General features: G+C 45.6%; 2 long non-coding RNA genes across 4 annotated transcripts; both read right to left on the minus strand.

The window, feature by feature from the left end:
• Positions 1 to 2503: 2503 nt before the first annotated feature.
• On the minus strand, positions 2504 to 9169 carry LOC132657981 (uncharacterized). The gene is made up of 2 exons (XR_009596829.1): positions 9008 to 9169; positions 2504 to 5510 (listed from the first exon to the last, which is right to left on the minus strand). It is a non-coding gene; the product is annotated as an uncharacterized LOC132657981 (long non-coding RNA).
• Positions 9170 to 29121: 19952 nt separating this feature from the next.
• LOC105602703 (uncharacterized) lies at positions 29122 to 60408 on the minus strand. Of its 3 annotated transcripts, none has more exons than XR_009596830.1 (4): positions 60036 to 60408; positions 52488 to 52640; positions 45226 to 45285; positions 39230 to 39994 (listed from the first exon to the last, which is right to left on the minus strand). It is a non-coding gene; the product is annotated as an uncharacterized LOC105602703 (long non-coding RNA). The 3 variants fall into 3 exon arrangements; XR_009596831.1 differs by lacking the exon at positions 39230 to 39994 and adding an exon at positions 41826 to 44615; XR_006056626.2 differs by lacking the exons at positions 39230 to 39994; positions 45226 to 45285 and adding an exon at positions 29122 to 29424.
• Positions 60409 to 72089: the final 11681 nt, after the last annotated feature.

Below are 72089 nucleotides of genomic sequence, written 5' to 3' on the forward strand. Positions count from 1 at the left end.
CATTTTGTGCACTTATTTTTATATAATTTAAACTTGCATTCTTAATTTAAAGCCATGCACAAAAGCAGACAGACAAAGACAACCTTGAGTAACTGATTGCAATGAAGCCAAGTGAGCATCAGTGAAACAGGTCCTGGGCCCCCAGGATTATTATAGAAGCAAGACATTGGTCATTGATACTGATCGTCAGTTACATGTCCCAAACTTGACACGTATTATCTCATGTGATCCTTGTAACTGCTCTTGGAAGGAGGAATTATTGTGCTTATTTTACTAGATTCAGAGAGATCAAGTCACTTGCCCAAGGCCACACAGCTGGGAAGCAGCAGAAGGTGATTTATGACTTACACCTCCAGCCATTGGCCTTCACAATCCATGCCCCAAGCCATTTGCCTTGTGAGGAACTATCTGAGACATCTGAGGAGCAGAGGAACAGGAGAGGGTAAACTTCAGGCAGACTGGGAAAAATGGCCCAGAGGGTATCTTTCACCCAGACCAAATCGTTCTTAATTTGCAAGACAAACCTCAGGTTATGGCATGAGAAATATGGAAAGACTGGATTGCACACTAGCACCTCCCTCTGAAGAGCATTTGCCTGATCGGGGAAAAAAGCCACTTCGAATATGGATGTTATTTCATTTGGTCAAAGTAGGTCAGAGGAGCTGGGGTATGCTGGTGCTGTGTTGGGAGGAGGAAATTAAAGTAAGATGGAAAGAACACAATGATGCCACAGCGTTTCTGTTCACCTGGGTAATATCACAACCCTCCATCGAGGCAGCGACATTCACAGTTCTGATATGAAATGTCACCAGGACACGCTGGCATACACAGCCCATCTCAGAAATAACTGCTAACGTGGAAAAAATTCTATGTGTTGTTGTATTTCCAATTTTATTCCTACAGGACTGGGATGGAAGGAAATAAGCTAGAGAGGATGTCCTCTCCTTCACAGTCATTATTAACTGAAGATGCACATTCGGGTGCATCCCCTGCACTGAGGGGAAAGCCTCTGGACTTTCCATAACCAGCACCTCGCTCCATGTACCCACACAACCAGCCTCACCTATGGTTTTTATTAATATTCCTTGATTTAGATTTTAATTTAGTTGTGTGTATAACTCCCCTCTCTGCCTATATCTTCTTCAGCAAGTTGCAAGAAGTGGGGACCTAATAAATGCTTATTAATGATGGTTTTCTGTTGTGGATTTTCTATCCTTATGATGAATTGTCATTGGAGGAGAAATGCTTTGCAATAATATGTGTCAACATTTTAATGAGAACTACTATGTGGAGTGTCTGCAAAGAGCTATTCCAATGTAAGTTATTGAGATACCATAGCATTAATTTTTAGGGATGATATATATTAATATTTGTGTCAGGGGCTGGAGGGTACCCTTGTTCCTGGGGAGGCTGAATCATAACCTGAATGTCTTGCTACTTGGCATGCAGGGGGCACCTCCAAAATGGCATGGTTGTCTTGCTGATTGAGTGGTGTAGATCATGCAAATTCCTTGTGATGGTTTACACTTTAATCCTTCTCTCATGGTAATATAATGGTAATTGGTGTCTTTAATCTACTGTGCTATTTAATGCCCTGAGACTTCTGGTAATTTCACACAACCCATCCGCCAGGCTTCTCTGTCCATAGAATTCTCCAGGCAAGTATACCAGAGTGGGTTGCCTTCCCTCCTCCAGGGGATCTTCCTGACCCAGGGATCGAACCCAGGTCTCCTGCATTGCAGGCAGGGTCTTTACCATCTGAGCCGCCAGTGAAGGCCATCCAACCCTAACCTCCGCTGTGTATTTTCTCTGGGAAAGAAAAATGTTCCTTTCTCTCAGGCACCCCAGCTTTTAAAGAAGCAGAATGACGTAGACTCCATCCTACTGGGTGTGTCCCAAACTGGAGAGAGGTTTTGCCTGTCTGAATTCTGAGTCCCTTGGCTTTCACACTTTTCCTAAGGAATTCTTGAGGTCACTGAGTTAATTTGTCTACGGGATTTCCTTTGCTGAAACTCCATCACTCCAGACTTTGAAGCGTTTGAGGGCTGAGATGAGCCCAGCACGGAGCTAAGGGCAGTTCCTTCCTAAATTTGGCACTTCTGGAACCCCACTTGAGAAGCACAGAAACACAATGCTTAGCGTGTGCCACCAATGTAAGGAGAGGACATGGATAAAGGAGGAGGGGAATGTGCAGACTCCTCAGCTCTGATCCGTTCCTGAGCTGAGTACCCTTGAACTCGGTCTGTCTCCCAGCTCCCATCCCTCCTGGAGCACAAAAATGTCAGTGCAGCATCTTAAATGAAAACCAATAATGTATGTATCACCCTCCCGTGGAAACAAATTACCGTAGCAGAATGGGAGAAATAAACTCGCCAAGCACATAAATAACCATTATGTGCATCTCTGCATGACTGCGAGGTATTGGATCTGGAACCTGACAGAACATTACAAAGATTTGTAAATGGCTGTGGCTGTCGAGGTGGGAAACAGCAAACCACATATCTCCAGTGTTTTTGAATTTGTTTTATTTTTGTCAGAACGAAGTACCTAACCTTGATCTTTGCTTTGTTGAATGGAAACAAGATTCCAGTGGGTGTCCGTACTTTCTTAGCTACAGATAGGATGCTATGGGAATGCAGTGTGTCCAGGTCCTGGAGCAATCAATCCTGTGTCTGAAGGTACTCCCTGTGTATGTGGACAAGGGAGAAAGGCGGCAAGGGAAGACGCTTGAGCAGCTGTGGCTCTCGACTCCCGGTGTAGACCCGCCGGAAAGGAGACGCGCACGTGGAGACCCGCAGCAGCGCAGGGGGAGGGGGCGCCGGGCAGAGCAGCCTATCTCTCAGGCAAAGGCGGATTATCTCTCACAGAGCTTACTCAGATGTTTCACTCTCCTTTGCTCCTCCTCTGCTTCCGTTTCTTTCCCGGATCTTGAGCATCGATCAGGAGCGGTCCATCTCCAGCACGCCCATCCTCACATCCCTCCGGACAGCCACAGGGGTCACACAGGTCCCTCCTCGCAGGTCCCGTCACTCTTTCCCCCTCACACGTGGTCTCCGAGCATTTCCCTCCAAGTGCTCCTGAACCTCTGAGCAGTGGGAGAAGCTGTCTCTCAGGATGGAACTTACTCTCCATGCAGAGTAGAACCCGGACAGCCCAGCTAGTTTCTCTCTAGTTCTCCACACATAGGAGGTGCTCAAAATATTTTTGAAACGTTGAGGCGCTTTAGTTCATCTGTTTCATTCTTTGCCCCACTCGTTAGCAAAAGCATAACTAGCTAAAGTTAGAAAATAAGCCAGCAAACCAAGTGCATGTTAGTGGTCTAAGAAATCAACAATGTACAGTTTTGAGAAATTGTATGAGGCTAGTTTATATCCACTAAAATAACATTTTAACAACATGGAAGGAACAACTGTTCATAATAGAAAATCTGACAAATAAACTAAGTCAAAGAAATTTAAATCATAAATCGTTCTGCTCCTTATATACACTATCATCATTTTTAATATATGAAACTTCCTGTCATGTTTGGAAAAATATAAATGTATCTTTACAATAATTTCTTTTCCTTCCTTCCTTTTTACCCTTCCTTTCTTTTGTTTCTTCCTTCCTTCTTCGCTCCCTTCCTTTTTCCTTTCTTTCCTCTATTTAAGCAAAATTAGTATCACTCAATGCAGTTTCATAACCCACATTTTTTCACTTAAAAATTCATGCTGAGCATCTTTCCAGATAAATGTCTACAATCTAGTGCTCAGAAATGAGTTTCTAGTTTTCCATCAGGATGCAATTTTCTCTTCGGGTCAAATGCTAGATGGTAACAAACCAACATCTTTCAGAAAATGCTTTCACATAAGGCATTTTAAAAAGAGCTATCCACTGTTCCTCATCTTCACCTCTCCTCCTCTCCTCAAATAACTAAGAAGTTAAAAATGTCTGCTACCATTGAGATGACATTTAAATATCAATGGTTTTATTGGTAGGAAGTTTGTGATTGTGTAAAAAAAAAAAAAAGGAGGCTTTCAACTGTTCTGTGAAGGTGTTCTAGAGGTTTTGGGAAGTGGGAGGGAGAAATCTTGAAGGATGAAAGCAGAGAGCAGTGTCCTCTTGTCAGTGGAATTGCAGCAACGTGGGGTGCACTAGCTTCTTAGGATTAGGGTTGGCCCTGGATTTTGGAAAGGCCGCCCCTCGCCACAGCAGGAGACCTGAATTGGTGCAGTTTGGAGACCACGTGGAGACAGACCCAGGGCTCCCAAAGTCTCTGCATTTTCTGCAGCACAGCTGACAGAGTCTGGCCCCCAGACCATTTTCCCTGGAGGTGACAAGAACAGTCAGATCTACAACTCTTAGAACACTGCTTCTGTAAGGCAGGAAAGAGGAAACCGACACTGAAGGGTTTTCTGGAGAAGATGCTTCCAGGAAGCCAGAATGAGTCAAGGTCAGTGGTCTGAACCCATTCTTGGCCATTGAACAGAGCACTGAAGCCTGGGGTCACAGAGCACAACAGAGTAGGACCATAGCCAGCCTTCCCTTTAACTGACAACTTCTCCTTTGAAGCCTCACCAGAGTGCAGATGGAGACCCAAAGTATGGCTTTAGGTCTGCCTGACCTGCCTGTTGATTTCAAAGAGGCACAGCATCTTACATCCAAGGTGAGCATTTTGATGCCCCGGCCTATAGGGAGGGCCACCTGCAATGAAACCAGGCCCTAAAGCAGCTGACTCCCCTGCTCAAGTGATTTCTTAGGAAGGAGGTTGTTCAAGGACCTCTGGCAAGCTTTCCAGTGGCTCATGACCTGAGTAAGTCATGGGGTTAGTAAGCCCTAATCCCTTGTGCTACTGGAAGATGATCTCTGGCCTCGTCTTCAGTATAAAAGCATGCTCTCTTTGCAAAATTCTGCCTTGGTACCATCCTTGTCTTGGCCAGGGATTGCTGCTCTGTTGCTGGCAAACTGGCAACAGTAATCTCACATTCAGTTCAGTCCAGTCGCTCAGTCGTGTCTGGCTCTTTGCGACCCCATGAACCGCAGCACGCCAGGACTCCCTGTCCAGCACCAACTCCCAGAGTCTACCCAAACCCATGTCCATTGAGTTGATGATGCCATTCAACCATCTCATCCTCTGTTGTCCCCTTTTCCTCCTGCCCTCAATCTTTCCCAGCATCAAGGTCTTTTCAAATGAGTCAGCTCTTTGCATCAGGTGGCCAAAATATTGGAGTTTCAGCTTCAACATCAGTCCTTCCAGTGAACATCCAGGACTGATCTCCTTTAGGATGGACTGATTGGATCTCCTTGCAGTCCAAGGGACTCTCAAGAGTCTTCTCCAACACCACAGTTCAAAAGCATCAAATCGTCTGCGCTCAGCTTTCTTTATAGTCCAACTCTCACATCCATACATGACCCCTGGAAAAACCAGAGGAAAAAGCCTGTCTAGGCGGACCTTTGTTGACAAAGTAATGTCTCTGCTTTTTAATATGCTGTCTAGGTTGGTCATAACTTTCCTTCCAAGGAGTAAGCATCTACACATGTTAGGGGAAGGAAAAAAAATTTAAATGTTAGGCGCCAGAGGCATCTCACAGAATGGAAGAGCAGAAATGCAGCTAGATCTCATGAAGTCTTGTCACATGTAAATTACTGATGTGTTTGATGTGAGTAAACAGAATAGATAACATCAACAAACCAGCAAAGCAATGACGAAACCACCACCACCAAAAAAAAAAAAAAAAACAACTAGTAATATTGCCTTAAATGGTTAAAAGGCTTATTTTTCTCATGAAATAATTTCAAAAGTAGGCCATCATCCACGTCATTAGGAATTCAGAGGTGAGATTTCTGTCCTCATGTTTGCAATGTGGCTGCTGCCCATCCAAGCACAGAGTCTGTGTCCCAGTCTAGAAGAGGGGGTGCTGGGATGAGGGTCTTGGTGGCTCAGTGGCAAAGAATCTGCCTGCAGTGCAGGAGATGTGGGTCCAACCCTTGGGTCGGGAAGATCCCCTGGAGAAGGGAATGGCAACCCACTCCAGTATTCTTATCTGGAGAATCCCATGGACAGAGGAGCCTGGCAGGCTATGGTCCATGAGGTCACAAAGAGTTGGACAGGTTTTAGTGACTAAACCACCATCAAACCAGGGACAAAGGGTTTAAAGTGAAAAGGGAGGTTGGACACGGCTAGCTTTTTGGAAAGCTCTCCTAGAGGCTCTACCTGATGACTTCTCATTGGTATGAATGTAGTCACAAGGCCACTGGAAAGGAAGATGAGAGAAAGATCAGTGGAGAGGAAGGTGAAGAAACTACTTTTTTATTGGACATATGGCTACCTGGAGTGTAGTCTGATAGCACCTGGTGATGAAGATTAATCAAGGGTTACTGTGTACTAGTTATCTCCAATCTCTTGATGTATAACAATTTACCTCAAATCTTGTGATTTAAAATAATCACCTCTTTTTTTTTTCATGACCCTGTAGGGGCAGGGCTTAGGATGAATGGTTTATCTCAGTCTTGCAATGTCTGGGGCTTCAGCTGTGGTGGTAATTTTGTTCCTAAGTCATGTCTTACTTTTTGCGACCCCATGGCCTACAGCCCACCAGGCTCCTCTGTCCATGGGATTTTCCAGGCAAGAATGATGGAGTGGACTGCCATTTCCTTCTCCAGAGGATCTTCCCAATTCAGGGATCGAACCTGGGTCTCCTGCATTTTAGGCAGATTCTTTACCCACTGAGCCACCAGGGGCTTCAGCTGGAATGGCTTAAAAATGAGCCGACTCTTCCTTCTTATCACCCAGGGTGTCTGGACTGGGGCTGGAGGATCCAAGACGGCCTCACACACATGTCTGGGGCTTCGGGTGGCAGTGGGCCAAGGCCCCTCAGCTCCCCATCACATATATTCTCTCCAGCTTGTGGTCTGTCCTCATTCCATAACCTAGCTCTTGCCTCTTGACACAGTCATTGGCTTCCCAGGGGGTGGAAACAGAAGCTGCAGGGCCGCTGAAGGAAGGCCTGTCCTAGGCATCACATCACACAGCACCATCCTCCAGGTGTGCTGGTCAGACTTGAAAAGTGAGTCAGAGGTCAGCTGGAATTCTAGGGGAAGGCAAACAGACCCCACCCCCTGATGGGGAGGCAGCCCCCACCACGCACGGAGAGTGTGAGGCAGGAGGAGCTGCTGACTTGGCTTATGCAGAGACTCTGCCCCGCCGGCCGGCCGTGGGAACTGAGGCCGCTCTCCTTCCCTTCTCTCCATGTGGCACTTCGCCTCTGGTCTCTCTACAGATCTGTGGATTCTTTCTGGCTCCATTCATTTATAGATGAGGGCTCCTGTTACCCATAAAAGTGTGTTTCCCTAAATAGCAGAGGACCAGCATCAAACATCGTTCAGTCTGACCACGTGATGGGGATTGTGTGTGTAGATAATCACTAGCTTTACCAAAATGCTGTACAGATGTCCTGGTCCAGAAGGACAGGTGAGAGAGGTCTACTCACCTCCCTAAATTTGAAAACAAATGAAGTAGAGGTTCTTAATCTGAAATCCAAAGAATGTGTGAACCCCTTTATATTGTATACAAATTTTAGAACATGTGTTCATTTTTCTGCAGCTGGCATCAGCAAACTCCCAATGGAGACTCTGAACAACCTCACTCACCCACCGTTCATCACCTACCATACACCCACCACCAAAAGGCAAGACCTATTGAGAATGGACAGGGCGTTCCTGGTGGCTCAGTGGTAAAGAACCTGCCTGCCAATGCAGGAGATGTGGGTTCAGTCCCTGAGTGGGGAAGATCCGCTGGAGAAGGAAATGGCAACCCCCTCCAATATTCTTGCCTGGGAAATCCCATGGGCAGAGGAGCTTGGAGGGCTACAGTCCATGGGGTCACAAAGAGTCAGACAGGACTTAGCGACTACACAACAACAACATCGAGAATCGACATACAGCCAGGGGGTGTGATGACTGATTGCTGGAAGGAGACCTATGGGGGTCACTTTTCTGCAAGGCTCCTCTCGTCGGGGGTGCCTGAATCTGGCTTGTGAGGGACAGATGTGAAAACCGTCACCATCAGAAAGTCAGTTCACAGGGGTCCGGAATGCACAAAAGCACGCAGCCAGGACTGGTGGCTGAGCGTTCTTTTGCTGCTGACACAGAGGAGACAGACAGGGTTTTGAGCTTGATAATTGCAGCCAAGTAAGGAAATGGCAACCCATTCCAGCATTCTTGCCTGGAGAATCCCATGGACGGAGGAGCTTGGTGGGCTACAGTCCATGGATCGCAAAGAGTCGCACACGACTGAGCAAATTCACTTTCACAAAGCACGTCTGCTTTGCTGCTTCCCCGAGGGCTCATTGAGAGGTTGCAACCAGGTACTGCCAGCTTTGCTGTGTCCTAGACACACCTGGACTCAGCAGTCAGCCTCCCAGCAGGTGGGACCCCTCAAATTCACTGGGCCATTGGCCCCTCCTGTGTCCCAGAATGGGGACTATGAGAAGCAGGGGGCGCTGGGCCATGCCAAGGGGCTCCCTCCACCCCCAGCGACCCCCTTCCTTCTCTCCCAACTGTGGCTGCAGCAAGCGGGATAAGCCCTGCCAATTGTCAACAGGCAGTCTCTTCCCACTAAGCCTTCTGCCTAAGGTACTTTTATAAGTGTACTATTCTTAGACCTCAGATTCTCATGAGAGATCTGGCTCTCTGCTGGGTGTCCCTTGACCTCCATTGCTAACACTTCTGCTGCTTTATGCTCTGCACTGGGAGTTTGGATCAGATTTACCCAGCAAAGACCCATGAAGCACCCTGCTAGAAGGGATGAACCTGGAGTGCAAACGATGAGGGAAACAGAGAATTCTTCCTCCAATCATGTGCCCTCCTGTCCCCTTCACTAAGGCTGATCTTGGAGAACTAATTTCTGCTAGGTAAATAGCAATGCGGACATCAATTTCCTGTCCATGGCTGCAGCTTCCACAGTTCCCATCTTTCATTCAAACATGTGAATGCTTTGCCTAAATAGCACGTTTCTCATTTAGCATACCTTGAAAGACTGCTATGTCACTTAGTCACAATCGTGTGCAGACTGTCTGTGCAAGCCTGGGATGGCTCCGTGGAGGCGCGTCACAGCAGCGAAAGGAGATGCTTCAGCATGCCCGGCAGACTCCCAGGAGAGAAATCGGCTTCCGAAACTCGACTTTGAAAACCTGAATGCTGAGGAACGAGTTTGGAAACTCACATGAATCCATCTAGAAAGTCATTATTATTTTTTAAAGATGCATTAAAAAGAGTTTTGGGAAGAGACCAAAAGTTTGCACGTCTCCATCTAAAGGGAGTTTTCAGTTGACTTCTTAGCTGTACCCAGGAAATCTGAAGGCAGCCTCAGAAGTTACTTGCATTGAGAGAACAGCATTGAAACATGTATATTACCATATGTAAAATAGATAAACAGTGAGAGTTTGTTGCATGAAGCAGGGTACTCAAAGCCAGTGCTCCGGGATAGGGTGTGGGAGGGAGGTGGTGGCGAGCTTCAGGATGGAGGGCCACATGTATACCTATGGCCAATTCATGTTGATATATGGTGAAAACCATCACAATATTGTAAAGCAATTATCCTCCAATTAAAATAAATATTTTTTTTTAAGAAATGACAAAAAAAAAAAAAGAAGAAGAAAATTACCTGCATCCTTGAGGCCCAGGTGACTCAGTGGGTGCAACCATTTCTATTATTCTAAACTTTCATATGACTTCTCCCTTGGCTCAGCAGTAGAGATTCCACCTGCAACGCAGGAAATGCAGAAAAGATGGTTCGATTCTGGGTCAGGAAGATCTCCTGGAGGAGGGCATGGCAACCAACTTCAGAATTCTTGCCTGGATAATCCCATGGGCAGAGGAGTTTGTTGGGCCTTAGTCCATGGGATCACGAAGAGTTGGACATGCCTGAGCTTGCACACATGCAAACTTTCATATATATTTCTATATGTGGTTCTTCCAGAGACCCTATGCAGCATTTATTATGAGTTACATTTTTCCGATGCAGAAACTGAGGCTCAGGGAAACTGGGATGTTTACCCAAAGCCACACAGCTGGGAACGGGCAGAGCCCCGTGTCTGCAGTTCTTCTGAATAGCATCCAGGATACAGTTCGCTTCCCACCATGGCACCCTACTCTCAGATACCTAAATCTGAAATCCAGCCTTTTCCAAGAAGACCTAGGAAGCTGAATGCTAGGATCAGAGGAATCTCATCCTCCATTGCCTTTTCCTTTGGCATTGACTGGATGTGTCTTATTCTACAGTCTCTGAGCCAGCAGAGCAAAGAGTGATGAGAGTGTTCCGAGATGTAACTAACTAATGTCTTTAACACGGAGATGCCCTGGGTAAAGGTTGTATGATACTGCTGCTGCTGTTGCTGCTGAGTTGCTTCAGTCGTGTCCGACTCTGTGTGACCCCAGAGACGGCAGCCCACCAGGCTCCCCCATCCCTGGGATTCTCCGGGGAAGAACACTGGAGTGGGTTGCCATTGCCTTCTCCAATGCATGAAAGTGAAAAGTGAAAGTGAAGTCGTTCAGTCACGTCTGACTCTTAGCGACCTCACGGACTGATGCTTACCAGGCTCCTCTATCCATGGGATTTTCCAGGCAAGAGTACTGGAGTGGGTTGCCATTGCCTTCTCCATTATATGCTGCAGTATTCTCCAAATAGTCTATGAATGGTTGTTCTAGCTTTTTAATTGCAAACACCCTTTATGAAACTGAGGGCCAGGTGATGGAGGGAGAGATCGCCTTCTATTCTATCAGATTGCAAAGCAGGGGTCCTGGAGAAGGAAGCTTGCAGCCACGGTGAGCGGTGAGCTCCCCAAACCTGGAAGCTGGGCTCACCTGCGAGCCTGCTCCAGCTGCTTGCGCGTGGCGCTCCAGGAGACGCGGGTCTGGTAGCACCACTTGACTGATGGGTGACCTTGGTCGGGAGGCTTGTTTCTTCCCAGTGCAACAGTGTCATGCTGGGAGAGCACCGCCCACTGAGAGCTGATGTCTCAGCCTCTGTGATAAACAAGGATAAACGAATTAGCCAGGAAAAAAAAACTAATTGAATTTTATAGAGAGGATGTTTCGCTTATCTCGTCTTTGCTAACAAAACCGAGACAATCCTGGAGTTGTCCTGGCCTTCTCTCCCCTTCTGTTTTACAAAGCGCCCACAATGCATGCCGTGGAGAGGTGCCCCAGCAGGAGCTCGTACTGAGGATCACATCCCAGCCTGCTGATTCAAGGCCTCCTCAGAGACCGCCTTTTACTTGCTCTCGAAGCCTTGGGATTACTTTGATATGCTGGCCACGTGACTTAACATCATTTCTAACCAGAATCATAATCCTGAATCACTGATTTAAAAGAGCAGGGTGAGGGAAGGGGAGGAGCTGTACAGCGTGTACACATTCAAGGGATATCTCCACATCTTGAAAATACCCTTCCTTATCTCAGCCTATAGGACACGCACTGCTTCCAGGGCAGGGAGAGCCGGAGGCAGTGACCTCAGAATGGGGAGATGAAATTTGCATACGATGAGGTCGAAAGTGGCAAGTTTTCCATTTCTGTTCATTCAGCTCCACAGTCTGATCTCAGCACACAGGGGCCCCAAGATGTGCTCCCTGGTGCTATCATCAGAGGCTTTGATGATTCTGCCCTGACCCCAGGGGCCACAAAACAAGACGAGGTCTGCTCAGCTTGGCATAGCGCAGACTGGGCAGGGCTGGGGGCCCAGGAAGAACTGCTGTCATTTGGCCACTGAAAGAGAAGGCAGATCCACTTCAGAAGTTGGAGAGACAGGGAGGGAGAGAGAGAAACCTGGAACAGAGGAATTGCTTGCAATTCTGCGGGCCTGCAGGCTTTTTCTGAAGAGTCACACCAGCATGATGTGACGGGGGTGGAGATGATGAGCAGCTGGCTCCTGGGAGAGGAGGAGCCGGGGAAACGGCTGAAACAAGGACACTGAGACACAGGGTCGATGATTTCCTCTAAGAAAATTCCTGCTCAGTGGCCTCGGGTGGTCACTGTTATGATAGGGTCCAGGAAGCTGAGCCCACCCACCCAATCTGCCTTGACCAGGATCAAATGCACCTTCTGGGACTCTAACTCAAGTGTCTTACCACTTCTGTGTTTCCTCCTTTGATCGCCAAGTACAGCTTAGGAGTGTTTCTGGAAGGATTCTTCCCTCTCCTCTGCTCATCCCCGGCCACCTGTTCCTCCCCTTCTGCTGATAGGGAGTTCTGGGGACTCTGGTACGGTTTTTTAACTTCAGGGCATTCTATCTGTGACATGTCAAAGTGACATGAAGTCCTGGGAATTCCAGCTCAGAACTCTGGGCCCGAGCTCATCAGGGGTGTCTGGGGTCATAAGTGTGAGAGCAGGGGTGTTGGGGGTGGAGGTGGGGTTCAGGCAAACAGCTCCTGGGTCCCGAGCAGACCCCAGGGGTAGCTTAATCCTGTCTGCCTTTTGGCACCGACACGGCACACACAGGCAACACAGGGTTTACTTTGTCTGGCTCTCTTGTTTTCTTGTCCTTCAGAAATGACTGCTGATTCTGGCCAGCCACCCTCGTGGAGTCGTTTTAGATTGATTTTGTGAAGCTAGCAGACAGGGTTAGGCTGTGCCACTCAGTGGAACTGCTGGGGAGGACTTGCTAGAACCGCTAAAGATGTTAGGGTGATGGGTCAGCAGCTGTGGCCGTGGAGTGCGACAAGTCAGCAGAGCTGGGGCCTGGGGCTTTCTAAGTCCTTGGGGCCCTCGAGGTGAAGGCAGCTCAGCCTGTGTCCCATGTGCTTGGATCGCTAAGCACAATCTACACTCCCTGAGGCCTTTCTGTGAACAAGAGACGGCTCCCGTCAATTCTCTTCAAAGCTGCATGAAGAGCAAGCTACTCTCCCCACTTTGCAGAAGAGGCTCCGCTAGGCTGTGATGAGACTGAGGATCTCCCTGTGACTGCGCATTAGCAGTAGAAGCTGCAGGACTCAAACCCAGAAATCCGGTATCAGAGCCTGAGGGTCGTAGGAAACACCCCATGGAAGGACGAGGTGGCTGCAAGAATGTTGCCAACACCGTGGCATCACTGAGGCACCCCTTCACCACCCATGGGTCCCTTTCCTGTACGAGGGGTTTCCCGAAGGTCCCTTCTGTCTCTAAACATCTAGAAAGCTATAGGTCTGCTGTTGCTGGGGACAAAGTCTTCCTGTAGAGCAGACTGGACAGCCATCGAAAACAGAAGTGGAAGGAGCTCAGATGATATGACGGCCCCAGGCCAAGTGACCACCACAGCTAACACGTTGTGGTACTTGCTAGGTGTTCGAGCATCGAGCTTTTTGTGGGCATGATTCCACTGAATTCTCCCAACAGGCCTGTGAGGCAGGAGCTAACACAGCCCCTGTTTGATGCAGCAACTGAAGCCCAGAAAGGCTGATTAACACACTCGAGGCCACACAGCTCCTAGGTGGTGGAGCCTGAGGCATCTCTCCCTGCCCTCTCTGCCCACCAAGCACGTTATATCTGATGCCAGCATACCAAGAGCTCCAGAGAAGACAATAACTGGGCTTAGCACAGAACAGCCTTCCCAAATGCAATTTCTACCACCCGTTGATGATGGATCCTTGGCCTCTGGAGTCTTCTTTTCAGACCACCTGGGGCTGAGGATGGAACCTGAGCATGAGAAAGCAGCCCTGGAAAATGGGTCCCCTAAACAGGTGAGTTTCAACACAGGCTTTCATCTGGTTTCCCCATTAGGATTCAGTTCAGTTCAGTCACTCAGTCGTGTCCGACTCTGCGACCCCATGGACTGCAGCACGCCAGGCTTCCATGTCCATCATTAACTCCCAGAGCTTGCTCAAACTCATGCCCATCCAGTCGGTGATGCCATCCAACCATCTCATCCTCTTTTATCCCCTTCTCTTCCTGCCTTCAATCTTTCCCAGCATCAGGGTCTTTTCCATTGAGTCAGTTCTTCGCATCAGGTGGCCAAAGTATTGGAGATTCAGCTTCAGCATCAGTCCTTCCAGTGAATATTCAGGACTGATCTCCTTTAGGATGGACTCGTTGGATCTCCTTCCTGTCCAAGGGATTCTCGAAGAGTCTTATCCAACATCAAAGTTCAAAAGCATCAATTCTTTGGTGCTCAGCTTTCTTCACACTCCAACTCTCACATCCATACATGACTACTGGAAAAACCATAGCCTTGACTAGATGGACTTTTGTTGGTAAAATGATGTCTCTGCTTTTTAATATGCTGTCTAGGTTGGTCATAGCCTTTCTTCCAAGGAGCAAACATCTTTTAATTTCATGGCTGCAGTCACCATCTGCAGTGATTTTTGGAGCCCAAGAAAATAAAATCTGTCACTGTTTCCATTGTTTCCGCATCTATCTGCCATGAAGTGATGGGACCGGATGCCATGATCTTTGCTTTTTAAATGTTGAGTTTCAAGCCAGCTTTTTCACTCTCCTCTTTCACTTTCATCACGAGACTCTTCAGTTCCTCTTCATTTTCTGCCATAAGGATGGTGTCATCTGCGTATCTGATCGATGGATCAGGAAGATCCCCTGGAGAAGGAGATGGCTACCTACTCCAGTACTCTTGCCTGGAAAATCCCGTGGACAGAGGCGTCTATAGTCTATGGGGTTGCAAGAGTCGGACATGACTTGGCGACTAAACTACTACTACTCAATTCCTCTGCAAGCAGATCATTTTAGAATAGGCTTGAATTCAGAGAACTCGATACAGCTGATGTCACGTCAAAAAATAAATGAGCAGATATGTAACTTGACATAGTACACTCCAATGGAAACACAGTTAGTCTGGCCACAAGTCGGATGACATGGAATCTAGTCTTAACTGTGACTAGCCATGTGAACTTGGTTAAGCAAAGTACTTTCATGACACACTTCCTGTTTCTTCTTCAGAGCCTGGAAGCCACAGTGGCCCTACGCTTACCCTACAGAGTCTTTTAGGCGATCAAATGCGTTTAAGCATAGTCATGCTTTGAAAAATGTAAATTTCTATTAGAGAAGCAGGTGATATCAATATTAGATAAACTGAGGGGTTATTTACACTACAAAGGAGTCATTTGCCTTACAAAGAGATTTCTTAACATGTAAATACTTGCTTACAGAAAATTAATTGGGGAATAAGGCCAGAGGACCACACTATTAATGCATTGTTAAAATATTAAGGTAATAAACCCACGATCAAGGTTTCTGAAATGATCATCTAAGACAGCAGTTTGAATTTTGAAATTCACTACCTATCCATCCATTGCTGAAAGCAAGATACACCTCTAAAGATATCTTCCTCAGAATTGTTACTAATGGAAGTTGAAGTTTCCCTGTTATTTTTGCACACATCTTAATTTTAACCTTTCTTTCCCCTAAATTCTTTACAATGCCAGCTTCTTAAGAACAGTTTCTATTCCAGAAATGGTAGGTGAGCTTATCCCCTTCACACTTGCCTTTGTTCTCGTTAGCTTTTATCTTGGGTCCTAAATCCAGGTCCCCAAGAAGCAGGACTGTGCAATAAAGGAGTAGCTGGAGTAACAGGATTGAAACTCTCCATCCTTTCACTCTACCTGATTTTAAGGCCAGGAATACACAACAGAGACTAGGGTCCTGGGTTTTTAGCTCTGTGAGAGTAGGTAAAGATGGTGTGAGAAACAAATTTTTAGGGGAAACAATAAGTTAGGAATGAATGACTGGAATTGATTATGCAGACGGATGGCTATTAAGTTCTAGCCAATCAGTTGGTATGCCTATCTGGAAAGCTGCGCTAAGAAGGACTCTGAAATCTTCTTTGGGTACCTCAGGGCAAGAATGCTAGGATTGATTAGTAATGTCTACCATGGGCAAGGAGTGAGAGGAAGCCACACTGTGCCATCTTTGACGAAGGTGAGGAGTAGGCAGGACTGGAAGAAGACTGAATAGATTTCTCCGAGTTCCCCTAGAAATGTACAACTAACTAGCAGAAGATGCTGTTTTCAAAGTAGTGTTTCCCAGGCTTTCATCCTCCAAACCCCACTTTCCATATTCCCCAAGAAAATAACAACACATCGTACATTTTTTGTAATTGGTTTGTCTTTTTCCTGCAGCCCAGATTCTGTCATCCTTGGATACTGAGGCCCTAGAGGGCATGAAACACATGGGTAGTATATTTTGTACAGCACTCAGGAGTGGCAGCTGTGGCTGTCTGCCCAGGTTCCAGCTTTCAGCCCTGAGATACTCATTTATCCAGGTGCTGGGAGAGTTGATGGCTTACAGCTCTTACCTCCATGATGAAGGGTACCATTTTCTCTCACCACCCATTAGTTAAGATGGTAGCTTGGACAGAGAAACTGAGGTGGGTTCCAGCTCAACCTCTCAGGTTCCAATTTGTCCTGCTTTCCCCGTTTCACTCCCATCTGCTCTCTTGACTGCCTGTCTTTTGAACTTTAGCCTCCAGCATCAAACAGAAACAACAATCTCACACGAACTATGTAAAAGTCTCCACAATAGCATAAGATCAAATGCCTCTCATAAATATCTCATCTAGTTAGCTCCTTCTTTTTAATTACCTCAACTATAAATGTTATCTGTGTATCTATCAATCCATCCTAGAGCTTCATCTTCTGTGATCAAACTCTGGTTAATATAGGCACGTACAGTAAGTCACCTACATTTGAGCCTTCAAGTTACGAGCTTCCAAAGACACCTACGTGTGTTTGCATGTCTAGTCACGTAAGCTAGTTCACGTGCCTGGCGCACACTGTCACATATGCGCATCCGCTACAAGCAGCTGTGCTTTTGCGTACTATACTTCAGTTCAGTCGCTCAGTCGTGTCCAGCTCCGTGTGACCCCATGGACTGCCGCCATGCCAGGCTTCCCTGTCCATCACCAACTCCGGGAGTTTACTCAAACTCATGTCCGTCGAGTTGGTGATGCCTTCCAACCATCTCATCCCTTGTCGTACCCTTCTCCCACCTTCAATCTTTCCCAGCATCAGGGTCTTTTCCAGTGAGTCAGTTCTTCACATCAGGTGGCCAAAGAATTGAAGTTTCAGCTTCCGCATCAGTCCTTCCAATGAATATTCAGGACTGATTTCCTTTAGGATGGACTGGTTGGATCTCCTTGCAGTCCAAGGGACTCTCAAGAGTCTTCTCCAACACTACAGTCCAAAAACATCAGTTCTTTGGTGTTCAGCTTTCTTTATAGTCCAACTCGCACATCCATACATGACTACTGGAAAAGCCATAGCCTTGACTAGATGGACTTTTGTTGGTAAAGTAATGTCTCTGTTTTTTAATATGCTCTCTAGGTTAGTCGTAGCTTTTCTTCCAAGCAGCAAGCGTCTTTTTATCTCATGGCTTCAGTCACCATCTGCAGTGATTTTGGAGCCCCCAAATATAAAGTCTCTCACTGTTTCCATTTTTTCCCCATCTATTTGCCGTGACGTGATGGGACTGGATGCCATGATCTTACTTTTCTGAATGTTGAGTTTTAAGCCAACTTTTTCACTCTCCTCTTTCACTTTCATCAAGAGGCTCTTTAGTTCTTCTTCACTTTCTGCCATAAAAGTGGTGTCATCTGTGTATCTGAGGTTATTGATATTTCTCCCAGAAATCTTGATTCCAGCTTGTGCTTCATCCAGCCCAGTATTCTGCATGATGTACTCTGTGTATAAGTTAAATAAGCAGGTGAGGATACACAGCCTCGATGTACTTCTTTCCTGATTTGGAACCAGTCTGTTGTTCCATGTCCAGTTCTAACTGTTGCTTCTTGACCTGAATACAGATTTCTCAGGAGGCAGGTCAGGTAGTCTAGTGATCCCATCTCTTGAAGAATTTTCCACAGTTTCTTGTGATCCAAACAGTCAAAGGCTTTGGCATAGTCAATAAAGTAGAAGCACTATACTGTACAGTACCATATAGATTAGAGTGGTACAGTATCTTTATTTCATGCCCAGGATGTCCGGAAGCAAGCACGAAAGCAGCAGTGATGCAGCTGATTGTGTTAGTTGGATACCTAGACTAAATTTGTTTACAATTTACAAACAAACTTATAAACACATAGACTTATGAATGTGTTCTCAGAATGGAACTTGATTGTGTGTAGTGGACTTACTGCAGTCACTCTTTAGGATTGCCCTCAGCTGAAGGGAGCTGCTGAGCCCGCTGTGACACCCTCTCCCCACCATTAATGACTGCCTGACATGGGGACCAGTCCTGTTGCTTCAAAGTGGGACGACTCTAAAGGGGCTTCTAGCTCTTGAGCACACTGTGGGATTGGCTGAGGTCTAACACCACACTCCAGCATCTCCTTTGCTCAGTTTTGCTTCAATCACCGCCCCCCCGCCACCCCCCTCACCACACACATACACTCACACACCCTTCACTGCAGAAACTGATGCGAGGACGTTTCCAATAAATTTCCTGCATGCAACCTTGTTTTATGACCCTGGATATGTTCCAGGGTCTCCTAGTTTATAGTCTATGGGAACTTGAATAGAATTTGTATCCTACTGTTGTGTGAAAATTGTATAAATCTTAATTATTTTGAATTGGTTCATAGTGCTTTTCAGGTCTACTATATCCTTTTACCTTTCTGTATATTTATTCTATTAATTTTTGAGAGTTTGATATTGAAACTCCAACTAAAAATATTAATTTATCTACTTGAAAATAATTGTAATCTATACTGGAACTATATGTAACTCTGTTCTGTATTTTCCAAGTCTTCTGTAAATGTGTTATCATACGTTCACAATTTAAAAATTTTTAAAAAAAACATATCCTGTATGCAAATTTGGTCTCAAAGTCTGATTCCTGGGCACCCCAAATGAAGACATGCCTACTTTGGTACCATTCCTTTCAGGCTAACAGTTTTTTCATTTGGGACTTCCCTGGTAGCTCAGATTATAATAAATCTGCCTACAAAGCAGGAGATCCTAGTTTGATCCTGGGTCAGGAAGATCCCTGGAGATGGGAATGGCAGCCTGCTCCAGTATTCTTGCCTGGAGAATGCCATGGACAGAGGAGCCTGGGGGACTACAGTCCACCGGGTCTCAGACTCAGTTGCTGCTGCAAGAGAAGACGCATCGAATGGCGTTGGCAGATATATGAGCAGTTAGTTTCAAGATCTAGGCCTGCCCAGGGAGTTGCACTGGGAGCCCCTAAGGTTCAAGAAGGGTTTCCTGGTACCCCTGAACTTAATCTGGAGGGACGAGTAAAAATTAATCAGGTGAGGTGGGGAGCGCACTCCAGAGGGCGCAGCAGGAGCAAAGATGGGGACCCCGCAGAGTACAGAGAACACCCCCGGTGCTGTCAGAGAGTCAAGTGTGAATGGCTGTTACGATACGAGAGAAAAGATAGACAAAGACCCTTGGACTTGATTTTAGGGGCAGCCATTGAAAGGGTTTCAGCAGTAGCGCCACGTGGTCAGATTTCTATGTAGACTCATAACTGGTGACTTTAAAAGGAGTGTGATGGGCCTGGGGACTTTGCACATCTGTTTTAACCCTCCCCTGGAGAGGCTTCCCCTACTGCAGCTCTGCAGGGGCTGGAAAGATGCAAGCTACACTCCTGAGACTCCATCATGACGAGGACCCTGGATCCGATTTAGGTTTTAATCAGTTGGTCTAGACCTGTCCAAGGTCTAGAAAGTGGAAACCAAGAAGGGGCTGGGTTTCTGCTGGTTCTGCTGTGCATGGAGATGGCGGGGTTTTCTGCAGGGGTTTCTCTATCGAGATTGCTTCTAATTATGGCTGTTTGCTAATTGTCATGGCTTCCTGATCACACTGGCATCCCCGTGATGGCAGCGGAGCCACAGTTCTGGAACTGGCGGCTGAAGCACAGGCTTCTCTGTTTGGCAAGCCGCTTCCTGATCATAAAAAAGGCTGTAGTTCCTTTGGTATCCAGGTTCCGCAATGTGGCTCCAAAGCCGTTTTCAAAAGCTCAACGTGTTTCTTCAGCTTTTCCAGCAATTCTGTAAACCATTTAGTGCCCTCCAACAAATCACCTTCTCTCCAGACCGGATGCAGCAGATGCCGTTCTCTGTACCTGAATCCTGACTGATACCCAGGCAGGACTGAAAGCTGAGGAGACATGTCACAGAGCTGCTCCAAGTGTCCAGGCTGATGATGAAGAGAGGTGTGGGCACATGGAGGAAGGGACACATTGGAACATTTGAGAGGTAAAATTAGCAGTCCTTGGTGATTAACTGGTTGTCAGGAGTGGGAAGTGAGAAAGAATTGATAGCCAGGATGACTCAGTTTTCTGAAGAATCAGTTGGAGAGCAGTCCAGATAACTAAGATCAGGACTTTCAGGGAGAAGCAAGTTTGAGGGTAAGAAGATGACTTCAGGTACCTATGGGAAATTCAGTAAAAACCTTTCCTCTTTTTAATAATTAAATCAGCTGCACACATAATTGGGTAATCATTTGTTAATATCCATTCTCTCCTGAATCTGTGAACTTCATTATAGAGGTGCCTATATCTTCTGAGTTGTACATGGCACAGATTAGCTCAGAGCAGAATTCAGTAGACATCTGTTGAATGTTGAAAAAGTAAGCTGGATAATATAAATTGTAGTGATCATCCTCAGTGCTATCAACATGAGCTGTCTCTGCACTGCTGCTATGAATGGTAATTAAACTCTCAGCAAAAGCATCGATGATGATGGTGATGATGATGATGTGTTTGACCAGGAAAATCACTATGGTTAGAAAATCAAGCCAGAACAGTAGAGTTTCATCAGCATTGCCTCCAAAATCCAGAAAAAATAGACCAGTATCTCCTACTTCAATCAAAATGAACTTCCGTTCCATATTCATTAAGTGCCAAGAGTGTAGTAGGCCTATTAGGAGGTTTTCCCAGGTGCTTGCAAATGGAAAGACGTCTGTTGATCTGTCATCTGCTTAGCGCAATTGCTAGCTCTTGTAAATCAAAGCCAAAGTTGATTCCAGCAACTCAGAGAGGAGCGTGCCCTCAGCCACTCTGATTTCCTGCAGCTGCTTGCAGAGCACGGCAGCAACCTGATCGTTACGTGCAATGTGGTGATTAAGCTGGGCTGTGACTGGGACAGGTGTCGTCCCTGCTCACTCCCTAGCGCACTGTGTATTTGTGGGTTTGCTGCGCACACACCGCCTCCTGCTATGGGGAGCTGGAGAGGCATCTCTGGCCCACCAGACACCATGGCCCCTCCTCAAAGAACTGTTTATCATGCCTTTTTGCCTTCCTAAGTGAAATTCACAGATTAGAGAACCTATATGCATAGATAATTTCAAATAAATCAATACCTTGCCCAGTGGTAATATCTATACACTCAGGAAAATTGTTGATGATGAGCATGATGATGTGTTGGACCAGGAGCATCTCGGTGGCTGGAAAATCAATCCAGAGGTGTAGAATTTCACCAGCATGCCCCAAATCCAGAAAAGTAGGTGATATATGTAATATACAAGGAAGGCAACATAGAATATAATGACACATATCTCAACATGCAAACGACCACACTGCTAATCATGAAGGAGACATCAGATGCTTGTACCCATGAGAAATTCCCATGGACACACCAGCTACCAATGTAGGTTGAGTGTATCTTACATGGATGGCCCCAAAATGACAAGCAGAATCACTGTCAACAGCACAATAGTCCTTTGATAAAGTTCCTAGCAAAACAAAGAACAGTCATCCCCTGATTTACACAGTGGTTGCATTCTTTGGAAACCAACTGTACCCTTAACAGGAAACAAAATTTAAAAACCCTAAACACTGTGTTGTGCTTCTAAGCTTGGATGGTTGGAAACAGGTTTTTCACCTACATAATTGTCCAGTAGGACAGACAGAGTCATGCGGGAGGCAGACCGCTCTTCATTGCAAGAGCACCTCTGGACAATGGTCCACTCAATGCCAACAGACACCCAGTCACTGTGACGGGCCAAGAACACTGCTCCCCTCACATTTCCAAATGTCCCTGAGCGGACAGCACCAGTCCCGCTGAAAACCGCAGTATTCTAGCATGAGCTGCCCCTCAGATCACTCCATTCAGCACACTGCCCACTTGGAAAAGATACGGAACACAGTGTGGGGAGCTAAGCCTTGAGAGGACAACAGGGAATTGCAGTGATTTTGAGTCCGACAACCCAGGCCCGAGGGTTAGTATAGCTGTAATTCACATGGCAAACACTTTGTAAGGGGTTCGCCTCTGTTAAGCTCACAAACAAATAGCAATGGAAGCTCAGTTGCCATTGCATTGTCTGATTATCTGGAGCTAATGCCTTGGAGAGCAGTTCAGCTTAAAAACTTGAAGTCATTATCTGGTTACAAGAATCCAAGTAAAAAGATCACTAAATGCCATCACATATCAAAACACTTTGCAGCAGGCATTTTATTAGGAGTTAAGTAGTAAGTGCTTTGGTTCAAATCTTAACCCTGCCACTCACTAGCTGTGTGACCTTGGGTAAATTACTTAACACCTCTGTGCCTCAGCAAGCAAAACAGTGCTTCAGTTACACATTGTCAAATGCATCAGAGGGTTGTCATGAGAATGAAGTGAGTTTACATTTGTAGAGTGCTTAGGATGGCATGTGGCATGTGTGGTTAAAATAGCTGAATATATACATTTTCAGAACAGTGAAACAGTCTCATGCTTATAAAAAATCTGGCTAAATGAGGGAATAATCAGCAATAAAAGTGTGGCTGATCAACGACTCAACAGGGAGATAGATGTCTTAAAGCCCTTCAAAACTGACTGTCAAGTTTGGAGGAGAGTTGGGCTGGTTTGGGAAAGCCATGTGGGGAAGAGAGTCGTATAATGACTCGCAAGGGAGAGTAAGAATCCACATTGTTGAAACAAGGTGGGGAACCAGCCTGGAGAAGGGGAGCTGTTAGAGGAGGCAGGAGGCGCTCTGGGGGCTGGGCTGTGGGAGGCCAGTCTCCCGCGTTTGGGGCTGCAGGTGCAACCCAGACCCTGGGGAGCACGCGCACCCATTCAAGATGCACACTGACTGAGCACCATGAGGGATGTGTGTGTCTGCGTGTGTGTTCTGACTTCAGGGACGCACAAGGCAATATGGGAAGTGAGATCCTCTGTATCCAAAATTATGTTGTGCTTATAGAAAGTCCCCTCCATACAAACCTTCAAGTTACAGACTTTCAAAGTTGTGAACTTACGTTCCGTCAACACCAGGCGTGAGTGACGTCTCAGCCTGCCCTCCCTCTTCTGTTGCCGATGCCCTTCTGCCCTGCCATCTCCCCCCTCCTCTCCCTCCTCCACTCAGTAGCTCTTCTTGCCTGTTCACTCGATGCCAGCCATTGTACTGTACGACTATACTTTTCAAGGTATTGTACTAGAAGATTAAAAGTGGGTTTTCTATTTGGGGTTTTATTTTGTGTTTGTTTTTTATGTATTATTTTCTGCAGAAACTATTATAAGCCTATTATAGTACAGTACTATATGGCCAATTGTGTTAGTTGGGTGCCCAGGCTAACTTTGTTGGATTTACAAACAACTTGGACTTCTGAACGCACTCTCAGAAGGGAACTCGTTCATAGGTAGGTGGCCTACCACACTTAATTTTGTAGTAAAGAACATGGAACTGACTTTTTACCATAGACCCTCATCTCGGCCCCAGAAAAGTTGTAATAAAAGTGGTCCGTTCCGTTTCCTTTCTGTGAGCAAAATGCTCTGTGTCTGTTCCCTCAAAAATTGGAGACTCCAGGACTACTTGGACTTCTGAAAACAGAAAAAGGAAGAACAAATCCCACCAGAAGAGGCTCTAAATTGTGTAGATGACACCCAAATATTGTTTGGGGTTGAAATCTAAAAGCACAACAGAAAAACTCTTCCTGGGCCTCATTTCTCAGAGGCAGGAAATTTCTACAGCTTTGTTATTTTAAAGAATCAGAATTTGCCCTGGCACAACTGCAAATAAATGCTAAGACAGAGGACCCTGATGGGCTACAGTCCATGGGGTCTCAAAGAGTCGGACACGGCTGGGTGGCTAACACTCTCAGATGTTTAATAAAGTCTTTTAAAATGGATGCTAAGGAACTTCCCTGGTTCTCCAGTGGTTAGGAATCCTTCTGCCAGTGCAGGGGAGACAGGTTTGATCCCTGGTCCAGGAAGATCCCACATGCTGTGGGGTGGCTGAGCCCACATGCCACAGTGACCGAAGTCTGCATGCCCAGAGCCTGTGCCAGGCACCAGGACAGACCGCTGCAGTGAGAAGCCGGAGCATCGCAGCTCGGGAGGAGCCCCTGCTTGCTGCAACCAGGGAAAGCCCGGGGACAGGGACAGAGACCCAGTACAGCCAAAAAGAAGTGGGAAATAAATCTTTCAAAATTTTTTCAAATGTCCTCTTCTTTAAAAAAAGGATTGTTAAGGAAGTAATGTGTGAGCACTTAGGGAAAAAGGGAGGATCTCTTCAGCCCCATTTTAGCCTTGTTCCTATGCGTCTGAAGAGCCCCACCCAGTGCCACAGAGGCAGCATGAAGGCAGGCACAGTGGTCCTTCCTGTGGCCAATGGTATTGCTCACCAAATCGCCCACATGCAGTTTCTCAGCCCCTTTGTAGTCAGAGTGGGACCTTTGGCCAGCAACTATGAACTGAAGTGATGAGCGTGACTCTGGGCTGAGGCATTTCCCTGCTTCCAGTCTACCCTTTCCCCTTTCCAGTTCTCTTTGCCCCATCTCTCCAGCCATGTCGACTTTAAGCCAAGATTTTGGGTGCCAATGCAAAAGCGTGGGTCCCCTCAGCACCACAGAGAGGAGAGCTGCTCTGGACAGGCACTAAAGTGAGAGGAGATGTTTCACGAGCAAGAGAAAAAGAACTTTTGTTGTAATAAGCAACTGAGGTTCGGGGGGCTGTTTGTTCCACAGGCTGTCCCAACACAAAGCCCTCTCTGCAGCAGCTCCAGACCCACTGCCCGCTCCATTCTCTTCAGTCTTGCTTTGCCTGTTCCCTTGACTGCTTCTCGACTTTGGATCCACGTTTCACTCTTCTTCACCTTGCAGCTCCAAGCCTTAGAAAATCCGCGAACGCGGTCTTGATGTGTTTGCTGATGTCACCATGCCCAGCCAGACTTTCAGAATCTGCCCTCTGCCTGGCTGGCCATGGTCGAGTCTAAGCGTCGAGGGATCTGGAGGGGAGGCAGGTCCTGACATCGCCTAGGAGGTAGCAGAGAGAGACCAGGCAAGAACACACCGTGACTAATGGGCTAACTCTCGCTGGGGGATCCAGTTCTGTGGGAGGCAGAGTGCAGGTAAGAGGGAGTGAAGATCTCCTTGACTTGGTTGTAGCTCCAGCCCCTACACAGGGTCTAGGGTATAAGAGAGGTCTGATCAAATATTCAGTGAACAAATTGGTCAGTTGCACTATGTTCCAGTGAAAGCAATATGGTATGAGTCTGTGTCACTTAACTCATTTCTTGAGTACCTGGGGAGCACAAGGCCGTGGAAAGAATACTGAGCTGAAAGCCGACTACAGTAAAATCTGACTGTCCTCTGAACTATGACGTGACCATGAATAAGTCAGTAAATCTCTCTGGGCCTCAGTTTATTCATCCACAAAACGAGGGGATCGGAATAAGCAGACCCCTCGGTCTTTGCCAATTTGAATAGTCTTTGATTATTTAAGTCAGAAACACTACACAAATCAAGCTAGAACAGAAAATGTGTTTCTATGTCTGGGAATTCTAGTGGGGCCTGCAATCCTTTAGACACTATGTAATAGGAAATTATAATTTTTTAACCTTCATGCATATTTATTTTTAACTCCATTCTTTCAAATATATATTTTAGCTACGTGATTCAAAAATAAAACTTGAGATGTCTCACATCAATCTCTATTAATCTCTGTCTTATTAGGTAACTTACTTATTTTTCTAATGTTTCTTTATGCTAATACTGATTAATATGCTAAATTTCTTCCTTTACTGATGCAAAAGGTAACATTATATACATGTGCTTGCTGATTTGCTTCAGTCATGTCCGACTCTTTGTGACCCCATAGACTATAGCCCACTATTGGGACTATAGAACTCTAAGTTCCTCTGTCCATGGGATTCTCCAGGCAAGAATACTTGATTGGGTAGCCATTCCCTCCCCCAGAGGATCCTCCCAACAGAGGGATCAAACCCAGGTCTCCTGCAGATTTCAAGCAGATTCTTTACCATCTGAGCCACCAGGGAAGTCCAGCAACACTGTGTACATACATATGTGCATATACGTGTGTGTGTGTGTGTGTGTGTATGTAGCTTGTTTGCCTTCCTCACTTTAGAAAGCATCCTAAGAATCTCCCCATGTTAGCAGTTGGGGATCATCCTCCTTTTTTCTTTTATTGCTGTATAGTATTCCTTGGTACAATACATCTTAATTCCTTTGAAATTACCCCTTCAGTGAATATTTGGGTTATTTTCCATCCTTTGCTATTTGGTTGCTGTAATAAATAACCTTGCACAGATGTCGGATATATAGACTAGAGCCCCAGGAGAAGACGGGCTAAGTGAATGGATCAATTTTCTACATTTTGGTAGCTGTGGCTTGATTGTCCATCACAGCTCAGTGTTGTGCTGTATCCCTGCCAACAATGCTATTCTGATTAGTGAGAAATTGCATTTTTATATGGTTTTTCATTTGTATATATGTCTTGTCATGAGTGAGGTTGAACATCTTTTTCTCTATTTCAGGATAATTTGTATTTTGTCTTCAGTGTCACGTCCTGGGTTTGTTTTTTTTTTTTTTTTTTTCTCTATTGAGTTTTTAATCTCCTCGGTCTTTTTTCTCTATTTTCAGAAGCACTTTCTTCTCTAGGGAAATTAATGAGCTGAAAGTATCTTAATATTTTTTCTTTTGTCTTTTTATGGTTTTGAAATAACTTTTAAAATGCAGTAACTATTGAAAGAATGTATTTAATAAACAACTATATTGACTTCTATTCTACTTCTAGCTCTATGGACCCAGAACTTCTAATTCCTAACTCATTCTTAAATATCAATGGACAATCAAGATTAAAAAAGGGCAACCTAAAAATGTCACCCTGAAGAAACAAATAATTCAAGAACAGAAGAGGATTTTTAAAATAATTCTCAGTATCTTCACAGTAAAGAGGCTGTGTGATTTATCATCCAACCTGGGACAATGTTGAAAGCAATGTGGAGGAGATGTTAATAATTATGCCAGGACAACAGGTATAAACCATGGCTATCCCTGGTACACAATCAGGATATACAATCATTGTTATGGACTGAATGTTTGTGTCCCCTCAAAACTCATATGTTGACTCATAAGCCACAATGTAACAGTACTAGGAGGAGGGACCCCTGGAAAGTCGTGAGGGTGGAGCTCTCAGCAGATGCTGCCTCTACAAGCACCTTGACCTTGGACATCCCAGCCTCCAGAGTGTCTGTTGTTTAAGCCTCCAGTCTATAGCACCTTTGTTACAGGAGTCTGAAGTGCAGTATGTATTCAGTCGTGTCCAACTCCTTGCAACCCCCTGGGCTGTAACCTGCCAAGCTCCTCTGTCCATGGAATTTTCCAGGCAAGAATACTAGAATGGGTTGCCATTTCCATCTCCAGGGGATCTTCCCAACCCAGGGCTCGAACCCCCATCTTTTGCATTGGCAGGCAGATTCTTTACCACTGAGCCCCCTGGGAAGCTTTATGGCTAAACTAAGATAATTATTCTACTCCAGGAAGATTTGGGTAGATATTACATATATATATATGAGAACAGAATGCTAAGAAAAAGGACAAATCAGAAACCAAGAAAGAATTCCCCAAAATTAGAAAACGTGATTGCCAAATTAAATGTTTAATAGAAATGATAGAATATAAAGATGAGGAAATCTTCTAGAGCATAGAGGAGAAAGAAAATAAGATGGAAAATGTGAAGAAAAAAGCTATAGAAGATCAATTCCAAGCAGAATCTGCTGCTGCTAAGTCGCTTCAGTCGTATCCGACTCTGTGCAACCTCACAGACAGCAGCCCACCAGGCTCCCCCAGTCTCTGGGAATTCTCCAGGCAAGAACACTGGAGTGGGTTGCCATTTAATCTAGCATCTGCCTATTAGGTGTTCACAACAGAGAACAAGGAAAACACAAAGGATAAGTAGCCTGGTAAATATACAAAGAAAAGGCCCAGAGTTTTCTAAACAAAAGGGCTCCCAAATGCCCAGAAAGAAACAAAGAAACAATTCTTCTCCTTAGACACACTCACTGTGAAATGTCAGAACACCCGGGATCAGAAAAATTCCAAGAGTTTCTAAAGAGAAAAAAAAATTAGTCACCTATAAGGAAAGAGAATCCGACTAGCATTAGATTTTAAATTCAAAACCACAGATGTGTACAAAATGTGTACAGATGTGTACAAAAACAAAGCGTGCACATAAGTCATAGTCCAAATAGGAACTCAACTGGAAGGGGGCCATATTTTGAGCAACTGGATGAGTATGGAAAAGAAGGCTATTTGTTCTTGATGTCTGAGACATTTTGCGTTGAGTGACACTGGGGTCATGACATTGGGACCAGGGAGAAGAAACGTAATCATGGCACACTGCTTGGCTTGGTAACGATATTTACATACTCATAATGAAACGACTGTTTTCTGGTTTTCAGTTTTTAGAATCAACCTATAAACAAGGCAGGGGAAACTTGATTGTGGTTACAGAATAGATAGAATTTGGGAGGCAGAAGTGGGCAGAGAGGTAGAAGAAAGACTTTCTGCTTTTATCATCATCTTCCTGAATAAGTAGTCAGAGGTATCATTGACTGTCGGTGGAGCAAGAATTAGGGGTTTGTATTCAGTTTGAGTAGTAACAGAGAAACCAAAATAGCTAAAACTTTCAAAACACGGGAGGGAGTGGGGGATACGAATTAAAACTTTATCTACCCTAAAAGGAAGTGGATAGACAATGTCTGCTAAGGTTGTTGATCAAGACAGAGCAGTGTAAACATACCATTTGGAGATGAAAAGAGAAACCACGGGCAGAACTAAAAATAGAAGCGTGTTGGAGACTGTTGTCTACCGGAAGCAGAGGGAGGGTGGAGAGAGGTGGGCCAGGGCACTGTTTCTTTACTTTCCAAAACCTTTTGAATTATTTGATATTTTAATCATGCACATATTTTAATCCCACACTCTGGGAAAGTCTGAATTTAAGTCCTGGAAGCCTGTTCACTTTCATGTCATACAAAAAAATGATTACGAAAATAAACGAAATAATCACAGTGAAAAGAGAGAAAGCAGAGAAGCTCAGAGAGGTTACATGACTTATCCCAACTCACACCAGCTCGTGGGTTCTGAACGAAGCGCGGAGCCTGACTCACAGGGCGCGGTGCGCGTGGAGCAGAGCCGAGCAAGGATGTGTTTCGTAAAACAGGGTTTCCATGGTTCCATTTGGCTGCCCTCGGCAGCTATCTGTGAGCACTTCGTCACCTCCAATCCCATTTTAGACTTTGATGGGACCTAAATAAAAACAGAAATGGCCCAGGTGACAGATATATGTGCATTTTACATATTGGGAATGTCCTCAGGTGCTGTCTCTAAAAAGTAAATTCTAAATGCAATCGTATTTCAAACAAATGTGAGGCACTTCCTACCAGAAGAGATGGTGAGGCCAGACTTTCTGCAAGCGGAACGGTCCTTTTGCAACAGGAGCACTGTGCTGGGTGTGTGGAGACCCGAAGCAGCTTGCACTGTGTTTGCTGTGAATGCAACCCCTTCCGTCACCCGGCCTGGTTCAGTGGAACAGTGCTGACCCAGTGCCTCCCCTGCTTGACTTCCCTGGCAAGCCCTCCTTTGCTTCTCTGTATAGTATATACACTTCTAGTATATCTAAGGTTAATTTTAGTCCATGCCTGGCTCAGTGCCCTTACCCCAACACCTTTCCAGACCCTTCACTCTTTGAACAAATAGTGACTATATGCCACCACTGCCATCTCTGCCATCCAGGGATTGGGATATAAGTAAGGTCACCAGCAGGGCAAGGACCTTCCTTTTCTGCACATCTGTTCCAGGTGAGGGATGGAACTGCCTCAGCTTCAGCTCTGGACCTTGCATAGACTCCAAACTCCTCTTTCCCTCCTCCTGGAAAGAACAGGCAGCCAGCAAGCTGAATGTAAATTCCTCATCCATCCTTCAGTGGTTTTCCCTGTTCAAGGGGATTGTTCCCATCCTGGACCTAGTTTCTTATCTGAACTTGTTACTCCCTGGTTTTCTCAGGGGGATTATAATATTGAAATTGTCTATTTTTGATGGAAGCTTGCCCCACCCAGACATAAATCCAGGATGTATAGCCATTTCCATAGCTAGAAGGCTGACATGGCAGAAACACATTTGTTTCTGGGATGTAACTTACAATCACCCAGTTGAGCCCTGGGAAATAAAATATAAACGGACAACGTTGGGGTTAGGTGAGGGACAAGCTAAGGACTGAATGGCAAAAGGACTTGCGGTGACTAGACGGACATAATTTTCTGCAAGCTCCGGGAGCTGGTGATGGACAGGGAAGCCTGGCGTGCTGCAGTCCATGGGGTTGCAAAGAGTCAGACGCGACTGAGTGACTGAACTGAACTGATGATCTATATCAGACCTGCCTGAAGGTAAATAAACTTTGCCAGGTGGTGGGGAGATGTCCTGCACTTCCGGTTAGGACACATATTTGCAGCCATCAGCTGATGGGTATGTTGGCTTCTGGGGAGCAGGCCCCTGACTCAGCCTTCATTGAGTGTTCATATGAATCCTGGTCAGAAAACCAGCTACTTTTCTTAAGATCTTTAAAGCAAATTGGGCTGACTGTGGCTCAGATCATGAACTCCTTATCGCCAAATTCAGACATAAATTGAAGAAAGTAGGGAAACCACGAGACCCTTCAGGTATGACCTAAATCAAATCCCTTATGATTATACAGTGGAAGTGACAAATAAATTCAAGGAATTAGACCTGATAGAGTGTCTGAAGAACTATGGATGGAGGTTCGTGACATTGTATAGGAGGCAGTGATCAAGACCATCCCCAAGAAAAAGAAAAGCAAAAAGGCAAAATGGTTGTCTGAGGAGACCTTAGAAATAACCAAAAGAAGAAGAGAAGCAAAAGGCAAAGGAGAAAACGAAAGATATACCCATCTGAATGCAGAGTTCCAAAGAATAGCAAGGAGAGATAAGAAAACCTTCCTCAGTGATCAATGCAAAGGAATAGAAGAAAACATTAGAATGGGGAAGACTAGAGATCTCTTCAAGAAAATTAGAGATGCCAAGGAAACATTTCATGCAAAGATGGGCACAGTAAAGGAGAGAAATGGTATGGACCTAACAGAAGCAAAAGATACTGAAAGAGATGGCAAGAATACACAGAAGAACTATACAAAAAATGATCTTCATGACCCAGATAAAAACGATGGTGTGATCATTCACCTAGAGCCAGACAGCCTGGAATGTGAAGTCAAGTGGACCTTAGGAAGCATCACTATGAACAAAGCTAGTGGAGGTGATGGCATTCCAGTTGAGCTATTTCAAATACTAAAAGATGATGTTGTGAAAGTGCTGTACTCAATATGACAGCAAATCTGGAAAACACAGCAGTGGCCACAGGACTGGAAAAAGTCAGTTTTCATTCCAATCCCAAAGAAAGGCAATGCCAAAAAATGCTCAAACTACCACACAATTGCACTCATCTCACACGCCAGCAAAGTAATGATCAAAATTCTCCAAGACAGGCTTCAACAATACGTGAACTTCTAGATGTTCAAGCTGGATTTAGAAAAGGCAGAGGAACCAGAGATCAAATTGACAACATCCATTGGATCATCAAAAAAGCAAGAGAGTTCCAGAAAAACATGCACTTTTGCTTTATTAACTATGCCAAAGCCTTTGACTGTGTGGATCACAACAAACTGTGGAATATTCTTCAACGGGAATACTAGATCACCTTACCTGCCTCCAGAGAAATTTGTATGCAAGTCAAGGAGCAACAGGTTAAAACTGGATATGGAACAACAGACTGGTCCAAATGGGGAAAGGAGTATGTCAAGGCTGTGTATTGTCATCCTGCTTATTTAACTTATATGCAGAGCACATCATGCAAAATGCCAAGCTAGAAGAAGCACAAGCTGGAATCAAGCTGGCAGGAGAAATATCAATAACCTCAGATATGCAGATGACACCACCCTTTTGGCAGAAAGTGAAGAAGAACTAAAGAGCCTCTTGATGAAAGTGAAAGAGGAGAGTGAAGTTGGCTTAAAGCTCAACATTCAGAAAACGAAGATCATGGCATCTGCTCCCATCACATCATGGGAAATAGATGGGAAACAGTGGAAACAGTGAGAGACTTTATATTTTGGGGCTTCAAAATCACTGCGGATGGTGATTGCAGCCGTGAAATTAAAAGACGCTTGCTCCTCGGAAGAAAAACTATTACCAACCTAGATAGCATATTAAAAAGCAGAGACACTACTTTACCAACAAAGGTCCGCCTAGTCAAAGCTATGGTTTTTCCAATAGTCATGTATGGATGTGAGACTTGGACTATAAAGAAAGCTGAGAGCCAAAGAATTGATGCTTTTGAACTGGGGCGTTGGGGAAGACTCTTGAGAGTCCCTTGGTCTGCAAGGAGATCCAGCCAGTCCATCCTAAAGGAAATCAGTCCTGAATATTCATCAGAAGGACTGATGCTGAAGCTGAAACTTCAATACTTTGGCCACCTGATGCGAAGAGCTGACTCATTGGAAAAGACCCTGATGCTGGGAAAGATTGAAGGTGGGAGGAGAAGGGGATGAAAGAGGATGAGATGGTTGGATGGCATCACCAATGCGATGGACATGAGTTTGAGCAAGTGCCAAGAGTTGGTGATGGACAGGGAAGCCTGGAGTGCTGCAGTCCATGGGGTCGCAAAGAGTTGGACACGACTGAGCGAGTAAACTGGCTGAGGTGGGGCTAGTGCTGAAGAACTCACCTGCCAGTGCAGGAGACATAACAGACAGGGGTTCCATCTCTGGGAAGATCCCCTGGAAGAGGAAACGGCAACCCACTCCAGTATTCTTGCCTGGAGAATCCCATGGACAGAGGAGCCTGACAGACTACGGTCCATGGGGTCGCAAAGAGTCAGACATAAGTGAATAATAAACTTAGCGTGCCAGATTGCTGTTAGAGGTATTTGGAGATGAGGTATATTCTGGGTAAGTGTCCTCAGTGACTACAAAGCACTCGTGGATTCTAGCTGCCTTAGACCTGTAAACTATGTTTTTCCCACGTGTATATATATCTATGTCGCTGTGCTTGCTTTTTTCAGTTGCTAAGTCATGTCTGACTCTTTGTGACCCCATGGACTGCAGCACACCAGGCTTCCCTGTCCTTCACTATCTCCCAGAGTTTGCTCAAACTCAGGTCTGTTGAATCAGTGACATCATCCAACCATCTCATCCTCAGTCACCGGCTGTAGTGCCTGATAAAATACAAATACTTTTAAAACCTTATTCAACTGGCAGTAACTTTTTATTAGTATGTGGTTTCTCAAAGGGCATTAAAAATACAATCACACGTCTTTTTTATGATCCCCCAACCTCTAATCAGGTTTCCATGTTAGATTCATAATCTCTATGTTTTCCTCCAGAGCACTCAACACAATTTTGAATTGCATTTTTATTTGCATGGCCATTTATTTTGTGTCTGTCTCTCCCACTAGACTATAAGCTCCATGAGGGCAAAAGAATGCATTTGTTTTTCCTCACAAATTGTATTTCCGACTCCTAGTAGAGTGCCTGGCACATACTAAGGGCTCAGTAAATATTTGTGAAGCAAATGAATGAGGTGGTGGGGCTGACAGAGGATGTCCTAGAATTGTTTTTGATGGATAAAAAGTTTAGGAAGCAACAATCTGGTCATTTTACAAATATAACTGACACCCAGCCCAACCAAGACATTTACCGAAGAGAAATGTTGCTCCAAGGCAAATATGGAGGCATCTCCACCCACTGATCTTTTCAGCATCCTTGTCAGTTTCGGATAGCATTTATTATTCTTAGTTTTATTTGTTTATTGTTGGCTGTGCTGGGCCTTTGTGGCTGTGCAGGCTTTTCTCTAGCTGTAAGCAGTAGCTACTCACTAGTCGCAGTGCGAAGGCTTCTCTTGCTGCAAAGCAAGCGGGCGCCACATGGTCTCAGCAGTTGTGGCTCACAGGCTCTAGAACACACGCTCAATAGTTGTGGCGTATCAGCTGAGCTGCTCCGTGGGATGACAGATCTTCCCGGATCAGGGATCGAACCCATGTCTCCTGCACGACTGAGCCACCAGGAAAGCCCCAGCGTTTATTCTTCATAAAATGATACATTTATTTATTTCTGTGTAACATGGTACTAGGCGTGATACAAAGCAGACCACGCAAAGATTCGGCCTCTTCAGTGACGGCAGTCTTAGAGTGTCCAGTGGCTATTTTATGTAGCAGCTTTTATATTGATATGTTTCTGGAATAATTTCACGTAAAGTCTATACTTGACCTTCTGGGGTGTATAATGGTGTCAATCACAAACAATGGGTCACTGAAAAGAGGAGAATCCATTTTCTGCAGCCCCTTCCCACTCAAGTTGCCTCTGAGTCTCTTCCTCTTGATCAGAATGCTGTTCATTTGGAATCTGGAAGGTAAACATACTATAGCATTTATGGAATGCCAACCACTAGAAAGAACTATTCTAGGTGCCCTGGGGAAATACACAAGACTTAACAGGCATGGTACCTGCTTTAGAGGTGAAAACCAGCACGTCTACATTTATTTATTTCTTTGCAGCTAGGGTTCTTTCTTTCCAAACATCTGTTGCAAGGAATTGGCAGCTACAGAGCTGACCTGCAAATAAATTCAGCTCCATTCACAGTTCCTAAGAATGACTGTGACCAGCTCACTCACATAGGTGAGAAGAAAATATTTTCAGAGAGAGCAGAGGCACATAGGAAAAAGTCACATAGAATAAGTGGGAAAGGCTTGAGAGTGCATACATCGAACACAAATTCTCAGCTATTAAAAAGGAGTGGTCAGTCGAGCTATGGAGACAAATCTGAACATGCATCCTACAGAGGCCTCTGCCAACAGCCTGTGGGCATGTCACACCCCTGCCACCCTCCCCCACACACGATTTAATGACTGTCTGTGGCCATTGCTTGACCAGGAAAATGAGTGGGCATATTTAAAGACTCCAAACTCTATTCTGGAGGAAGTGGGACTCCCAGTTCTACAGATCACAGATAGGAAAGAGTGACTGGATTTCACGCAAAAGAAGAAAAAACATTTTTGAAATAAAACATCCTTTCTCTTTGATAGTTAACAGCAATATCTGGATCCTTAAAAATCCCTGTTCTCAGATCATTTAGGTTGGTGTACTCAGAGAAGGCCTCAGTATAGGAAGTGTATCAATAACTGGGCTGCTGCGGATGGCAAGGGCCCTGCAGGCTGGTCACGTGTGGGCTGTCACCCTTTACATCGCCACCACCCAGCATGTGACATCACACCGCCACGCCTTCCTCTCTGAGATGGCATTCTCTCTCTGCCTATGGTCATCTTCCTTGGTAAAGAATGGGAGGGAGCTGAGTGGGCACTTCCCCTCTGCTTCAGGCTTCCTGGCCCTTTGGAAGAGAAACAAGGTTCACAGGGTGTCTACCATATGCCAGGAGCTGTACTGGGCACTTGTCATGCAATAAGCCATTGAATCTACCGAATCACCCAGAGAAGGGCTTTCCATTCCCTTCATCCTGCAGGTTTTAATAACAAACAGGGGCTTCCCTGGTGGCCCAGTGGTTAAAACTTCACTTTTCAGTGCAGGGGCTGCGGGTTCGATCCCTGGTTAGGTCAGGGAGGTAGGATCTCACAAGCCTTGAGGCCAAAAAAAACAAAACATAAGACAGAAGTAATATTGTAACCAATTCAATAAACACGTTAAGAATGGTCCACAACAAAATGTCTGTAAAAAGAGGACAAAACAGGTGCAGAAACACGCAGTTCTGTGCCAAGGTCTTGAAGCTATAATGTAGGAAGGGTGTGACATCATAATTTTGAATTACAAAGCTAAGGTCCACTTACAGGCAGGCGCTCTGTTTACATCTACCAAGAAGCCCTTCTCGACACCAGGGACAAAGTAGCACCATAACAGATTTGAGGGGAAAATGGGACCTGCATGGACCCCATCTTTCGAGTTTGAGGAGCTCCTCTTCCTCGCCTGGTGGGGCAGGAGGGGGATACTCTTCCAGGCAGAGCCCTGCTTTCAGTCCTCTGCAGGAGAAAGCAGATACATGACAGACACATCAAGTTCACCCTTCAGACCTTTCTGCGGAACTGCAATATGCTCTGTTTCATGTTTCCTAAATTATTTGCAACAGGCAGCTGTGCTAGGTCAGAATCTCAGAGGTGCTCTGGGATTCCAGACAGGGTGGGGGCCGCCATCCTGCTCTCTCAGGCTGCGAATAATACAACTCACGAATGTGGGGCATTTAAGGAATTCAGGGGCTAAAAAGAGAAGCTCCTGGCTGGAAGCAGCTAAGATTCCTGGACCTCCATGGTGTCAGGGACCCATTTCAGGAATGTTTTGCTTTTGCTGTAGGATTAATAATACAGCAGCCTTCTATCAGCAATTACTGTGCTCCAAGCACTGGACCCAGGGCCTTTCAGAGGTATTGTATTCATCCAGCCCATCAATTCTGACTTCGTTTAATCCTCTTAACCCTGAGAGGCAGGTATCAGCAACCTCATCTCACAGATGAGTAATATGCTTGGAAAACATCAATAACTCACTCAAGTTTTCACAGATTTCAGGCCAAGTCAGGATTCAAACCCAGGCTGTCTGACTCAACTGCTCATATTTTTAACAACAGTATATTGCCTCTAAGGAATTTATTCTGCAGCTAATGAATACATCAGACAGGCTTTTTCTCCACCTCCCTACCCACCAAATGTTTGAGCAATTAAAATAGTTGCGTTCACTTATAAGGGGAATGGAAACACAGCACTTGGGCTTGTCCCAGTTACATTAATTAATTTCGTCTCAGGGTTCTTGATGGTCGCATAAACCAAAGAATCTAGAATCCCATGATGAAATTATGTCATTAAAGCCTTTGGCAGCTTAGCTATTATTTTATGTAAAAGAGATACGTGCCTCCTGAGAAGTCCTTTCCACCGCTAGACAGGATAAAATAAAATATATCAGTCATGTTAGGATTCTATACCATCATGCCGGTCTTTATGTGACATTATTGATAGGAATGCTGCTTGTTTGGAATCTGGAAGGTAAACAGAGTTTCAAATTCCAACCCTCTATTGTGGACTGTAATAAGCATGCCTCATGGTCATGCAAATTAAGGAACTCTGAAACCCCAAACCTCCAATCAGAGCGGCGGCCGCACCGACATTCCAAACACGCCTCTCTCGCCAAGGACAGCCCGGCTTAGACCGCGGAATCTTTGCAGAGCCGGCGTCAAAGGCTGCTGGAGGCTCAGTATCTGGGACATCTCATCGCAGCCGCAGTCCCATCTCGGGGTGAGGTCGGTGAGGGCAAATAACTAAAGAGTTTTCTCCAAAACGCCATAGTTGGAATTCCCTCTCCCGGCCCGGGATCCCTGGCGTCCCCTCCCCTGCTGCCGGACAAACTCCCCCCGAGCCCGGGGCCTAGCCGGTCCCCCACGTCGCCCACCTGCCGCACAGGGCGCTGCCCAGCCCGGCGGGGAAGCACTTTCCTCCCGCAGAAAGGACCGAGCCCGAGACACGCCCTGGCTATCTATAGAAAATCGCGCTGAGGGTTCTGCTGACCAGTCACTCGAGATCCCTCCTTGGGCCTTATTATGTCACAGGAACCCAGAATGGAATGCGGAGGATTAAATTCCAAGCCCTTCCCGGCCGGCGGGGCCGCAGGGAGGGGAGTTGGAGGCCATGTGGGCTCTCGGGTGCCCCCTACTGAGTGTCCTTGTCCCTTCGGCTCGGATGCCGGCCAGGCCACGGTTGGTGCAGTGGTCCAGGCCTCCTGAGGACTCCGGGGGCTGCAGGCAGCCCGGCCCTTTGCGCTCTTAGAGCATCCAGGGACACAGCGGGGCGGGCAAGGACAGACTGGACCCTCGGAGCTCACGCTGTAGGGCTGGGTGGTTCGCTGCCCACTCCGAGGCTCAGATTCCTCACCAAAGGAACCCTTGAGACATAAGATAAAGGAATATCACATACAAGGAGGGAAGCCGGGGAGTGGATGCTACAGAGGTGGTGACCTAGGAGCAAGGGGTGATGCGGAATTTAGAAACCCCAAGGGCAGTCACCGGTCAGGAAAGGTGGTAGAAAGATGTGGCAAGGAGGAAATACTCCAAGTATGGGCTAATTCTATTTTAAAAGACAAGGGAATTACCAGGTTACTTCGACCTACCAATCTCTGTGTCCCTTATCCATAATACAGGATTAATGATGCTTATGGGCTTCCCTGGTGGATCAGTAGTAAAGAGTCCGCCTGCTAATGCGGGTGACAGGGTTTTCATCCCTGGGTCCGGAAGATTCCGTGGAGAAGGGAATGGCAACCCTCTCCAGATTTCTTGGCTGGGAAATCCTATGGACAGAGGAGCCTGGCAGGCTACATACAGCCCATGGTGTCGCAAAAGAGTGGGACACGAATTCGCGACTAAACAACAATAATAATACCTACTACATAGGTCTGTTGTGACAAATAAATGAGTCTGTTCACAAAAAGGGCTTCCAACAATGCCAGCATGTAGTAAGTCACCTGTTTTGTTATTATTGTTGTTATTATTATCTACCAGTACCAATTGTTGTTATTACAAGGTCTCAGAACACAATACTTGGAAAAGAACACTAGCATTGGTAACATTTACGGCACTTTCTGACATGCCAGTCATTCTGCTGAGCATTTTAAAGAATGTATCATTTCAGAAACAGCTCTGTGCAGTAATTACCATCATCTCCATCTTTTAACAGTGAAGAACCTAAGCATTTAGTGCTCTCCCACCAGAGCTGGCCCGGGGCCGGATTCCTCCCTTGCTGTTTGACCTGCAAATACCATTGCCCTTGGTGGGTCTGCAGTGGAGAAAAAGGGCAAATAATAGCATCTGCTTTATTTCCTTCATATGACTCTGTTGAGAAAAGTGTTGTGCAAGCTGACATTCCACCCAGAAAAAGGAGGAATTTCATCTTCATCCAGGAAAGCAAGTCAAAGTAGGAAATACAGAAGCTGAGCAGTGACAGGGAGACAGCATTGTCCTGGGATCGTCCTGCTTCTTTTCAGAGAAGAAGGGACTGTATGGGGTCTCAGGTCACATTTAATCTAAGCCAAGAGCCCATGGAGGTGCCTGTCGTCCTGGGGCGGCCAGGGTGGGGGTGGGGGGTGACTGGTGCTGTGAAAAGTGGAAAGCCCACCACCCGTCAGGTGTCTTTGAGGAGCCTGTCAATATTTGTGCAAGTGTACACACACAGACACGTGCACACACAGAGGCACACACAGTAATAATGTATCACTGGGCTCCCACCTTAGCAGAGTGAGTGAAACATGTAAACACATAATAAATTATGCCTATGCCAATGGAGCATAGAAGCAGTAACTATAAAATACTACCCAGGGGAGAGAAAGTTTATTGAGACAGAAATAGAACACCCCAATCTCATTGCCAATAACATTATTTCACACCCGGAGTAAGCTAGCAGGGTTGTTATTTCTTGAAGGAGACCTTTGTCTTTTTTCTTAAACATTGAATTTTTTTTTTTTCTTTAAACAATGCCAATCTTTCCTTCTGAAGGGATCTTGAAAATCTTCTACTTTTATGAAGGGACTGATGTCCCAGAGAGTGAAGGAACTCTGATGACAAGGCTCTAAGTACTGCTGGTTTTGTTGTCATGTCTCTGACCCTGAAGGCCTTTAGACGGTGTGCAGACCTTGGTTTCCTCCTGAAAGAGACTCCTCTGACAGCCATGCTTCCCATGGGCCCAGGGTTGAGAGGCGACGCTGCACAACAGACTCCTGAGCCGGTGGTCTCCCAAGTAGGGATCACACCCAGAGGATGCTCCCCCAGGCAATCCACTGGGAGCAAAGGAAGATAATATTAAGACCTTACTTTATTTTATACTATCATTACAAAGCCACTTTTGCATTTAAAATTCAAATATATATAAAGGTAGAATAAGATTCTGAGCTTCCCAGGTGCCCATGTAACCATCCAACTTCAAAAATTGGTGATTCATGGCTAGTGTTTTTTCTCCTCTACACAGCCTCCTACTCGCCCTGTCTGCTCCCCCTTCCACATTCTTTGAAGCAAATCCCAGACACTATATGCTGCAAAGGCCATCTTGTGCCTGCAGACTTTTGACACCTTGGAGCACTTCCTTATCAAGAGATAAAGAGCCCATGGGGCTTACTGCCTCCTGTGGGACTAGCTTTCCCTATTTCAGGGTCAGTGGATCTTCCTTTGTTCTGCTTGTCTGTATATTAATGGCTCCCCCAAAGAGGCCCCCGACCTTCATATTCAGACTCGGTGAAAGAGGGGTTGGGATTCCTTAATCCCAAGAAGGGTGCGTGCATTGCCATGCATGCCCCTCCACTGTCTCCTGGGAGAGACCCGATGGCCGTGGAGACCCACGCCCACTACTGAAGCCGCTTTTACTCTGTTTCTTCTCTGCGTAAGAAAGTGTTGTTCCACCCAGTATTTTTCCTGGCAACTCCGATACCAAGGTGCAGTGGGCAGAATGTCTACATCCTCCCCTGGGGCTTGGTGACTGGTACACCGTGTTCTGCTCTGGGGGATTGACAATCAGCACTCCATGTTCCGCTGGACACTTGTCATTACAGCTATAAATATTCCAACACATGGATCTGAAAACAAGCCTATAAAGACCAAGTCTTCCCTCTTTAAAAACAACCACAATGCCTTCATTGTACTCCGAAACATCAAGAGTTCCTCAGTATAATTGCCTATCCAGTGTTAACATTTCCTCAATTATTCTATAAATATTTTTTATAGTTTGAACTGGAATCCAAACAAGCTCCATACATTGTGAGGGATAAATATGTACCTGAAGTCCATCCTTTTTAACCTATTAATCTCCCTGTAACCTCTCATTCTCTATTTTTGCAATTTTTTGGCTAAAGAACTTGGATTGTTTTTCCTAACGAATCTTCTGCAGGCTGGATTTTGCCGATTATGTTCCCTTAGTATCATTTTATCATGGGCCTCCATGCCTAGTGTTTCCCATAAATGAAAAATGAAGAAGTTTCATCAGGTTCAAATTAAATATTTTGGCAAGAACATTCTGTAGGTGGTGGTATGGACATCTATTAGGAGAACATAATATCTGGTCATCTCTTTTTATAGGGGGGATATCTGCAATTTTTGATGATCATTGCCAAACCCTTTAATTCACTGGTGGTTACAAAGTGTGGTGTTCTAATTCTATCTTCATTTATTTGCTGGAGTACTTCTGTAGAGAGAATCTTCTCATCAGCTATTTGCTAATCTGAGTCCTGGTTCTTTCAGGAAAGGTAAGATAAATGCTTCTCTTACCCCAACTCCACCACCCCCCCCCTTTTTTTAAACCAGTTTTCAAAATAATAAGTTAATCACCTAGAATTCTCTAAAAATGATCACCATTTTATCTTTTTTTAATATTACTATAAACACGTGGATTTCAGTGTATGTAATGTGGTTTAATCCACCGCAGTGGCTCCGAGCAGCCCATTTTTGGCCAATGGAATCTGTTCAAGTTGACTCTTGATTTTTTTGATGTGACCCTAATAATAATTGATCTCTTCCTTGCTCTCTGGTATGACAAGATATTCCAAGCTCACTTTCCAAACTTCTCCAAGGAGCTGGTTTCTTTTAGTGGGAAATGTTATTCAGAGGTCACAGTCTATTAGGTTCATATATGCTTTGCTTTATATTTCTGTAATAGATGCTTCATAATGCACATAATGTGTACACTGTGATAGATACATATTACTTATAAATGGCAAACATACAAAGATACACACATTCCTGAAAGGGATACTCAGTTCAGTTCAGTCGCTCAGTCGTGTCCGACTCTTTGCGACCCCATGAATCGCAGCACGCCAGGCCTCCCTGTCCATCACCATCTCCCGGAGTTCACTCAGACTCGCATCCATTGAGTCCGTGATACCATCCAGCCATCCCATCCTCTGTCGTCCCCTTCTCCTCCTGCCCCCAATCCCTCCCAGCATCAGAGTCTTTTCCAATGAGTCAACTCTTCACATGAGGTGGCCAAAGTACTGGAGTTTCAGCTTTAGCATCATTCCTTCCAAAGAAATCCCAGGGTTGATCTCCTTCAGAATGGACTGGTTGGATCTCCTTGCAGTCCAAGGCACTCTCAAGAGTCTTCTCCAACACCACAGTTCAAATGCATCAATTCTTCAGCACTCAGCCTTCTTCACAGTCCAACTCTCACATCCATACATGACCACAGGAAAAACCATAGCCTTGACTAGATGGACATTAGTCGGCAAAGTAATGTCTCTGCTTTTCAATATGCTATCTAGGTTGGTCATAACTTTTCTTCCAAGGAGTAAGCATCTTTTAATTTCATGGCTGCAGTCACCATCTACAGTGATTTTGGAGCTCCCCAAAGTAAAGTCTGACACTGTTTCCACTGTTTCCCCATCTATTTCCCATGAAGTGATGGGACCGGATTCCATGATCTTCGTTTTCTGAATGTTGCGCTTTAGGCCAACTTTTTCGCTCTCCTCTTTCACTTTCATCAAGAGGCTTTTAGCTCCTCTTCACTTTCTGCCATAAGGGTGGTGTCATCTGCATATCTGAGGTTATTGAGATTTCTCCTGGCAATCTTGATTCCAGCTTGTGTTTCTTCCAGTCCAGCGTTTCTCATGATGTAATCTGCATATAAGTTAAATAAGCAGGGTGACAATATACAGCCTTGACGTACTCCTTTTCCTATTTGGAACCAGTCTGTTGTTCCATGTCCCATTCTAACTGTTGCTTCTTGACCTGTATACAGATTTCTCAAGAGGCAGGTCAGGTGGTCTGGTATTCCCATCTCTTTCAGAATTTTCCACAGTTTATTGTGATCCACACAGTCAAAGTCTTTGGCATAGTCAAGGAAGCAGAAATAGATGTTTTTCTGGAACTCTCTTGCTTTTTCCATGATCCAGCAGATGTTGGCAATTTGGTCTCTGGTTCCTCTGCCTTTTCTAAATTCAACTTGAACATCAGGGAGTTCACGGTTCACTTATTGTTGAAGCCTGGCTTGGAGAATTTTGAGCATTACTTTACTAGCATGTGAGATGAGTGCAATTGTGCAGTAGTCTGAGCATTCTTTGGCATTGCCTTTCTTTGGAATTGGAATGAAAACTGACCTTTTCCAGTCGTGTGGCCACTGCTGAGTTTTCCACATTTGCTGGCATATTGAGTGCAGCACTTTCACAGCATCATCTTTCAGGATTTGAAACAGCTCAACTGGTATTCCATCACCTCCACTAGCTTTGTTTGTAGTGATGCTTTCTAAGGCCCACTTGACTTCACATTCCAAGATGTCTGGCTCTAGATTAGTGATCACATCATGATGACACTCTGGGTCATGAAGATCTTTTTGTACAGTTCTTCTGTGTATTCTTGCCACCTCTTCTTAATATCTTCTGCTTCTGTTAGGTCCATACCATTTCTGTCCTTTATCGAGCCCATCTTTGCATGAAATGTTCCCTTGATGTCTCTAATTTTCTTGAAGAGGTCTCTAGTCTTTCCCAATCAGTTGTTTTCCTCTATTTCTTTGCATTGATTGCTGAAGAAGGCTTCCTTATCTCTTTGTGCTATTCTTTGGAACTCTGTATTTAGATGCCTATATTTTTCCTTTCCTCCTTTGCTTTTCACCTCTCTTCTCTTCACAGGTATTTGTGAAGACAGCCATTTCGCTTTTTTGCATTTCTTTTCCATGGGGATGGTCTTGATCCCTGTCTCCTGCGCAATGTCACGAACCTCATTCCATAGTTCATCAGGCACTCTATCTATCAGATCTAGGCCCTTAAATCTATTTCTCATTCCACTGTATAATCATAAGGGATTTGATCGAGGTCATACCTGAATGGTCTAGCGGTTTTCCCTACTTTCTTCAATTTGAGTCTGAATTAGGTGATAAGGAGTTCATGATCTGAGTCACAGTCAGCTCCTGGTCTTGTTTTTGTTGACTGTATAGAGCTTCTCCATCTTTGGCTGCAGAGAATATAATCAATCTGATTTCAGTGTTGACCATCTGGTGATGTCCATGTGTAGAGTCTTCTCTTGTGTTTTTGGAACAGGGTGTTTGCTATGACCAGCGCATTTTCTTGGTAAAACTCTATTAGTCTTTGCCCTGCTTCATTCTGCATTCCAAGGCCAAATTTGCCTGTTACTCCAAGTGTTTCTTGACTTCCTACTTTTGCATTCCAGTCCCCTAGAATGAAAAGGACATCTTTTTGGGGTGTTAGTTCTAAAAGGTCTTGTAGGTCTTCATAGAACCGTTCAACTTCAGCTTCTTCAGAGTTACTGGTTGGGACATAGACTTGGATAACTGTGATATTGAATGGTTTGCCTTGGAGATGAACAGAGATCATTCTGTCATTTTTGAGATTGCATCCAAGTACTGCATTTTGGACTCTTTTGTTGACCATGATGGCTTCTCCATTTCTTCTGAGGGATTCCTGCCTGCAGTAGTAGATATAATGGTCATCTGAGTTAAATTCACCCATTCCAGTCCATTTTAGTTCGCTGATTCCTAGAATGTTGACGTTCACCCTTGCCATCTCTTGTTTGACCACTTCCAATTTGCCTTGATTCATAGACCTGACATTCCAGGTTCCTATGCAATATTGCTCTTTACAGCATCGGATCTCGCTTCTATCACCAGTCACACCCACAACTGGGTATTGTTTTTGCTTTGGCTCCATCCCTTCATTCTTTCTGGAGTTGTTTCTCCACTGATCTCCAGTAGCATATTGGGCACCTAATGACCTGGGGAGTTCCTCTTTCAGTATCCTATCATTTTGCCTTTTCATACTGTTCATGGGGTTCTCAAAGCAATAATACTGAAGTGGCTTGCCATTCCCTTCTCCAGTGGACCACGTTCTGTCAGACCTCTCCACCATGACCCACCCATCTTGGGTTTCCCCACAGGCACGGCTTGGTTTCACTGAGTTAGAGAAGGCTGTGGTCCTAGAGTGATTAGATTGACTAGTTTTCTGTGAGTATGGTTCCAGTGTGTCTGCCCTCTGATGCCCTCTTGCAACACCTACCATCTTACTTGGGTTTCTCTTACCTTGGACGTGGGGGTATCTCTTCATGGCTGCTCCAGCAAGGTACAGCCGCCTCTCCTTACCTTGGATGAGGGAAAATTTAGTGACCACATGCTTGGTGCCTGGGAAATGTGCTTGAATTATGATACTGGGCCCTCTTCCTTTCTAGCTGTTTTGTCTTGGTCAGTTCTTTCTTTCTCTGAACCTCAGTTAATTCAAGTGCAAAGTAAACGGCAATAGCTACATCATGGGGACATGCGATAACCAAATAAGACAGAGAAGATAGAGATTAGAGAGTGGAAGACACACACATACATACATACATACGCAAACACATACCCTGGTCTCACCAAATAAACAGGCACTACTCATAGTATCTCAACTAAAAGATCAGTATTGACAAAGTTCTGTCTCATGTAGAAGGTTCCCTGTTCTCAAGAAGCTTACAAACCAGAAGAACCAAGAAGCACCAGACACAGGAAAATTCACATAGCATCCATCCCTCCAAGGGCTCACTGAGCCAATTCAGAGGAGAGAGCTCTCTGGAACCTGGAAAGGACTAGAAGTCTTTGGGATAAAGGTGAACTTTGGCTCGGCCCTGAAGGCTTACCCACAGAAGGGCATGGGATGGGGATTCACAGGCAGAGCATTACGGGCTGGGAGATGGCCAGGTTTGGGGAAAAAGAGAACGCAGCAAAGCAGGAGGAGGAGGAGGAGAAACTACCAGAAAGAACAAGCCCAGGAAGGAAAGGCTGTTGGAAGGTCCCAGCCCGCTACAGAGGTGAGCAGGAGGAGCACAGAGAACAGGAGCTAGGGGGCCTCATGAGGCAGTGGGAGGAAGGAAGCATGTGCCTGCAGAGAAGGGTTCTTGCTGACTGGTTTGGAAAAGAGCAGAGCAGCTCAGGCACCAGAATGGTACGACGCCAGACATGGGGGCTACCCAGCTGGGGGCAGTCTTCTCTCCACCAGGAGGAAGATGCTGGAGGAAAACAGAGATTTGAAATGGCTTTGAGGAACCAAGCCCCAGGAACTGCCACAGCCAGGGTGGCAGCAAGAAAGCAAACCCTGGCACGACTGAGGCTCTCCAAGAGGTGAGGTGGGGTGAGGCTGGTGGGGGGTCTGCCCCTTGGCTTGGGCTGCAGCAGGAATTCACCTTCTCCAAGGTCGATTACACGCCAGGCACTGTGTTGCACACTTAACATACCTTCCCCTGTTTAGTCCTCCTGGTCAGCCTCCAAGACAGATGAAGCACTCCCACTGAAATAATGAGGACACGGCGGGTGCCAGAAGCCCCGTGATCCTGTGATTTACTAAACCTTAAACCCAAAATACAGTCTGCACCCCCAACCATGCAGCAGGCCACCACCGACCGACACCTTCGCCGGAGACGCCCGGACACCTACAGGCAAGTCTCCTGTGGGGTCACTGCTCCTTCCTCCTGGGTCCTTGTGCACCAGGTTCTGTTGTGCCCCCCAAGACTCTGTTTCCCAGTCCAGTGTAAGTTCTGGCAGCTCTGTGATGGGAATGACCATGTAGCTATGACCTAAATCAAATCCCTAATGATTATACAGTGGAAGTGAGTAAAAGATAAATGGGACTAGATCTGATAGAGTGCCTGTTGAGCTATGGACAGAGATTCGTGACATTGTACAGGAGGCAGGGATCAAGACCATCCCCAAGAAAAAGAAATGTAAAAAAGAAAAATGGCTGTCTGAGGAGGCCTTACAAATAGCTGTGAAAAGAAGAGAAGCCAAAAGCAAAGGAGAAAAGGAAAGATGTAGGCATCTAAATGCAGAGTTCCAAAGAATAGCAAGAAGAGATAAGAAAGCCTTCCTCAGGGATCAATGCAAAGAAATAGAGGAAAAGAACAGAATGGGAAAGACTAGAGATTTCTTCAAGAAAATTAGAGATACCAAGGGAACATTTCATGCAAAGATAGGCTCAATAAAGGACAGAAATGGTATGGACCTAACAGAAGCAGAAGATATTAAGAAGAGGTGGCAAGACTACACAGAAGAACTGTACAAAAAAGATCTTCACGACCCAGATAATCACAATGGTGTGATCACTCACCTAGAGCCAGACATCCTGGAATGTGAGGTCAAGTGGGCCTTTGGAAGCATCACTACGAACAGGGCTAGTGGAGGTGATGGAATTCCAGTTGAGCTATTTCAAATCCTAAAAGATGATGCTGTGAAAGTGCTGCACTCAATATGCCAGCAAATTTGGAAAACTCATCAGTGGAAAGGTCCGTTTTCATTCCAATTCCAAAGAAAGGCAATGCCAAAGAATGCTCAGACTACCGCACAATTGCACTCATCTCACATGCTAGTAAAGTAATGCTCAAAATTCTCCAAGCCAGGCTTCAACAATACGTGAACCATGAACTTCCAGATATTCAAGTTGGATTTAGAAAAGGCAGAGGAACCAGAGATCAAGTTGCCAACATCTGCTGGATCATCAAAAAAGCAAGAGAGTTCCAGAAAAACATCTACTTCTGCTTTATTGACTATGCCAAAGCCTTTGACTGTGTGGATCACAATAAACTGCGGAAAATTCTTCAAGAGATGGGAATACCAGACCACCTGACCTGTCTCTTGAGAAATCTGTATACAGGTCAGGAAGCAACAGTTAGAACTGGAAATGGAACAACAGCCTGGTTCCAAATAGGAAAAGGAGTACGTCAAGGCCGTGTATTGTCACCCTGCTTATTTAACTTATATGCAGAGTATATCTTGAGAAACACTGGGCTGGATGAAGCACAAGCTGGAATCAAGATTGCCGGGAGAAATACCAATAACCTCAGATATGCAGATGACACCACTCTTATGGCAGAAAGCGAAGAAGAACTAAAGAGACTCTTGATGAAAGTGAAAGAGGACAGAAAAAAATTTGGCTTAAAGTTCAACATTCAGAAAATGAAGATCATGGCATCCGGTCCCATCACTTCATGGGAAATAGATGGGGAAACAGTGGAAAGAGTGAGAGACTTTATTTTTTTTGGCTCCAAAATCACTGAAGCTGGTGACTGCAGCCATGAAATTAAAAGACTCTTTGGAAGAAAATTATGGCCAACCTAGACAGCATATTAAAAAGCAGAGACATTACTTTGCCAACAAAGGTCCGTCTAGTCAAGGCTATGGTTTTTCCTGTGGTCATGTATGGATGTGAGAGTTGGACTATAAAGAAAGCTGAGCACAGAAGAATTGATGCTTTTGAACTGTGGTGTTGGAGAAGACTCTTGAGAGTCCCTTGGACTGCAAGGAGATCCAATCAGTCCATCCTAAAGGAAATCAGTCTTGAATATTCATTGGAGGGACTGATGCTGAAGCTGAAACTCCAATACTTTGGCCACCTGATGAAAAGAACTGACTCATTTGAAAAGACATTGATATTGGGAAAGACTGAAGGCAAAAGGAGAAGGGGATGACAGAAGATGAGATGGTTGGATGACATCACCGACTCAACAGACATGAGTTTGAGTAAACTCCGGGAGTTGGTGATGGACAGAGAGGCCTGGCATGCTGCAGACCATGGGGTTGCAAAGAGTCAGACAGGACTGAGCAACTGAACTGAACTGAACTGAAACATGGACTGAAGTTGGGATTTAAACACAGGTCTGTCTCTAAAACCCATTCCACCCTCTTTCCACTACTATTGACTCTCCCTCAAAGTGATGATTGGATTTGTCCATTTAGCACAAAAGTTGCTACTTATGAAACATGTGCCTGGCACATTTTATAGCTTTTCCATGCCTTAGCTTCTTGATTTCTCTCATACCTTAGAAGAGGCTCTTCTATTCATCTCATTTCAGAAATGAGGCAGAGAGATGTTAAATAATGCACCTGAGATCACACAGTAAGCAAAAATGCAAGGATTTAGAGCCTACACGCTTGACCTCATGCTGTACCAGCTGCCAGTGGGTGCCCATGTGTGCCAGGCCTCTTTACATCCTGTGTTTCCACAATGTGAGTTCCCCCACTCAGGCCATAGTGTGGGTCCCCACACCACCCCCAGGCACTGTGAGTGAAAGGTGAGGGGAGGCTGCCTCCACTGAAATTCCCTGAGAACAGGCTATCAGAGGGGCAGGTGGCAGTTCTCTGCTAATGACACTTATTTCCTTGCGGTGGCACCTCTGATCCTAACAATAGGCATTTTGGCTTGTTTTTTGCCCTTGGTTTGGGGAATCTGAGACATCTGACTGTTAGGGGTAACAGTGCACGTACCAGGGAGGGGGCCTATCCAACTACTCTGAGGCCAAAATTTTCTTTTTTTTTCCCCAGTCAGAAGGTCTTCATGGGAGGTTTTAGGGAGGGCAAAAGCAGGTGGTGTTAAGAGTGGGGAAAAAAATCTTTGTCCCTTGAAGACTGACTGAAAGGAATGCCTGCTCTCCTGAGATTTGCAGTCCAATTTATCTTCCTTAAATGACCACATTGGAAAATGATCACCGCAGCGACGCAACATTAGAAATGTGAAATGGATAAATAAAACCTTGGGTGAGCGTGCTGGCTGCTGAACCTGTCTGAAAAATGGAGATGTGAAGGGCACACAGACTGAGCCAGGAGAGCCCTCTCAGAGGAATGTCAAATGTTTATCTGGGAGAAAAGAGAAGCTAGTGTCCACAAGCCCTCAGGCTTTCGTAGGGCGCTCTCTTTGTCAGTAAGGCTGAACCTTTCCAGAGGTCATTTCCCCGAGATGGTTGCAGCTGCTTTTAGTAACAACTGAGGACCATGGTGGAAGGGGCCTTTGAGGTCACACGTTATAGTCTGACCACCTCACTTTGCAAATGATGAGGCAGGCCCAGAGAGAGGGGGTGACGTGGTCTGATATGTTAGTGCGTTTTCTGCTGGGGTGTTTATAAGAATCAGATCATTCATCAGATTGGAATGTAGGTCACAAAGTTGAAAGTACCACTGGCATCAGTGAACCCTACTACGTTCCAGAAAGCGGTGAGCCTTCTGCAAACACGATCTCATTTAGTCTTCACAATGGCCCAGTGAGAGTGGCACTAGACAGCCAGAATTTTTGTAGCTGAGGCCACTGAAGGCTGAAGAGTTTAAGTGACTTGATCAAGGTCGCACTGCTGAGAAATGTGACACCAAGTCCCATGTTCCCTCTCTGCTACCTTCTGACAAGGATAGCGGAAATGGTAAAATGAACCGGAGTATGCTTCTGGGGATATTATTTTACAATTAAAACTACTACTATAAACTCCATGAAGTAACATGGTAATTGGTCCTTACATAGCACTGAGTGAAAAATGCAATCCTCAATGTAAAATATGCAGAAGAGAAATGGAAGCTGAATGCTTCACCATGGAGGAGTATGATAAGCTTATTTTATTTCTGCTTTTCTCCCCATTGTAATATTGTGTAATGTGGCCTAGGTCTTTTGTAATGAAAGAATGAATATAATCTTTCTTCAAGAACTAGTACTGTACTCGCAAAATCAATAAGGAAAAGGCTAAAATGAATAGTAATATATTTTCCTTTCCTTGGCAATGAAAGCTAATAAGTAATTGATTTGCAGCATGAGATAGGAGATCATTATACAAAGTCCATGTATAACACAATTCTCTTTTCACATTCCATCGGGTGTAACAAAAACTCAAATTCAAAGAACTTCAATTTTGAAGCCACCCTGTTTTTATGGCTCGCATAGCCTGGTCTATTAATAAAAGGAGATGATCACTCTGCTGTGTTTGCCAGGGGAATGACTAACCATTCTTTCCTTCTGTCTGCAATTGAGTTCCAGCCAATGTCCAGGCTCAGGGACACATTGTGTTGGAAGGTTCCCTCCCGTCCATTCTCTCCTTCCACACGCAGAAGCTCAGGCCCAGACAGGTAACATTTCCTGCTCGAGATCTTGTGAGTCTTACTGGTGAAATCCTGATTATAAACTCTCCACGGCCCAAAGACCAGGCTCTTCCAGGTATGGGCCAGTCCCAGCACCCAAAGCTGACTCCTTCCTATACTAGATGCGTTAAGATTTCAGTGACAGGACAAAATGAAAGCCAGGCTCCACTGCTCACACCCACTATGCAGTTTCTCTGTGCCAAGCACTATGGTAAATGCTTTACAGGGGCGATTTAGCCCCAAAGGCAACCCTGTGGTAAGGTCACAGCATCAAAGGTATTTCAGTGCTGAAGAGAAGGAGGCTCAGCTAGGCTGAGCCCGTTGCCCCAGGTTGACTGGGTCAGAATTTTGACCTGGGCTGCGTGCTTTCAGAGCCAGTCCTCTTAACTCTTAGAGTTGGAAGGGACTTATAGCATCAGCTCACGTCCACGGACAAGTTTTTTTTCCTGGAGGGTTTAGAAATGCAATTGAGGTAAGACAGCTACTGGACTTGGGCGCCAAACATGCTAGGATCATTTTTTTTTAGCAAGCTAGTAAGCCTTAGTGGATGTGATTCAATGGGCATGAGTTTGATCAAACACCAGGAGACGGTGAAGGACAGGGAAGCCTGGCATACTGCAGTCCATGGGGTCGCAGAGTCAGACATGACTAAGCAAGTGAAAATAACAAAGTGAGCCTTAAAATGACCCCCTCATACCCACAGCTAAGTAGTTCCTCCTTTCCGCTTCTCCACACCCATGCACACCTCCTGGTTGCCTTGCTTTAACTTAGCACACACACCAGTTTTTAACAGAAAACATATTCAAATGTAAACGAGTTTAGCAAACGCAATCCACGTTCCAGGCCTGTGCAAGGCTTGAAGGAGGATGGGGTGCCAGTTCTTTTCTAAAATGTGATATGTGACCTCCAGAATTTTAACATCCACCAGCATTTTTTTTTTAACTTTGAACAAGGCGATTAAAAGGAGCCCAATAGATACTGCATTTCACTGTTGCTCTCTAATAGTGAGCAATACATACTCATCTATCTGCTGGAGGAATTATGCAAATATTTATAAATTCTAATACCTATCAAAGCAGGCCTGAGGCTCCCTGCACTGACTGGCCTGGGTTCTGTTTCCTCTGTTAAAATGAAGTGACCCTGGCTGAATTCAGGGTACACTGTGTTGACCAGTCAATGAGCAGAACTAGGAAAACTGTTATCAATGGAAAGTAGAAGAAAGGGATGAGCAGGCATAAGGTGAGCAAGCTAAAAGCGCACATCTGGAAAGCAGATGCGTCAGGGTTGGGCTTTAGAGCTGCTCAGATCTAATTCAGAATCTTGGCACAAATCAATCACTAGCCGTGTGACCTTGATGAGTCCTGTAGCTATTCTCAGGTTCTGTTTCAGAACAGCAAAAAAAAAAAAAAAAAGAAGGTACTAATACCTACCTTGCAGGGTTTTAGATTGCTGATAATGTGTGGAAAATGTATAGAACCATGCTGGCATCTTGCACTGCCCAATGTGTGCGTCATCGTTATTTACAATCACTGGGAATTTCCACTAATACTTGGCTTGTCTTCACTGTAAATTAAGTCGAGGACCTACAAAAGTGAGGAAAAATAATTTCTTAAAGCAAACTCAACCATCAGCTGAGCAACATTTAAGGAGCACCTGCTGGGTAGATACCAACTTTGTGGACTTCAGTGGGGCCAGGAAAGCAGGGAGTGATCCACTGCTTGCTTTTTTTTTAACCATGGCAAGAAAATATAAATGTAAGTGGAAATGAAAGCAACTAAAAAAGTTTCTTTTCAAAACACTAAGCGATGACTCTGTGGAGAGATAAAATGAAATCACCAATTTATTTCAGTTTCAAAGGCAAACTCTAAATGAATATGGAGATCCAGTTGGCACCCAGGGTTGAGCATCTAGGTAGGCACGGGTGTAGCAGTTAAAGCAATGTGGACTGCTATCACAGATAAACTCCAATAAACAATGTAGCTTACTCCTTGGAAGGAAGGTTGTGACCAACCTAGACAGCATATTGAAAAGCAGAGACATTACTTTGCCAACAAAGGTCCATCTAGTCGAGGCTATGGTTTTTCCAGTGGTCGTGTATGGATGTGAGAGTTGGACTGTGAAGAAGGCTGAGCGCCGAAGAATTGATGCCTTTGAACCATGGTGTTGGAGAAAACTCTTGAGAGTCCCTTGGACTGCAAAGAAATTCAATCAGTCCATCCTAAAGGAGATCAGTCCTGGGTGTTCATTGGAGGGACTGATGCTGAAGCTGAAGCTCCAATACTTTGGCCACCTCAGGCGAAGAGTTGACTCACTGGAAAAGATTCTGATGCTGGGAGGGGTTGAGGGCAGGAGGAGAAGGGGACGACAGAGGATGAGATGGCTGGATGGCATCAGCGACTCGATGGGCGTGAGTTTGAGTGAACTCTGGGAGATGGTGATGGACAGGGAGGCCTGGCGTGCTGCGATTCATGGGGTCGCAAAGAGTCAGACAGGACTGAGCGACTGAACCAAACTGAACTGAAACAATGTATCTTTCTCCTTCTAATAAAGTGCTACAAACCAGGGATGGGAGGGGTGTGGAAGGAGCCTCTGCTCCATGCAGTCCAGGGTCCAGGCTGGCTGAGTCTCTACTCTTTTCAGCAGAAAGCTCCCAGTTCTGCCACTACATGGAAACTCAGCCTACAGATGGGGGAAGTGGGACAAGACTGAACGCAGCCGTTTCTAGGGGTGGGGCCTGGAAGCCACGCCTGCCCTCTCTGTCTCCACACTCCATTGGCTAAAATTTAGTCACGTGGCCATACTTAACTGCAAGGGAAGCTGGGAAAACAGTCTCTGTTTCCTCAGGAGGAAATGGAGAGGAGTTTTCAGAATAGCGGTTGGTCGCTGCCACAAAGGGCACGGTGCAAACTCCAAGGACGCAAAAACCTGTTTGAGAAGCCTGAGACCTGTTCCTTTAATGTCTTCATTCTTGCAGCTAAAGCCAAGTATTTGGTCCCCAGGTTTATAGTGCCACAGGCAAAGTTCACAGAGCACAGTAACAAAATAGACAGGATAATAAAAGTGAAAAAAAGGTAATACGAACTCTGAAAGGGAAAAGTCGAGTGAAATTTACACTGAGAGGGAAAAATCAACATTCACCCTCTCTGCTTACACAAGACTCTTGAGGATGAAGCTTCTGAGAAACCAAGGCGGCATTCACAAAGCTGCATCGGCTAAATTTAAGCCAGACGGCGCTTCTCTCTCAAAACAAGGGTATTTAATTGTTGCTGTGTTATGGTTCCTGGATATTGTAACTCAAGCCTACATCCCCAAATCATGCCATTTGTAATGATCATACCTTGTTCTGGGTGCGCTCAGGTATTAGCAATTCTGCACCCCAGTGGAATGGCTTCCTTTATCAGCAGCTCTAAACCAGGTACCCTCTACTCCTGTGGGTCTGCCCGGGCCATTTTGGGGTCCATGTGGCTCAAGCCAAAAGCTGAGACTGTAGCTCCCCCTCTCATCTTCCACCCTCCTCCACCTTCCTGCAAAAATCCTGCTCTGTAGTTCATGCCATCTTAGCTTCATCTTTTTTAATCACAACACACAGTTAGGAATACATTTTACATTTTCGTCCAGAGCTGCGTGTACACATACACACACACAGTAATTTTCTGGAAATATTCTTTTAAAATTAAGAATGATACTTTCTGATAATTTGTTTTATTCCATTGGAAAAATAAATAAATGCTGCTTTTGTGCATGCTAAGTTACTTCAGTCATGTCTGACTCTTTGCAACCCTATGGACTGTAGCCTGCCAGGCTCCTCCGCCCATGGGACTTTCCAGGCAAGAGTACTAGAGTGGGTTGCCATGAACTACTCCAGGGGAATCTTCCCGACCCAAGAATCGAACCTACTCCTCTCATGTCTCCTGCATTGTTAAGAGGGTTCTTTTCCACGAGTGCCCACCCAGGAAGCCCAAATGCTGCTTAGGAGCCACCAAATTGTTTAGGCAAACCATCTTCCCTAGATTGGCATAGTTGTAATCTACTATTAGCCGCTTCCCCAATTACTAGCTTACATTAACAGAATTATTTTTTCTCTCTTTGAAGCCAGTAAACTTCACCTCTGCTCCACTTTACCCAAATTTTCCTGAAACTACACCCTGGGCTTTTCTCTATTTCACATTTCAAATCACAATTCCAGTATCTCCTTGGATCTCAGTCTCCTGCTCTTCCAGCCCCAAACCCTGTTATGCTCACTCTACCTACACTTCAAGCTTATCAGTATCTTTGGACACTTACTCTTCAGTTAGCTCCCCTTTATCAGAATCTACCTGGTTTTGCTTGCTCCCCAATCCACATAAAGCCTATGACCACAACCTCCTGATCTGTCTGCCATCCCACCACTTGACACGAGATATTTTGGTTGTGTCCTCCTGACTATAATGTGAACCTGCAGTTTGGCCATGAGACAATGGTCATGGCCCAGAAGCATAGACAGTAAACTATCTGGCCCAGGCTGATCAATTTGGGATGATGTCTATACTGCCTCACTTCACTGCTCATTGATTCCTTAGCCCACTGTAATCTTCCCACTTGCAACCCCTCTGCACTATCTTACAGTCTGAGAAATGCAAAGCATACACGTTGAAACTTGTATTAACTCTCTGCAACATCTGAGACTGTTAATCTTCAAAATCTCTTCCCCATTACTTTGACTATTCCCTCTTTCCTAATTCTTCTCTTTCCTCTCTTGCTCCTCTTTTTCAAGGTGAAAGTGAAGTTGCTCAGTCATGTCCGACTCTTTGCGACCCTTGGGCTGTAGCCCACCAGCTCCTCCGTCCATGGGATTCTCCAGGCAAGAATACTGGAGTGGGTTGCCATTTCCTTCGTTTTCAAGCTTCTTTTTAAGCTCCTCCTCTCCTAGTTCCCTCAGCTGCCTCCCCTTCTCATCATACACTAAAATATTCAAGAGAAATCTGTTCACAACCAGGACCTCCACCACCATCTCTGTGATGATGACGCTCACAAATACACCCAAACGTCAGCCCTTGTTGGTTCATATCCAACGCCTGCTGCACCCCTCCACCTGGATGTCTCACAGTTCAGTTCAGTTCAGTCGTTCAGTCGTGTCCGACTCTTTGCAACCCCATGAATCACAGAACAGCAGGCCTCCCTGTCCATCACCAACTCGCGGAGTTTACCCAAACTCATGTCCATTGAGTCAGTGATGCCATCCAGCCATCTCATCCTCTGTCGTCCCCTTCTCCTCCTGCCCAATCCCTCCCAACATCAGAGTACGCACTCTTCCAAAATCAACATGTCCCAAACTGAAGTTGGGTCCTTCTCTTTACTTAGCATTTGCCAATGGTTTGCCAATGGTTTGCCAATAGTTTGCCATTTCACCTAGGGAAAAAAAAAAATTCATAATTATCACTATAATCCTCCAGGATTGAGGTCCAAATGATCCAGCTTCTATCACCATGCTCCACCTCATCACCTGATCTTTTCTCATGATTCACTCTGCTCAACCCAAGCTATCTTCCATGCTCTTTCTCCAGTAAGCCAAGGATGTACTTATCACAGGGCGTTTGTCCTGCTTAGTCCCTCAGCCTAGAATATGACAGTCCCAGATCGGATAGCCACAAACCTCTCTCCCTCACCTAACTCAGGTTTCTGTTGAAATATGAGCTGTTCACAGAAGTGTCTCTGACCAGCCTGCCAAAGTAGCAACCCCTTGTCCATCCCAAAGTAGCAAGCCCACTGTCCATCCCACCAGTGATCACCACCTTCTATGAAGGTGTTTATCTGTTTACCCTCACTACAATGCAAGTTTCTTTATATAGCTGAATCCTCAGCACCAAGAAGAGTACTGAAGACAAAGTAAGAACTCAGTAATTGATGAATGAGTGATTTATCTCCTCCCCCTCTCCTACCCTCTGCTCCAAAACTATGATTTTGCCAGGATTCTAGAAAGATACACAATTTTCTAAATCATATCCCAAGTCAGAAAACATCGCCTTTGGCTTCACCCCTTCCTATTCTCTCCACCTTTCTCCCATCTATCACATATCCCAGTAAATCTGTGGAGTTTGATATCTCTGTCCTCACTGCACGACCTTGATTGAGAGTCTCAGATCCCTTTGCACATTTCGTGAAAGCTGTGGGTCCTCTTTATGCACACAGATACCACATTTTCAACAAAAGAGTTTCTAGATTCTCCAAAGCTCAGTGAGGACACCCCTCCCCCGGGCACCACTGTGTCCAAGGATAAAAATCTCAGGTTCAAAGACTTCTTGTTTCTCACCTAGATAACTTTGATATCTGCTGTGATTTGAATGTATCCTCCTCAAACACCTATGCGGGAAATCCTAACCCTCTGGTGTGACGGTATTTAGAGGCGGGGCTTGTGAGAGATGATTAGATCTTGAATGCTGAGCCCCTGTGAATGGGATTAGTGCCCTTATAAAAAGAGACTCTGGAAAGCTTGCTTGTCTCTGCCTGCATGTGAGGCTGTGTCAAGAAGATAGTCATCAGTGGGGAACAGGTTCTCATCAGACACCAGACCTGCCAGCATCTTGATCCTTGACATCCTTGCTTCTAGAACTGTGATTAATAAATGTTTGTTATTTATAAATCACCACCCTCCACCTCTGGTACCTCAGCTGGTAAAGAATCTGCCTGCAATGCAGGAGACCCTGGTTCGATTCCTGGGTCAGGAAGATCCCCTGGAGAAGGGATAGGCTACCCACTCCAGTATTCTTGGATTTCCCTTGTGGCTCAGCTGGGAAAGAATCTACCTGCAGCGTGGGAGACCTGGGTTCGATCCTGGGGTTGGGAAGATCCCCTGGAGAAGTGAAAGGCTACCCACTCCAGTATTCTGGCCTGGAGAATTCCATGGACATGTACAGTCCATGGGGTCACAAAGAGCCAGACACAACTGAGCGAATTTCACGCTACTTTCACTTTTTAATTTATGGTGTTCTGTTACAACAGCCTGGATGGACTAAGACGATGTCTTTTAACAGATCTTCGGACACCGATCCTCCCCCTCTCAAGCTCCACAAGAGCTGCTTAAGTCATCTTTTAGTAGTGCAGTTTGTCCCTGGCCTTTCACGTATTCCCTATAATGTCCATCAGTGGTCCCCCATCACTTTAAGAATAAAATCCCAAGTCCTCCGTGTAGTTTCATGGTTCTGCTTACTCCTCAGATTTAGCCCTTTAGCATTCCACATCCACACATGGCTGGGGGCCTTCTGCAAAGCCCATTCACCCCTCTTTGTCTTTGAACATGAAGGCCCTTTGCCCTCTGGGTGCCTTGCCTTCCATCTGTTTGGCAAGCTGCCACTCATCTCCCCCCAGACAGCACAAGGATCGTCATGAAAGTCCTCCCTGATCACCTGGGGCTTGGCGAGGGGCTCTTCTCCTGTCAGACTCTATTTGATCATTCTCTTGTCCATTTTCTCTGACGGATAGAGCATCACCAAGGACAGGGCCTTCCTTGTTTGTCTCTTTGGCACATAGTAGGTGCTCAATAAAGGTGTGTTGAGTGACTAAATGGAGTGATCAGGTGAAAAGAGACAGAAGTGACAGCAGGGCATGTTGGATTCACATTAATGGTGCAGGTGTAACCAACACAGCATCCAAAATAAGAAAATCCATATTTACACAGAAGATAAACCAGGCAGTCCTTCCATTTACAAAAAGGATTCCCCACACGGGGCCTCTAAATAGCAGGTGCTTTAACCATTCTCCGTGTTTGTTTATAGATCATTAATCATTTGAAAAAAGAGGCCAAAAGCTAAAGTGCAGCCAATTGGAGTCTTTCGAACTGAATCACGGGGCTTCTGTATGTTAACAGGAAGAAGGATTTGATGTTAAGTTATTCAGCTAACAAGTAATTTTTCAGGAACAAGCCAGAGAGAGGAAGAGAGGGAGGAGGGGGAAGAAGAGGAGGGAGCCACAGGATCGGAGCAATGGTCTACTGTCAACAAGGACCTCCCCACTCTTTGGCAGTGGGGAGGGTGAGGGGGAGATCCAAAACATGTGGAGACCTGCAGGTAGGCCTTCACAGTAGTCGGTAAAGACAGCTCTTAATTTCTAGGGAAGACAAGGATATCAAGGGATCTGGTCTTGGTCATCACTGTGCACATAACATGTTAAATGGATTTATTCTGGCACCAATCTTAAGGTCATTCATCTCTTCATGAAACACCCATAGAGTGCCTGGGCCACACCAGACCATGTGCTAGGTCTGAGCAATCCTTTGCTTTGGAGGATCTTGCATTTTAGAGGGAGGAGTAAAGGGTCAACCAAACAACAAGCAAGCTAATTCCCTACAGTGAAAGAGACAGCGCAGGAGAAAGGGCTGGTGTGACTGGGAAGGCGGGGACATCAGGAGCTTTGCGAGCTAGGGGAGGCAAGGGAGACCTCTCTGGGAGGGTCTCATCTGAGCTGAGCCCCAAGGAGGAGGAGGCAGCCACAGGAAGACTTGGAGGAAACTACTCCTGGAAGACAGTCCATCAGAGTCCAAGGCCCTCAGATGGGAAAGATCTAAGCACATTTCAGAAACCAAAAGGAGGCCCCTGTGGCTGGAGTTTGGTGAAGAGCTAAGGGCTGGATGAAGTTGGGATGCAGACTTGCAGAGCTTTGCAAAAACAAGTAAGGATTGTGGAATTATTCTAAATAGCATGGAAGCCCACCGAAGGGATGTCATCAGGAAAAGACAAGACAGATTTACTTACAATCATCATTCTGGAGACTGTATAGAGAGTAGGCTCTAAGAGAAGAGGAAAGAAACTAGAATTCTAGTTAGGAAGCAATGGCAGCCCTCCAGGTGGGAGGTGATGCTGGCATGGACCAGGTGGTGGTAGAGGGAACAGACAGGTATGGATGGATTCCGGACCTAGCAAGGATGTGGGCACAGGACTCTTAGGAGTGATAACAGGCAAGATCTCCCAGGGTCCTTTCCCACTCAGGCAGACTGTGACTCTTACCTGGTGCAATAGCTATCCCGGTGAGCTCTCTGCTGAGGAGGTCTGCTTTGTCTCAAAGCTGGGCAGAGCTATCCTTGGGCCCTGCTGTGGTCATCATCACAGATCCTTGAGTTTGGGGTGAGGATTCCTGTAAACAACTGCTTGAGAAACCCAGAAGAAACCCATTCTGTGCATTCTGAAGTTTCTGGTCTTGGGAGCTCACTCTGTTTGTATCTCTCCTATTTCTCTTGGCCAGGGGCTCTCTCTCGGGGCTTCTCTATTTCTAGCGTTAAAAGATAGACTGAAGCACATTAAAAATTTTAAGAGTTCACTGGAGCAAAAATCCATTCTAGTCTGCGAACACCAAACCAGAAGTGATTAGGAACACTCCACTGACAGACGTAGATGGGAGGGGGAAACTTCTGTAAAGAAGAGGAGGAAGTAAAGCAAGGAAGTGATTCGATTGGCTGTAGCTTAAGTAGTTGCCTTACTTGAGAAAGCCTGGTTGGTGGGCTGTGATTGGTTGTCCTTAAATTCTGATTTCTTGACCTCGAGGGATTTTAGGCTTAAGTATTAGTTTGCTACCAAGATACTAAAAGTGACTTCAGTCTAATGACCTCCTTGTTTAATTTAAAACAAGGGATGTTGACCCTTGTCCAGTCAGAAAACAGCAAAACTGCCCTGGGGCCGAGCGACCTCAGTCAAGTTGGTTGTTCACATGTGTGTGCTAAGTCGCTTCAATCGTGTCCAACTCTTTGCGACTCTATGAACTGTAACCTATCAGCCTCCTCTGTCCAGGAAACTCTCCAGGCAAGAATAGAGAGGGTTGCCATTCACCCCTCCAGGGGGTCTTCCTGACATCTCTAACCTGCATCTCTGACCTCCATCTCTTACGCCTCCTGCATCAGCAGACGGGTTCTTCACTACTAGTACCACCTGGTTGGTCACAGTCGCCCTCTGTTTGGTAACCAGAGAGGTTTCCTGTTTGTGAGAGGAAGTTGAGGCTACAAGTCTGCTCCCTAACTCCCTCACAATCACGGAACAACTCAGAATGGATTCTGCGTCCCCTCAGATGTTTATTAGCAAACAACACAAAAATGGTCCTACAACCAGATCAATGGAGTCTAAGCTTATTGGAGTCTCAGCTGCCTCTCAGGTAGGCACTCAAAAGCACCTTGCAATTTCTGGAGATACTTTTGTTTTTCACAACTGGGATGCGCAACTAGCATCTAGTAGGTAGAGGTCAGTGAGGCTGCTAAGGGTCCTACAAAGCATTCTGTCCGTCCCCTGGGGCTCTAAATGTGTATAGCACCACTCTGTCTCCTCCTTGCCCTTCTGTTGCCTTAGTTTAGACCTTCAGTGTATCATTCGAGCCTTCTTCCTTCCAGCCTTTCAGCTCCTCTCTTCTCTCTGCCCCAGTCTCCCATCCTGCCATCAGATGGCTCTTCCCAATCTAGGACTGGTATCTTTGTTTTCTAAACTCTCCAATGGCGCCTCGCTGCGCAATGAGCCAGCTCTCTGCTTCCTCTCCTGACTGTCCTCCCTTGGGAGAGATTCCAGCTTGTTACAGATGCTGTAATATGCCAAGTTCTCTGTGCATTTTACACAGACTGTTCCTCTGATTGGCTTCCCTGGTGACTTAGATGGTAAAGAATCTGTCTGCAATGCAGGAGACCCCGGTTTGATCCCTGGGTCAGGAAGATCCCCTGGAGAAGGAAATGGCTACTCACTCCAGTATTCTTGTCTGGAGAATCCCATGGACAGAGCAGCCTGGAGGGTTACAGTCGATGGGATCCCAAAGAGTCAGATACTACTGAGCGACTAACACTTTCACTTCCAATTGGAAGCATCCCCCTTCCCTCAATCCTACTCTCTTCTACCTCCCCAAGCGTGCAGACCTTGAGCCCCAGCTCAGATAGTACCTCATTGTTTGGCTCCTCCGGGCCCAGCTTGAGGCTCCTTTGTTGACTTGCCAGGCTTTGCACAAACCTCCATTAATGCAGATGTCCCGACTCTCTTGGTACTGAAGCTCTGTGTCTGCATGCTGCATCCCGCCCAAGCTCTAAACTAAAAGACAGGGTTTGGGATGGGTTCACTGGGCCCAGCATGCTACCTGCTACATAGCAGGCAGCAGCTAAATAGTTGTTCACTGAATGATTGCTTTCCATACTCTGGTTGTCTGCTTTTTGCCTTTTTTTTTCTTTCTGAAACAGATTTTAAATGTTTCAAATTTTCAGGGGATAAAGTGATTACAAATGAAACACTGCCGTTTTCAAATCTCAGTGGCCTAAAAATCATCTTGAGGATTTGTTTCAAATGCACATTCCTAGGCCTCAAATACACAGGGGTTTTTGTTTGGTGTGCTTTCACTGAGTTGTACAATCATCACCACTATCTAATTCCAGGACATTTTTATCCCCCAAAAAGAAACACATATTCATTAGCAGTCACTCTCCAGGTTACCCCTATACCCCAGCCTTTGGCAATCACTGCTTTCTGATCTCTCTGGCTTTGCCTACTCTGAGCATAGAGTTTTACAATATATAGAGTATATAGACTCATACAACATAAATTCCTTTGTGACTGGCTCCATTCACTTAGCATAATGTTTTCAAAGTTCATCCATATCATAGCACATCTCACTATTTTGTTCCTTTTTATAGCTGAATAATTTTTCATTGTGTGGACATATACCATATTTTATTTATCCATTCATCAGCTGATAGTCATTTGGATTATTTCCACTTTTTGGATATTATGAATATGCTAATATGAACATTTGCGTACAAGTTTTTGTATGGACGTATGTTTCAAATTCTTGTGGGTATATGCCTAAGATAATGTAATTTCTAGATCATGAGGAAATGGCACAGTTGTTTTCCACAGAGGCTGAATGACTGCATTTCCACCAGCTATGTTTGAGGTTTCCAATTTCTCCATCTCCTCAGCAACACTTGTTCATCTTTTTTTTCTTTTAATCATAGCTATTCTGTGTGTGCTAAGTCATATTAGTCATGTCCAATTCTTTGCAACCCTATGGACCATGGCCTGCCAGGCTCCTCTGTCCATAGGATTCTCCAGGCACAAATAGTGGAATGGGTTGCCATGGCTTCCTCCAGGAGATCTTCGCAGGGGATCTTGACAGGAATTAAACTCTTATGTCTCCTGCATTGGCAGGCAGGTTCTTTACCTCCAGAGCCACTTGGGAAACCCAGCTTTCCAAGTGGGTGTGAAGTGATAGCTCTTAGTGGTTTTGATTTGCATTTCCCTAATGACTAGGATGGAAAAGGCAATGGCACCCCACTCCAGTACTCTTGCCTGGAAAATCCCATGGACGGAGGAGCCTGGTAGGCTGCAGTCCATGGGGTCGCTAAGAGTCAGACACAACTGAGCGACTTCACTTTCACTTTTCACTTTCCTGCATTGGAGAAGGAAATGGCAACCCACTCCAGTGTTCTTGCCTGGAGAATCCCAGGGATAGGGGAGCCTGCCAGGCTGCCGTCTATGGGGTCGCAGAGAGTCGGACACAACTGAAGTGACTTAGCAGCAGCAATGACTAGGAGAAATATCAATCAATATCAATATCAATATCAGATATGCAGGTGACACAACCCTTACGGCAGAAAGTGAAGAGGAACTAAAAAGCCTCTTGATGAAAGTGAAAGAGGAGAGTGAAAAAGTTGGCTTAAAGCTCAACGTTCAGAAAACGAAGATCATGGCATCTGGTCCCATCACTTCATGGTAAATAGATGGGGAAACAGTGGAAACAGTGTCAGACTTTATTTTTCTGGGCTCCAAAATCACTGCAGATGGTGATTGCAGCCATGAAATTAAAAGATGCTTACTCTTTAGAAGAAAAGTTATGACCAACCTAAATATTGTATTCAAAAGTAGAAACATTACTTTGCCAACAAAAATCCATCTAGTCAAGGCTATGGTTTTTCCAGTGGTCACATATGGATGTGAGAGTTGGACTGTGAAGAAAGCTGAGCACCGAAGAATTGATGCTTTTGAACTGTGGTGTTGGAGAAGACTCTTGAGAGTCCCTTGGACTGCAAGGATATCAAACTAGTCCATTCTAAATGAGATCAGTCCTGGGTGTTCATTGGAAGGATTGATGCTGAGGCTGAAACTCCAGTACTTTGGCCACCTCAGGCGAAGAGTTGACTCATTGGAAAAGACTGATGCTGGGAGGGATTGGGGGCAGGAGGAGAAGGGGACTACAGAGGATGAGATGGCATCACCAACTCGATGCACTTGAGTTTGAGTGAACTCTGGGAGTTGGTGATAGACAGGGAGACCTGGCGTGCTGCGATTCATGGGGTTGCAGAGTCGGACATGACTGAGCCTGAGCGACTGAACTGAACTGAATGGCTAGGAATGTGGAGCATCTTTTCATGTGCTCATTGATCATTTGTAGATTTTCTTTGAAGAAAAGTCTATTGAAGTACTTTGCCCATTTTTTAAATTGGGCTATTTGAGTTTTTTTTTTAAATTTAAAGATATAATTGGCTTTACTGAATGGGTCATGACCTAGTCATCATTCCAGCATAGCAGACAGGAGTGCCTAAGAGCTATACAAATTGAAGATTTTTATAGGCAGGAGGAGCTGAAGCAAGGAAGTTATTCTGGCAGAGAATGAATTGTTTCAGGCAAGGTCATCTTTCTTTGGGGGATGGCAGAGGTCTTTCAGGCAGATTATCTACTGCTGTGTAGGTATTGTTTGGATATTTTGGTGTTGTTATTGTTGAGTTGTAGGAGTTCTTTATATATTCTGGATATTAATCCCTTATCAGATATATGATTTGCAAATATTTTCCTCTATTCTGTGAGTTATCTTTTCATTGTCTTGACAATTTTTTGATGCACAAGAGATTTTAATTTTTGCAAAGTCAAATTTATCAAACAATAAATAAAATACATACTTATTTATTTTTTAAAAATTTCTTGAGCATTTGGTGTCATATTTAAGAAAGTACTGCCTAATCTAAGGTCATGAAAATTTGTGCTTATTTTCTTCTATGAGTTTTATAGTTTGAGCTCTTAGATTTAGGTCATTGATCCATTTTGAATTAACTTTTGTGTATGAGACAAGGTCCAACCTCATGCTTATGTATATGGATGTCCAGTTTCCCCAGAACCATTTGTTGGAAGGTCTATTCTTTCCCCTATTGAGTGGTTTTGATGCCCTTGAAGAAAATCAATTGCCCATAAATATAAAGGTTTATTTTGAGACCCTCAATTATATCCTATTGATCTACATGTCTATCCCCATGCCAATATAACACACCCAGATGGCCAAGGAGCCACGTTTGGGAAAAACTTAGCCTAAGTTATATTCACTATAAATAAGAATTAATCCAAACCAGTAATTTCCAAACAGACCAAACATCAGAATCCTTATAAGGATTTCAAAAGGAAAAATCTTGATCTCCAGGCCTCACTTTATCCCACGCACTTGTTCTCCCCAAAAGTTTTGATTCATCAGATGACTATACGGCTCAGGAACCTGTTTTTATAGAGCCAGTCTTAGGATCATCTAGAATTGGCAACTGCCAGTCCAGCTCATGGTTTAAAGTTATTGCCAACACAAGGAACCTATAATGTGAGGAAAAGAGAAGATATGAGATGAAGTTTGAGTCCAAAACGTGTTACATAATCATCTTGTGTGTATTTGGCTGTCAGAAGGCATTTATCTGAAGAAAAAAATCTGAGGATGATTTTATGAAAAAGAGCTGAAGTCAAAGCACCAGTATTAATCTAGGAGTCTAAACTGGGAGGCGATTACCCACATTCCAGCATCGGCATGGATGTCGGGCCAAGCCCAGGGCCAGGTGCAGGGCCCTCCCTGCGTCTGTCTCCCCCACTAAACCCTGGGTCTTCTCAAGAAGAAACAGGGTCTTTTCCTCTTTGGATACCCAGTGCCTATCACTCTGCCTGCAAATTTTAGGTATTCAATGTTAGTTTCTACATTTAGCCACATTCGTAGATAAGGTCAAAGTGAAGTGAAAGTTGCTCAGTCGTGTCCAACTCTTTGCGACCCCATGAACTATACAGTCCCTGGAATTCTCCAGGCCAGAACACTGGAGTGAGTAGCTTTTCCCTTCTGCAGAGGATCTTCCCAACCCAGGGATTGAACCCAGGTCCTCCTGTATTGCAGGTGGATTCTTTACCAGCTGAGCCACAAGCAAAGCCCAGATAAGGTCAAACAGTAGGCTTTATGTAAAAATGCTGAGTGATGCTTTGAAAACAAAACTGGGAGGGACTTAATCACTGGGGTTTAAAAGACTTAAAAAAACAAACCCAAGCAAATTATTTTGGCACCATGTTTATCATCTCATTCCCTACCTACCTGCCCACTGACTATATTCCTCAGGGTCCCAGCAGGAAACAGATGACTCACCAGCGTCAAATGAAGAAGCCGTTTCTGGGGGGTGGGTAGAATGAAGGGGACACCAAGGAATGGACCTGAGACTAGCCCCAGTGTGATGTCCTGGCCATCCCTGGGCCCGAAGAGACCAAAGGACAGAGTCAGGGTGGTCAGGGAGCTGGAACCTAGAGGAGGCTGCCCAGCAGGATCTGTAGCCACAGGATGAGATGGGCAGAAAAGGGTCTGATGGAGAAAAGAACCTTAGTGTGCTAGAATTCAGCGAATTAGTGAAGCTGCTTAGTCTGCAGCTTGACTTTTTTGGAAGGCTGAACTTTCATTAGTTCATTCATCAACTACTCAAAACTTTTTATGCTTGGAGACAGTGGTTTTGGTTCTGGAGATGCAAGGATACAGGGAGGAGTGGGGGACCCCGAAAGGTAATAACCACAGTACACGTGCGCAGTAGTGAAGGATCTACCTGCCAGTGCAGGGGACGCAGGAAACTCAGGTTCAGTCCCTAGAAGGAAGATGGCAACCCACTGCAGTATTCTTGCCTGGGAAATCCCACAGACAGAGGAGCCTGGAGGGCTACGGTCCATGGGGTCGCAAAGAGTCAGACACAACTGAGCGACTGAGAATGCACTCGCAACAGTGTGACAGTGGGCATGCTGGTTTCCTCGGGCTGCATAGGAACGTACCACAAACTGGGTGGCTTAGACAACAGAAATGTGTAGTCTCAAAGTTCTGGAGGCTAGAAGCGGGAGATCCAGGTGTTGGCAGGGTTGATTCCTTCTGAACCTGAGAGAAAGAATCTGCTCCATACCCCTGCCTTAGCTTCCGGTGGTTTGCTGGCCATCTATGGCTTTCCTTGGCTTCTAGAAGCGTCATCCCAATTCCGACATTCATGTTCACACAGCATACTCCATGTGTCTGTCTGTGTGTCCAAATTTCCCCTTTTTATAAGGTCACTAGTTACATTGGATTAGGACTTCACCTTACCTAATTACATCTGTAATGATCCAAAGAAGATCACATTCCAAGGTACTGGGAGTTAGGACTTCAGGTGTCAATTTGGGGGACAGACTTCTACTCCACAATGGTGGGGACAGACTCAGGGTATTATGGGAACACATACAAGATGGTTGTGGAAGATGAGTGAAGAGAAGGCAACATATTTGGTCTTAAAGGATGAGTAACAGACAGCCAAGTGAAGAGATGAGTGGGCAGTGGAGGAGGAAGACAAGGCAAGAGGGGAAAGTTAGAGACAGCCCTGGTGACTTTGAGCAGAAGTTCAGGTGCAAGGAAGTGTCCCAATTGCCCTTTTGGAAACGCTGGATTAATACTGTGCCTATGGGAGAAGCTGGGGATAGAAGTCTGGGTTAGAAAGAGGGAATGAAAGTTATCTGCACATCCCTTCCCCAAGAGAGGATGAGCTTCAGCAGAGGTGTGTATGGAAGGCAAGGGGTATTCAGAACAGATTTCCAGAGAATAGCCAGGTACCTGGGACAGGCAGTGGGAGAGGAACCCTTGTCAGAGGAAGGGGAGAACAGATGTAAGGGATCACAAAGCTTCAAAGGATAGCCCATATTCTCAAAGGCCTCAGAAAGTTCTAGTAAGGAAAGGATTGCAACTAGTCCATTCAGTTTTTTATCTAGGAAGTCCCTGGTCACCTCAGAGATATGGGTTTGGTAGTAGGCTGTGGACAGAAGCAGAGTACAAAGAGTTGGGAATGAATAGATGTGTAGACAGCAAGATGTTTGCAAGAGAAGGGGAAAAGGGATGTTGAGAAGTAACTAAAGGAAGATATGGCCCACAAGACTCAGGTACTGACAATGAGAATGTTTGAAATATTTTGAGAATTGCCAACATGTGACCCAGAGACAGGAAGTGAGCAAAAGCTGCTGGAAAAATGGTGCCCACAGACTTGCTGGCTGCCAGGTTGTCGCAGACCTTTCATTTGTAAAGATGTGATTATCTGTGAAGTGCCCTAAAGTGAAGCCCAATAAAATGAAGTCTGCTTTCTGCATATGTAGAAGAGGTGGGGGACCTTGAACTTGGGCTGGCCCTGCCTACCCAGGAACGCCCATTTCCCCGAGTGCTCAGTCTCCAGACTAGAACAAAGGCCAAGGTTGTAAGGGATTCTGTGTGCCCAGGTTGGGATTTTGCCTGGTGTGAGCTGAGAGGCATGGAGGGATCTGACCTAGGAAGGAAGGTGAAGGAAGAGGGGGCAGGATGAGCCAGGTGAATGGAGAGAAGATGGAGGTGTGAGCAGAATAAGGATGCCGGAGAGCGATGGGATCAAGGAGGAGAGGCACTTGCCCTGCTTATGATTTTACTGAGTGGGATGCAAATGAACAGCAGTCCTTCACATTGAGTCCATGTGCCTCCTCTCGCAAATTGCTCACACAGAAGCATGGGAGCTGGATCAAAGGGGAAAATACAGGAGGCATCTCAGCTGACTCAGTGTTTTTTAGACTGGGTCCCACAATGATGTGACTAATTATTATTAAAGAGGTCTGATTGTTAAAAAAAATCAGACGAATCTGTTTTCTATAAGCTCTTGTTTTTCTTATCTTTGTCAGAATCTGGCGTGTGTTCAGCCCTTCTCCAAGACAGTGTCTTGGAACATCTCGTCGTGTCTTCCTGTGAGTAATGGAGGGAGGGCTTGAGGATAGAGGGCAGGAGGCGGAGGCATTTCAGGGACCTTCCAGCTGCCTCTCCTGAGCTCCGCCAGCAGCTGATCCATGGCGGAGAACACCCCAGCTTCCAGAAGCAGCCAGCCCATGCTGGCAGCACCAAACCCTGAATTCTGATGTGCCAGGAGAGCCTGGGACTCTTGTCAAATCACCAAACAGGACTCTGGCCATGCTGCAAACAGGCCTGCAGGCTGTTGACAGCCGGATGTTGGGCTGCCCGAGCCAGGCCTCGCCACTTGACAAGCAGAGCCCCCAAGGCTCGGGGGCGATCTGTATTCCACAGCACGCCCACTGCTGCACTGCAAGCACTCAAGCCAGACTCGGCTCTGCACCCACAGATACTGTTGTGGAGGCTCACACAGGCCCCTTTGTTCAGAGGCTCTGCTCACATCAGCAGAGGCAGCTTCCTCTGGGCCTGTGCTCAGGGCCTGGGAAGAAGGACCTTGCGGTCCTGCTTTGGGGGTGGAGGGGGCTCCTCGCTGAAAGCTAGCTGGCTGTGCCGCGTCCGCAGGTGGAGCATGAAGGATGCAGCCAGAATTACAGCAACACCTCCCTCAGGTGCCATCCGGGGCTACGTGCCACTGGCCAGGGGCCCTTGGCAGCCCCTGCTTGTTAACTGAATTGAGAAAGTGGTTCCGACAGAGCCCTCAGTCAACACTGGTGCCGTGGGCCATCTCTTCAAATGACTAAGGGCCTCTTGCTTTGTGTGTGAGGAATAGAGCAGGACGGATTCAATACGGGGCACAGGACCCGCTGAGTAATTGCAATTTTTTTCTTTTGGGGTGGCTCCATCTGCACTGAAGTGATCTTCTATGAGCTGGAGGACACTCAGGTGTCAAGTTCCAGGCCATTCTCTTTTTGACTCCAACCTCACCACCTAAAACTTGAAAGCTGTTTAGTAAGGGGGCAGCCAGTGGGGGAGATGGGTCCTCAGACCATTCTTCCCTGACCCTGGAAACATCTAGATCATCATCTCCCAGGCCTCCAGGAGCACTGACAAATGGGCTCCATTCAGAGGTGAGACCTACTTTCCATTCACAATAGAAAACTGTTTCCCTTTAAAAATATACATTTGATCCAAAAGGAATCATCATTTGTCAGCTCCAGAAAGAATTTGGTGCAGAAAACTTTTGAGTAACTCCCGAAGTCTGGCGAACATACTGGTAGGTGATTTGCAAGTTTCCCAGCAAGGTGGAGGGTTCAAGGGTATCCCCTGGGTGCCTGGCACCATGGACCTTTGGCACCCAGGCCCAGGGTGACGTAAGAGTGGTGGAGAGAGAGATGACAGGGTCAGGCTTGTTGGGGTGCAGGAGCTGTGCTCCTCCCCGTCCAGGGCCTGGCTCTTGCTCCCTCCCCACTGAGTCTTCCCTGTGGAAAAGTTGGTATGTTTTCCTTGCTTGAGATGAGGGTGCAATTCATTTCATGTCATTCCAGCACCCAGCGCAGCACACAGCAGGGGCTTCACAGCTATTTAATGGATGGATGGATGATATTTAGTTGGTGCCGGGGGACTGGGAAAAAGCCTTTCTTTGAATTTGGTTCTGTCCCCTTTGTTTGAGGGTGAGACCAGGGCATGCATCTCTTGAAAGGCTTCCAAATGTGGAAATCTGAGCCTTCTTCTTATACCACTGCTTTGGCCGATCAGCAAGTACCCCAAGGAGAGGCCCCTGCAGTCAAATGAAGCCTAAACAAAGAGTTCCTGCCCCATCCCATCCCCAAAGCTGGCCATAGGCCAGGAGAGCTAGGAGCTGGGGTATGAGCCAAGGGAGCTAAGAGGGCACCCCCCGTGAATTTGGTGCCTTCAGTTGTTCTTCTGGACTTTTTTTCTTGTGCTCTGCTGTGTCTTTATTGCTGCTCAGCCTTTTCTATAGTTGAGGCGAGCGGGGCTCCTTTCTAGTCGCGGTGCCTGGGTTTCTCGTTGCAGCGGCCTCTCCTGTTGCAGAGCACGGGCTCTAGGGCATGTGGGCTCAGTAGCTGTGATGTCTGCGGTTAGTTGCTCCGTGACATGTGGGATCTTCCCGAACCAACGATGGAACCCGTGTCTCCTGCATTGTCAGGCAGACTGTTCACCACTAAGCCACCAGGGAAGCCCCCTCCTGGACTTCTAAGAAAATATAAACCTCTCCAGGGGTCCAGCTTACCCCTCCCCCACTCACTTTTTTTCAGACCTTCTTTCTTCCTGCTTCTCACCATCTCTTCACTCACTCAACAGGCACTAGGTGTCCGCCATCGCTCTTTAGTAGGGATGTGAGATGACTAGGGCCTGTCTCTGAGCTTACTGACCACTGGGAGGGGCGATGCACACACTCATCATGGCTCTTGAAGCTGCTGACACATGGTCACGTCCATGGGGCTGCACAGGTAAGGCTGGCTCATGGGAGAGAAATGTCAGCTTGTATTTTTGTATTTGAGGTGCTTGGTTTAGTGGTCTCATCATGTCACCCTTAATTTATATTTGCAACAGACAATGTGCTTTCTAAAACACAAGTTCTTTGAATCCTCACAATAATCCTGATGTCCAGGATTTGATCTCTGCTTTACAAATGAAGACACTGAGGCACCATTTAAGTGGTTGTTCAAGCTTTCAACCCATGGTGTCAGGGTAGTTCTGGTGTTTCCTACTCCCCAGACTGTTTTCCCAGCAGCCCCATCCCATTCAGAAGGGTAGCTTAGGGGTTCTTCCTTATAAAGGGGGTGAGAAGAGAATTCCAAATCTTGAGTATAGTCCCCTACACATACACACACACACACACACACACACACACACACACACACACACACACACACACACACATTCTTTCCTTGGCCTCAGCTTGTCTCTTTGTTTTCCAGTTTCCAAACTATAAAAAAAGAAATAAAAATAGCGTGAGCGTGTTCCGTTTCTTCCTTAATGAACACACCTGCTGGCTATTGCCAGAAATTCCTTTAAAGAAGCACAAACCCCTTCATTCTGCAGGTAGAAATAAAGAGCTTAAGATGCAAATGCCTGGAAGCCTCAACACACAGATA

Source organism: Ovis aries, chromosome 17 (assembly GCF_016772045.2).
Source record: "Ovis aries strain OAR_USU_Benz2616 breed Rambouillet chromosome 17, ARS-UI_Ramb_v3.0, whole genome shotgun sequence".
NCBI classification, from domain to species: Eukaryota; Metazoa; Chordata; class Mammalia; order Artiodactyla; family Bovidae; genus Ovis; species Ovis aries.